Source organism: Asterias rubens, chromosome 10 (assembly GCF_902459465.1).
Source record: "Asterias rubens chromosome 10, eAstRub1.3, whole genome shotgun sequence".
NCBI classification, from domain to species: Eukaryota; Metazoa; Echinodermata; class Asteroidea; order Forcipulatida; family Asteriidae; genus Asterias; species Asterias rubens.
This window is the reverse complement of record NC_047071.1, coordinates 15,580,507-15,645,296: the sequence shown is the minus strand read 5'-3', so window position 1 is coordinate 15,645,296 and position 64,790 is coordinate 15,580,507. Positions and strand designations below refer to the sequence as shown.

Genomic DNA, 64,790 nt, shown 5'->3' with positions numbered 1-64,790 from the left:
CAGCCTCATTCATTGGTATGATTTAAATGGATTGGTCTTTTAGCAGACTTTAATAATCTAACCCCTTTTTGTGTCAAGTGTGACTAACTATGCTGTTTATCTTTATTTTTCTTTCCAAGTATTTTCTGAAATTACTAACAAGACATTTTGTAAATAGTACATGTATAGGAATAGATTATACAACAGCTTGTGTGTACATTGTGCATGCATACATTCAGAAGAATGTATGAAGTTTTTTCGAAGTATTTTAAAATTAATTTTCTTTACTTTTGCTAAAAGGCACCCTATCAAAGTTTTAAGTTTGCCTTCCTTTTTTGGAAATCTTACAGAGAAAACTCATAGTCGTGTAACCATGCACATATTTTGTTTAATTCAGAATAATATTCAGAATCATAATTATACATTTGTTTGCATTATACACACCTTTGTTTATTTCTACAATTTTATTCTAGGGATATGCAGCATCACAGTACAAACATGTTTTGTCATCTCCTGTTGTTTTGGGGTGTTTTTTCCATGTTTGAAACTAAAATGAAAGACTGCTGATTAGAATCTAATCCAACCTTTAAAACGCTTTGCCTTCAAATGTGAGAGCCTTTCAAGACAAAATATATTAGTTATAATAAATCTTGTTCTATTTTACATTGTGAATATTTTTCCATTGGCAGCCATTTTGAAATGCACCTTGAGTTGATGAAGTAGAAAGATTGCACTTTACTTTCTGCAAAATTCCACCTTTTGAAATCAAGATATTTATCTTGTTATGTTTTTTCGTTTATTTGATTAAAAACCTAAATAAGAAAGAAACCTCTGGAAATATCATGCCTATTATATGAAAGAAATGTGACACACTGCAAAACTTATTGAATGGCGTTTTTTTTGTGTGTTTTTTGGGAATTTCATAATTAAATTTACAATTGGGTCCAGCCATCGCTTAATATAACAAGGCGGTATAGTTCCTTATGCAAAGCCATTTGAATGGGTATTCAGTTGAAGAGTGGCCTTTTCACATAACTTGAGAAAGTACTGAGTAAACAGTTCTTTAATTGCAAATCGAAATTCAAGAAACATTCACTGCAATCAAGGCAAACACAAGTTCAAAACCGACTTGCCAAACTGTTATTTTAGACTAAGGTCGGTACAATTTTCAATTAGTTTTAATAGGGGATGCCATTTCTCCCCAAAAGCTTCTACTAAGAGGTGGATCAGAATAATTACTCATGTTGGACTCTTTTTTTTTAAACAACTTATATTTTAATTAGGTCTTAGTTAATTTATTAGATAATAGAACTGTAATATACACAAACTGAACAGTAGATTGTTGTTGCACCGCATTTAATGCATTCCTTTTGTTTTAGTGTTCCCAAATTATACCCAAAATGTTTGGAATTTACAAATACTAATATGCAAAGCATTATGAAAATTAACAATTATATTTGTGTCTATTATATACTTTTTATACGCAACCATTCCTTTGTTGTGATGCTCTTTATATATTTATTATTTTCTGTCGAGGCATGGCTAAATATATTCTGGTGTATGGGCTTTCATTTAAAGGTGTACTGTACTTGATCATTTGAAAATTGTACCCATGTATGAGTGTGCAAATTTAACAATTTTAACTTTTATCTTTTAAGGTTAAAACCATTTAAAGATATTAATCTTTTTGGAAAAAAAATAACAAATTACTGAGTAGTTTATTATTATAATGTAGAAATTATTATGAAGCTGTATTTGTGTGAATTTTTTTCTTGACATTTCTAACCCTTTCCTTAAATTTATTTTTCCCGTTTTACTTTGCAATGTTTAAATGTTGATGACATCTTTTTTTGTTTTGTGAAGAGTAAAGTCAATTACATTCTCTATTTTTTAATAAGTACATCAACCAGCCTAGTTGGTTGATCCAGTTTTAGTACAAACAAAGCAAAAGCTGTGTTTGGTAATGCAGTTCCCAGACCATCAAAATCAGGCATAACCTTCTGTGTGATTCTAACGGGTTTGTGATTGTTAGATTTAAGATCAAAAATATAATTCTTTAGAAGTGGTTTGTAATGTTCATTTGTTCTAATTTCTCTTAAAGAAATCAGTGAGTGTTTGGTCAATTTGAAGCAAATGTTATGTTAACTAGAATGGTTCAAACAAAATTCTACTCAAAAATCTACAATCATTGCATAAACTCTTTAAGAACCGGGAACCGAGTCTATCTCTTCCAAAGCCCAGACTGTGGAAATAGCATTTTGTGTTTGGTTAAGCTAATAAGTTTATCGGATGCTTGTTGGGTTGATTCGCGTCATTGCCCTGTGGCATTTCAATAGAGAGGAATGGAGTGGAGAGCTTTGAAGGGTGTATGTTCAACACTCGAGCCATCTCTAGAGTCATTTCATATGCAGATGTTGAGAACTTGGCTGCTCACAGATCTTACTCGGAGCATGGAGGTAGCTAATTCTACCTCCATGTTCAGAGGGAGTGTTTTATATGTTGCCGGCTCAGATCAAGTAAGAGTTTTCTATAGTAGGTAAACAGTCTTGTACAAATTTCACTGGTGTTTTTGATACATCAATCTCTTAAAGGCAGTGGACACTATTGGGAATTACTCAAAATAATTATTAGCATAAACTCTTTCTTGGTAACGAGTAATGGGGAGCTGTTGATATAAAACACTGTGAGAAATGGCTCTCTCTGCTGAAATAAAGTTTTCGAGAAAGAAGTAATTTTCCACGAATTTGATTTTGAGACCTCAGATTTAGAATTAGAGGTCTTGAAATCAAGCATATGAAAGCACACATTATCTTGCTACTTTGACGACTGATTGAGCTTAAATGTTCACAGGTTTGTTATTAAATGCATATGTTGAGATACACTAAGTAAGGAGACTGGTCTGTGACAATTACCAATAGTGTTCAGTGTCTTTAACTGTAGCCACTTGTAGAAATATTTCAAGGGATGGTTCTACTATCACCATCATTAGAAGGTTTAGGTTTTATACAAAACTGTGATCATCATTGACAAGTTTTTGTCTTACAAATTCTGTAATGTTCCTTTAAAAACCTGTGTAGCTCTGAGCTAGTGCGAAGGTTTTACTTATGAACTGCGAAGGTTTTTACTTCTGAGCCGGATGGTTTTACTTTACTCTGTTTTTTTTCATAAAATAGTCATCTTCTGTTTTGCCTAACTCGTGTTTTTTCATGAAACAAATAACTTAAACAAATAAATATTTCTTTTGCAGTACTGTTTATCCAAAATTGTGTCTGAATGTTTTTGTTATTTTGGATATGTCAACCATTTTGTTCCTGGCCTTTGTTTTCTTGTTAATAAGTAGACAAGTTTCTCAACAGTTCGTTCACATCTTGTTTTACTTGTTTTATTTCAAGTATGCTATGATGTCTCACCCAGCATTGCTTTCTTTTAAGTATTTATATGTCCATCTCTGTATACTTTCTGTCAACCCTTCTGGACAAGTTCGGACAATAGAGGTGGCATGAATTTGAGCCAGACCTATTTCCATTGTTTGGTCATCTGAAAAACAAAAATGGGGGCATTCAAAACCACAAAGGAAATTTGTGCAGGACCAGAGCAAAGCAAAAAAAAACAAAAAAAAAACAAACAAACAGAAGGGCAATTTACATGATCAGTGAATATAAAAAGCAGTCTATAACAGGTCAAGAAATAATGGCCTGAGAACCTATAGACTTAAAATAAAAATACAGAAAAGGAAACAAATGAAAAAGCAAATTAGTTTAGTTGGAGTGATATGTCAGCCTTAGTAGAGTCTTACTCGAAGAAGGCTAAAATTTACAACAGAACACAACACACATAATAAACAGGTATCCAATGTACCTGTGTAATGTTTGTTGGCATTTAGCCTTCAAGAAAGACTTGGCCTGCTCGGGTGAACCGCCCAGGCCAATAAAGGCTTATGAATTTGTCCAGTCTCCATAGTTCCTTTTGTTGGTTGAAGCGGTTTGCTGCAGCCAATTATAATTTCTCAAGTAGTTAAAAGAAAATACCTGTTACATGTACATGGATGAAAAACACGTCCCATTTAAAAAGTTAAGTTTTTTTTGTACTTGCAAAAATAAGACTTTTCTAAGCCCTGTCTCCAGTCCCCAGCTGCCCCGCCCCCTTTCACCACACACTTGAGGGCGCTATAAGCACAGCTCTGAGCTCTCGTAAACAGCATGTGGACCACGACCAGCAGATAAGCACGTTCTGGGAAAAGTTCACTAATAATTGTAACTTTTGTGGTAGACAGGGTACGGTAAGTTGTAAATTCATTCCCCCAGTCACCTGCTCCCAATCATTAGGTCTTAGTCAATAGCATTACCATAAAGTAGGACTGGGGGTACAAACGATCACGAGTAGCTTAAGATCGTGCGTTGCAGTCCCGTGGTGGAGAGAGAGGGGGACCGACCGCAGCATTGTGTTCGGCAGCTTTAGGAAGCACTCTACTATAGTAGTACAGTACAGGCCTATCCGTATTTTATAAATCAAGCACTCCAGGAAACTATGTTTTCAAAACCTTGTTACAGACCGTCATTTATAAAGATTTATAAGATATGGTATACTACTAGTATTTTATGAGTATGAGGTTCGTTCCACCCTTACTCTATGGTTCCACTATCATCAATCATCTCCATGAACGATAGCGGAGAGGAACCTCATACTAGTTCTAATCTAGGAGTACACAGTGAGTTGTGTGATATATTGTCAGCTACTCAGGAACACGTCAAAGAGGGTGCTATATACGTACACAATCTTCTGGCTTTTTATGATAAAACTAGTTTGCTGGTGCCGGCAAGGTATCCACTTCACACTACCATATTTATTTAAGTGTAGATCTAATTAATTTGATCCTCTTTTTATACTAAAAAAAACAAATAGAAATATGGCAGATCAAACTTCAGATGACCGACCCCCAATTTATGCAGCCTGCTTGGACTGCGACGGAGCAAGAGCTCTGTTCACAAATCTCTACGGCTGGACCATTGATGTCATCAAGGAACTACAAGGATACGATGACCGCAACTTCTACATCAAGAGTTCAAACGAGCCGTCGGAAAACAATGAATTTGTACTGAAAATTGTCAACTCACGTGACTCGAGCAACTTTGACCTGATGCAAGCACAAACCGACGTCCTGCTTTATCTCTCCAGATGTGGCATTGTTTGCCCAACTCCAGTTAAAAATCTCAGTGGCAAGTACTGTTGCCTGGCGGAAATTTTGGACAAAAGTAAGTAACCTCAGAACTAATACTTCACAGGGGCAACAAAGGAGATTGCCTCTGTGCCCCCTGGCTAATGCCTACTTGCCCTTAAAATGCCCCAGTAAAAATTCACAATTTCCTCATAGAGTGCTTTACCAAAAAGAAAATGCCTTGCTGCCTTAGTTTGTCCTTTTAAAAACAAAGCATACAGGCCTGTGACCTACTTTTCTAAGTAAGATCGTTTACAATCAAAGTGCTTTCAGATTGAAACCAATCTATCGATGCCGGTTGGTTGGCGGTGGACTCAAGTTTTGCAATTAACTGACTGTGGGTTTGAATCCTTGCCTGATCAGGGCCCAGTTTCATAAAGCCTGTAAGCACAAAAACCTGCAGAGCACAGGAAAAACTTGCTTAGCAAAAGCAGGTATCTGCCAACACTTTTTGTTGGTGCTCCACTCATTTTGTGCATCGCAGAGAAATTTGTAAAGTTGTATTTTCTGTTAAACAGCTTTATGAAATAAGGCCCAGTTGAAACACTTTTGTCCTTGAGCAAGGCACTTTATCATAATTGCTTCTCTCCTTCCATGAGTACAAATAGGTACCAGCGAGAGCTGTGGAGTAACCTGCGAGCAATTAAACAGCATCCTGTCCGGGTGGGGGAATATAAATATTGTCAGTCGTTTAATGCCAAGGAAACCAGAATTATAAACACTGGCCTGATGAGCCATATTGGCTTGGGGCAGACTTTGCTTTACTACTTACCAATCCTGTATTTCAATTTTAAGCTGGTAAACAGCCTGCAGGTCTCAAGTTTATGGTGAGGTTGATGGTCTTCATTCCAGGCAAGTTAGTCAGGGACCATTATCAGCCAAACACACCCGGTGTTCCTGATAAATGGTTCCACGCCTTGGGGAGGAGACTAGCCACTATCAACATGGCGTTACTTGTGAGTAATGTATCCTGTCTGTGACTATTATAAGCAGTAAACATTAGTGATAATTGATGCAGTGTCTAACATTCAATTATTTCATCATTTCCATATTTTGTACAATTCAGTGTTCATACAAGAAATGCCTGTGTTTTTGTTTTATTCAATTTTGTGTGCAGTGAATAAAAAAAAAGGTTTCACCATCCCTGTGGTGAAACCCCAAAAAGTAGTGGCTTATTCTTAAAAATAACTTGTAGTACTTAAATCTTTCCCCATCCTAGGATTTCCAGAATTCTTTAGCAATAGCCAGTCTGAAAAAGCAGGCCGATGATTTCGTCTGGTCACCAAGTTGTTGCCTGATGGTCAGAAAGATTTGCTGGGCAGTTAAAGATGAGGAGAAACGGAAGCTAGCTGAAGCCATCTTGGGGGCATTTGAATCTGATATTGTGCCGAGGATGGCCAAGGAACGAAAATGTGAGAAATTCAAGAGCGAATTTAAATTTTAACCCATCAGCATCCATTACTAATCTTTCTTGCAGGCGGAAATTTAACTCTGAAGTATGTAAACTGCATCAACCATGGTATTTGTGATAGTGTAAAAACAGTTTTGTTTCATAATCAGATTCTTGAATGTGATGACCTTGATACTCTCGGTCGGCTACTCAGATCGTTTTGGCAATCCTTTTGTTTTATACTTTGTCAATAATGGTCTGGGGGTCATCTGAGAGTGTCAGGGTTATCCTGTTTCTTTATTTACTTGTTAATATCCCTTATGCTGTGTATTTGATGTAATTTTTATAAATCTTTTTATCTTCTCCATTTTTGGAGATTTTGAAGAAATAAATAAATAAATAAATAAATAAATATACGAAATTATGCATCGTTTGAGCAGGGCTCGACTTTTGCTCTAGACCACTGGCCAGTGATTTCAGTGTCGGGTGGTTTTGGGTTCTTTTTTCTCTTCAATTCAACAGAATGATGTTCAATTGTTGAGTTTGAGTCTCCCAAATATCTTTAAATCCTGTTGAGTATCTCGTTCCAGTTGTAATTTTGGATCATCACTTAAAAATGAAATATTTAGTAATTTTATTGTATGTAAAATTCTTAACAGGTGTAAATTTGAATTTTTTTCGGCCTCCAGGCTGCTTTAATTTAAAAAAAATTTTTTTTTACAATAAACCATATTATACATATTTTATTTCATTTATTTTTTCCAGGTATAATTCACACAGACTACAATGACATGAACATCATCAGTCGCATTGAACAATCCCCTCCTGACGACAACACCATCCGGCACCAGACTGACTGGCACACAGCCGGTGGAGTGGACATCTCTGCGAGTCAAGACACTAGACTTGAGGTGGTCGGCTTGATTGATTTCTCGGACATTGTTTACACTAATCTGATGTTTGACGTCGGTAACTCAATGGCCTACATGATGATGAGCCAAACCTTGGGGGACCCCTTGGTCTCTGGAGGACATTTTTTAGCAGGTAAGATGGTAGTATCATGGAGTGTCATGGCCTAGCGGCTAGGAGCACTGGATTCAAACAGAGTGTGGGTCCGATTCCCAGTCATGACACTTGTGTCCTGCTTAAAGACAGTGGACACTGTTGGTAATTGTCAAATACTAGTCTTCTCTCTTGGTGTATCTCAACATATGCATAAAATAACAAACCGGTGAAAATGTGAGCTCAATGGGAGACTTTCTGGGACGATAGAGGGCAGCAGACTTACCGGGTAAATCCATTGTTCTCAGAATTATGCGCATGTTCAGAACTACGTAAACAATGGAAATTTACCCGGTATGTCTGCTGCCGCCTAGCGTTGGAAAGTCTCCTATTGGTCGCCGAAGTTGCGAGATAATAATGAAAGGAAAAAAAGCCTTGTCACACGAAGTTGTGTGCGTTTAGATGGTTGATTTCGAGACCTCAAATTCTAAATCTGAGGTCTCGAAATCAAATTCGTGGAAAATTACCTCTTTCTCGAAAACTATGGCACTTCAGAGGGAGCCGTTTCTCACAATGTTTATGCTAATTATTATTTTGAGTATTTACCAATAGTGTCCACTGCCTTTAAAGCAGGACATTTAAACCATGATGCTTCGTCCTTCGGATGGGACGTACAGCCATTGGTCCCATGTTTTGTGTCGCGCACGTAAAAGAACACAGTGCACTTATCAAAAAGAGAAAAATGGTTCGCGGCGGTGTTCCTGGTTTGACTGGCAGCATTTAGCGCTACAGCACCTTGTAAACCATTACATGGTGCTATGTAAAAGGAATAGTTCTCAAAATTGAAACGTAGTCCCTCATACCTTGCAGGAAAATACTGAGTGCCTTGAGCGTAACTGAGTGACGGATGTGCGCGCTATATAAAATGCAACTATTATTATTGAATAGTAAATGTTTCTAAAGCAAAGCAAACATAAGTGAAACACAAATTAGATTGCCAACAGAATTTTTCTGCGTAACCCTAAAACCAAATCTTGGAACTCTGACATGCCTGGTTTTGCATTGCAGTGCTGAATCTATCGGGTTGAATCATCAAAACCATAATTTATGGTATGGGAGTTCTTGTTAAATGTAGCTTATGTTAATTTGCATAACCCTCACACTCATTACTCTTCAAAGAAACAGTAGCATCAGACAAATATTAGACTTGGATTTGTGTCTGCAAACAAATTCTCATCAAAATTCTTTTTTAAACTTTCGCAGGTTACAACTCGGTGCTACCACTGACACCTACCGAGATGAACCTCATCCGTGTCTGTACTTGTTCCCGATTGGTCCAGAGTCTTGTTAATGGCCTCCACGCATTCACCCTTGACCCCAGCAATGAGTATGTGCTGGACACGCAGAAGACCGGATGGAGCGTGCTGAACCAACTGTGGCGTAAACCTAACGAAGAGTTGATCGCAATGTGGGGAGAGATTGACAAGCTGTACTGTAAATAGCCCGTGTGTTTTATTGTATTAACAGACAAAAATATTCTTTTGACCATAATCACTGCATTATGGAAAAGGAAAGGTGTCTTTTGCAGTGTGAAGAAAAAAACATTTTGTTTCGAAGGGAGGTGAAATATACGTTTTGAGGAAGAACAATAATCGATTTATATTGGGCCTTTGCTTCGAATAAAAAAAATTCTAATCCAGAGGGAGCTGAGATGGTTTAAGAAATGGATTAAATGGCCCGGTGACAAGGGGTAATAATGTTGGAAGGGCTTTGAGATGCCCCTCGCGTGTGTGGAGCGCTATTTCCTAATAACACAAGGCATTGGAATTCAATGTTCGAACAAATCGGGGAATTTCGACTGTATTTAAAACATTTGTGTATTTAATACAGCTGTTTTGAATCATTTATATATTTTGTCAAAGGATTAAGATAAATTAAAGATTTAATATATTAAAGTTTTAAATAATTTATGAAATTGTAAAAAAAAGATCATCAGAAAATAAACATTTAGGAATGAATGGTACTTCATCAAAGAGTTTTTATGCCTAACTGTAGTAATTTATCTAAATTTTTTGTTAAATGTCTTTGTTATTTTAGAGTGGAAACAAAAATGTTGCGTTCCTCTGTGCTATCCTTGGATAGATGTCATTAATCTCGCCGCCTTTATGTCAAACTTCTTCTTTTTTTGTTTTGTTTCTTGCAACCTGCCCAAATAGAAATTTTTACACAGTTTGTGTTGAATGTGTTGTTAGGTATACCTCCTTTAACCCATGTAGGGGTTGCATTGAATTGTTTTTGTGGGGGGTTTCCCCTTTTTTTATTGAGTGGGAAGGAGGACTTATGTACAAGAAGAGGGAATTAATGTTTTAGGCTGTATCCAAATTTATGGCGACAGCTACAATGTCCTAACGCCTAAAGACATGGAAATGAAGCCATATTCAATAATTTGCATACAACCTTAGACTACTATTCTTCCATGTTGAGTTTGTAAAACTGCAACAACTTCATTTTCATTTATCCTTTATCGTGTTGTTATTCCAGGTTCGCCCATAAACAAGTTTTCATCATCACCAAAACCCAATCATCTTGAAATCACTGCTTCACCAAACTCACCTTGCATCATACAGAAGCCATTCCTCAAATCAAAGACTGCTGTAATGCTTCTCGAGAAACTATACGGTTTCAGACCGAGTGATATAAAGAACATCAAGGAACTGCTAAGCTATTCCGATCAGAACTTCTATGTTAGAGTGAGACGCGATGGGGAGACGGAAACTGAAAAGGATCAGGAATTTGTTCTGAAATTAATCAACTCAAATGATTCAAAAGAAAGAGGCTCATTTGAGATGCAAATCTCAACGCTGCAGTTCTTGAGAGTCAAAGGGTTTTCTTGCGCAAGTCCAGTACAGAATGTCAAAGGAAAATACCTGAGCTTGGAGAAGATATTGAAGGCCGATGTAGACGAAAGTGTAGGTAAGTTTGTATTCTGATATTATCGCACATTTCATTTCATTATTCTGGTTGTGAAGCAAGCAAAGGACTCTCGGGAAAAGCGAACTTAATCACTGTAGTAGCCAAGAACCCAAAGCAGAGAAGACGATGAAGAAGATTAATTTTTTTCGATGCGGGAGGAAAACCCCAGATAATTAGTTCAGAGAAAACCCACGTAGTCGGGTAGGGACTGAACACCCAGATAGTGCCCTGGTGGGATTTCTTGTGGGTTCCAAGAGGTGGAAAAACCTGGCAGCCCACATACTGACATTGGCTGCTCCGGGTTGAGCACCGCTAATACCCCAAAAGGGAACAAATGGCTCCAATCAGAGTGAGAGTATACCCCAGTTGGGATAGTTTAGGTGATAATCAAGGTATATTTCTCTGTGTATGTGTAGTATTATACATGTATGACAATCACATAAGTCAAGTGTTAAGGCTGCAGGAATTGCAATCACAAGGTTATGGGTTCGAATCCGGCCAAGCTAATCGATGATTTCACAATTGCTAGAATAACTATTGTCGTCTAGTTACTGAGTCACAATTTTTTTGGTTATATTTGTGGAAATCATTAATCATAGATGTTTGTAATTATAGAAGTTTGTATGAGAGAGATTGGCTGTTGCCAGCTTGGCGTTAATATCCCTTTGTGGGAGTTTTGCGGAGTCCCCCTTTTGTTTAAAATCATCATTTACGTTCTTTATGATTTTCACTTCTAGGTGACGGGAATGGTTACGGGTTATTCCTGACCTTCCTTTTGACCTTTGTGCCAGGTCAAATGATGAGTAACGTTGACCCTGTGCCCGATCAACTCCACTTCAATGCAGGGGTCTATCTTGCTAAATTGGACCAATTGTTGTTGGTAAGAATTTTCATTTGTAAATGGACTGTTTTACCCTCACAAGTTTTTTAACTTTTCGACCATTGTATTGACCCCTTGCACGTGCAGCATCCTTTTACGCACCTATTTCTGTCCGTCGTTTTGTGAGTCAAAATATCAACAAAAGAATTGACTCCTAAGATGGTGGAAATCAGAGCTCAAATTTTATACTGGACAATTTGCCCCTTTTTGTCGACAAATACTTTTTGTATTAGTGCATAACTCTATGGTGTTTGCCAGCCAAGAGTTTTGTACGCATGCACAAAATGTAATTAGCATATTTCATGGGAAGGGTCTATTTAGCAGTTAAGACAACAGTTTAATAGCAAGTGGTCTGATTGCAGCCTTCGATTTCACAAAACTCTTCCTATAAGGATTAATCTTAGGATGAGTCCTAGCCCAACTGCCACATGTAAACCTCAAGATTAATTCCAAGATTAGGACTAGTTACTCGTCCTTTTTAAGCCGGCTTTTAAGCGTTTCGAGAAATCTGCTGCTGTACCCATTAACACATAATTCATTGGGCTTGCTGTTCACACACACACGGTGTTGGTATTGGTATAAGGTAGACACCATGAAACTGCAATCTTTTGCCTATAGGAGGTTAAGTTAAACGTATTAAGAGCATTAAATTGATATTTTTTCATGGTCTGATTGGACAGGACTTCCCAGATATTCCAGAGAGCTTCAAGAGCCGAGCCAGTAATTTAGAGTGGTCAATAGAATGCTTGTCATGGATCCGACCTTATATGGATGAGATTGAAGACCCAGATAGGAGACAACTTGTTGAGAGCATCCTGGATACGTTTGATAAGGAGGTCGTGCCCAAGATTAAAACATTGAGAAAATGCAAGTTTGCCCTCACATTTCTAGCTACCGTAGTCTTTGACTTATAAGCCCCCAACTTTTTCCCACATCTTCCCATTATAATACCAATTGAGATATAATCTATCAATTTTTCCCCACAAATTGCAATGTAGTATATTTTGTGTTTTACAATCTCACATGGCCACCCAGTTTATCTCCGGTCAAAGTGAAACAAAAATATTTTTACATTAGATTGTTAAAATTGTTCCTTTTTATTCCAGACTGCAGGTTTTTTAGTGCTACTTATGTGTGATTTGTACTATTATGCTTGCCTTTATCTGTGTATACGTGACCGATCTATGTTCCTGCAACCCTATGCTCCAATAACGGAGATCTTGTGATCTTTAAAGTCACCTGGAAGTGGTATTTTTTCAAAATAAAGCTTTTGTCACTAATATGTGTTTTGATGAGTGGAATGTGAATAAACAGTTAACTAAGGTTTTAAAAAATCAGTTCTTATGTTATTTACAAATTTAAGAGTAGACCCCGACCCGAGAGGGCGCTGTTCGTGGCGTCAATCGAGGCAGACTTTGCCTGTTATGCGTAGAGTAAACACAATTGCAAAGTACATGTACGGACCAAGTCGTGATTTTTTTTTTTTTTTCCCCCGGCAATGCCGACCAGGTGTATTGCTGCTGAATGCAGAAAAACACTTTTTGAAATGTACCAACTCACGACTTGGACGTACATGTACTTTGCACGTGTGTTTACTATACGCATTGCAGGCAAAGTCTGCCTCGATTGACGTCACAAAAGGGGTAGGCGGAGTCAGCCCCCCAAACAACTTTATATATTTTTTAAACATATAAATCGTGACAAACAAATACTAAAAATTTGTTTTATTGTTCGTAAGCATATACTCTTATGTTTGAAAGAGAAAAAAATCTATTTCCAGGTGACTTTAAGCAAGGGTTTTGAAAAATCCATAAGGGGTATCTGAACATAGACTTTAAACTGTTTGAACGCTTTCTTATCGATTACTTTTATTGGCTGACTAAATATTTTTGTTTACAGGAAAATAATTTTTTCTCTTTGGTCTAGCGTTCTCCACATTGTCGTATTTTTGTACAATTTGAATTTGTTTTTGATGCTATGCAATGCTCTTTTTTTTTCTGTGTGTCCTGCTTTTCTTTGTGTCCTCCTGCTCTGTGCATGCTCTGTGCATTTGACTGTGTGTTGTGAAGAAAAATAAATATAATATTATTGGCAAGGGAAGAATAGATTCTAAAATAACACATTTGAATTTTGTATTGAACATGTTGTTTTTAATTGTGCATTGATCTTTGCTATAGAAGTAATTTCTTAAAAACTTGGGTCTTCATTTTATAAAAACTTAAAAGTTCTTTTGGTTGATTTTCTCTTTTATTTCCAAGATCTACATGTTGATGCAATGAATTTATATTAACTTTCAGGTATAATTCACAACGACTTCAACGATTACAATATCCTAGTGAGGGAAAAAACACCACCGTCCGAGTTAGACAAAAACTGCACCTCCTCCTCACCAACAGCTGCCAAAAAGATGAAGCCCCACCCCGAGTATGACATATCAGGGGTCATTGACTTCTCAGATATGATATATACTTGTCTTCTGTTTGAAGTCTGTACTTCTTTGTCCTATATGATGTTCACCAACACGTATAATCCCACCGCTGCCACTGCTTACTTCCTGGCAGGGTTCCAATCAGTCATACCTCTCACGGCAGAAGAAATTAGTCTACTGTACCTCTGTATGGTAGCCAGGATGTCACAGGAGCTGGTGCTGGGGCTGCACAACTATCGTTTACAACCGGGCAACGAGTACATCTTGATCACGCAAGAGAAGGGGTGGAAGTTTCTACAGGAGCTGTGGGGCGACCCTGGTGCCCGAGGTAGGGTGGAGAAATTATGGAAGACGATTGCTGACACGTGCAAGGACAGACTGTAGGCTTAAACTGTGCAGTCAACACATTGTACAGTTAAGGATATTTGTGATGCGATGAAGCTAAGTAAGTCATTTGTCGAAAAATACCAGTATGGAGAAGGGGTGAAAATTATTATTCAAATAAAATGTGCGATATATTTTTAATAAACAACTCGACTTTAAACCCCTTTTCTCAGGTTTATTCTCTCACAATTTCTGAACCAAGGGCGGTATCAACATGGGGTTTCAACAGAACACTTGAGATTTGCTCTTTTTAAACGTAACAAAAAGTGAAAAATTACCTGGGTCGACAAACGACTCATTTTTTAAATCACATTTATGCTAAACAACCAGCAACTTTCATGTATAAAATCAATTATTTTTACATTGATTTGTCAAAATTGTTAGATTTTCTTTGTGTTCCAGATTTTGGGGCTGTTCGTTACATGATTTTGTACTACTTATATGCTTGCCTTTCTGTGTATACATGTATGAATGGCGACTGGTCTATGTTCCAACAGCCCCAAGCTCTGAAAACCTCTTGTGATCTACAAGCTTGGCTCAGGGTTCAAAGGGTTATAGGGTCAGGGAAATCCATAAGGGGTATCGGGACACAGATGTGTAAATGAAACATTCTCCCAGGTATACTTAATCATTTCCTTCCAGTTCATAGTCTCAATTGTATGCAGATTTTATGTAGAAGGTGCAGGAGAGCTAAATTCCCATTCTATTTTTTTTTACGACAATAAATGCAAAATTATTGGTAGACTTGAATATTTTTGTGTCCATTATCTAATAATGTATTCATTCTAACCATTGAGGTAGAAATAGACCCTCTACTATAGCTACTGAAAGGTGAAGACGAGCAAATTCCAACTAGAATCACCGCCAATGATGCCGTCATCGGTTGTACCATCCGCCACCACCATTGCAAACTGATGAGCAGCGAGGCTAGATGTAATGTTTGCCAGATGTACCGCAGCGAGCTTTCAAAGGTGTTTTCTCGACAGAAGGTGAAAGCATCAAGAAAATGCCAGTCCTCATCATCAATCACACACAAATCCATGACAAAACATCAGCTGAAACAAAAGGCTTCTATATTACAAGCAGAGCGGCAAAGTTTGAAGAGGAAATGTACCTCCTTGCAGGAAAAAATTTCCCGTATTATTGGTGACGAGAGCATTCCGCTAGAGTATCTTCAAGACAATAATTTGCGTTCCCTCATCGCAGATGACACTATGCAGTTACCCGATGTTTTGGGGAAGGGTACTCCTGCCGGTCTGTTGTTGGCTCAGCAAAAAGAGTCTGCTGTGAAGGGCAAGCAGATGCGGTGGCATCCTGCTATCGTTCAATGGTGCGTAGCCCTTTACAGCAAATCTACATCGGGATACAATGTTCTTCGGGAAACTGGTTTTCTTGTGCTACCACACCCAGACACGCTGCACAGCTACTCACACTTCGCGGATGCCACAACTGGTTTAAAGCCATTGGACACTTTCGGTAAACAGTATTGTCCAAAGGCCCACACTTCGTGTATCACAACTGATGTAAAAAATGACAAACCTGTGAAAATTTAGGCTGAATCGGTCATCGGAGTCAGGAGAAAATAACGGGGAAAACCCACCCTTGTTTCCAAACGTTTCGCTTTGTCATGACATGTGTTTATAAAATAAATCCGTAATTCTCGACAACAAGAATTGATAATTGTTTTAATGTTTTCTCGTAAAGTAAAGCATTTCATGGAATTATATTTCAAGAGAAGTCTTTCACCATTACCTTCTGTAAACCCTGTAAGTTATTTGTAAATCTGTGAACTTTTTTTTTTTTTTTCTGTACCGAAAGTGTATAATGGCTTTAATACACCCTTGCTAATGCGAATCATTGAAGACCATCCTGTGAAAGAAGATTATGAAAAGAATGTCTCCCTACTCTTCGATGAAATGAAGGTCAAAGCTGGGTTGTGTTTTTCTGTGCGCTCAGGAAAAGTTGTTGGGTTTACGGATGTCAGTAGCATGGCCAATGAAGTTGTTGAGTTTGAAAAAAGGTGTCGGGGAGACGCTGGACCCTCTATTTCCTCGCATGTTTTGTTGCTGATGGTACATGGATTTTTCTCGTCTCTTCATGCCCCAGTTGGATACTATCCAAGTACCGGAGTGACAAGCAACCAGTTGTATCCCTGCATTTATGAGGCCATCCTCTTTTTGGAAACAGCTGGTTTCAACGTCTGCGTCTCATTTCAGATGGAGCGTCACCTGATCGAAAATTCTACCACTACCATGCTGATGACACCTCTGATGGCATCACCTACTGTACTCCAAACCCATTTGATCCAACATGCCGCATCTATTTTATATGTGATGTGCCCCACCTGCCCACCTCATCAAAACTACTCGCAACAACTAGGAGAACTCCGGCTACCATAATAAGACGAAACATCTGCATACGTAAGAATGATTATTTCCATTATTTCTTTATTTGACTCTAATGAAGACATGCTTATAAGGTTTCGTTTATGCTTTATTTTTCATATAGAGACCATTCAATGTTTGAACAGCTAATAAAAAAAGCATCATTATATGATCATTGAAGTTTTCAGTATGCGACAATAACAAATCCTCGTAAATATTCTTAAATACTTTTATGTTAAATATTTTTTTTTTTTTTCTCATTGGATTAACAGCTCAATAAACAAGATGTGACATGGACCCAGCTGTTGCAGTTGTACGAGTGGGATGTTGATCAGGAGCGATCGTGTCCAGGATTAAGAAGGCTCCATAAAATCCGCCACGAACATCTCCATCTGACGCCTTGCGAGTGTTTTGGCTACACAGGTAAGTCATTCAAAATTCGGCAGACGTACAAAAGTGAACAGGGATTTTTATGTGGCAAGTTAGTTGTGAATTTAAAAGAACGTGATTTGTTTGTAAGATACTTAGGTGGGTCAAGTAGTTATTTGCAATTTTCATTAGTGAAGAGATATTCTTTGTTTTCGGGTATTAAGTAAAACTGTTGCCAATGCATTTTCCTCCATGGGAAATCCAAACACCCAATCCACTGCGGTGTATCACTATGTTTCGATCAGTTTTTTGACTGCTTCAACGTTTCAAGAACCCAGAAAGGCTTGCACTCCCGTAAACCAGCCCTGGAGCCCTACAGAAGCCCAAATGACTGGAGATTTGAAGCAAGTGTGACTTTGGAAGGACAATTTTTTGATTTACAGACCCCCTCTTCCTCTGACCCCACCCCGAATAAAAGAACCAAATTAGGCAAGGGTATTATTACACATAAAACACATTTCAAGGGTTTAGAAGAGTGTGCGACTTATGTAAACTATTGTAAGCGCATTTGCATTTGTATTTATTTTGAATCAAATTTACAGTAACAAACATGGAATTTCTAGGTAAAATCGTTTGATGTTTCACGTGGTTTAGATTGTTTAAAGACCAGGAGCAAATAATTACAAGTTGAACACATAATTGCTGTTAATATTAATTTAAGTGTCCCCACCCTTCAAAATTACTGTTTCTTGTGTTTCAAATCTTGAATTTGTTTTAATTTTTGTTTTCACATAGTGGCTGATTGAGTTCCTTGGATTTCTGAACGAGTGGGATCAAGAGGTTCGGTCTCTGAAGAATGTGGACTTATCTGTCAGGAAGAAGATGATCATTAGCAAAGAGACTATCGATGGAATAAAGATCACAGTCATTTAGTTCGGGGGAAAAACATCATGAAGGCATGAACTCTTGTTTTTAAGGGCCCCGGAAAATAATGGATTCTAGTTTCTCAGTGCTGCGATTACAGGCTATATCTGACCATTTCAACGCAATTTGATTAAACCCTAAAATTGTAATAAAATTCCCTAAAAGGTGGGCATCCCCCCCCCCCTGAAACAGGTACAGTTAACTGGAGAAAAGGAAGGAATATTCTGTTTTGTAATACACGAGTATGTATTTAATTTAAATATGACACTTATACTTCAAATATTTAACAAATTGCGAGGATTAAATGGAACATAATGAATTTCTCAAGTGAATGCCATACTATCACATTTTCTGTAGTTTTTTGCAATGCTCTGTAAGTGGAATCGTTCACTAATGTACCTCTATTGATAATCTGTTACTGTAAGTCCTTACAAAGAGCCTTCTCTACTTTCTTACTTGCGACGCTTTTACGGGATGCCTTTTTTAGATTTAAATAAACACTTAAAAATGCCTTACTTCTTATATTTATCGACTTTTTAATAACCATGTCCAGAAGTTTCTTGGAAGCAAGACCTTGAATTTTACCTTGTGTGAGACTGCACCAGTATGTTTGCACACGTTTGTTAGCTTGTATTTTATCAGTTAACTCAGTTTGGATATCTACACCGTGAAATGTACCCAAATTTCCAACTGTCAAAATTGTTTTGTTTCCATTTCCATTGTGCGAAATAACAAATAAACACCATCGGAAACTCTTAACAATCCACCTCCATTTTGTGAACAAATCCACTGATTTGTGTATAAAACCCTGTTATTCTCTTTTAATCCTTTGCACTTAAAACAACTTGAATACTTCACGTAAACTCAAATTTAGACTTTTCGTTGGCCCAAAGATTCCTGAGTTTATCTTTCATCACATCATCTGCAAATATTGCCTCGATGCTTTTGAGCGAGAGTTCCCACACCTGGTCTCGGGTCAAGTTGAACGTTGAGGCAGTGATCTGGTACTCCTGGGAAAGGCTGGTGGCAAATATTCCCTTATCATCCGTCTAGAAAACAAAAACATGAGAAGGAAAAGTTTGACTTGCTCTTTTAAAGACAGTGGACACTATTGGTAATTGTCAAAGACCAGTCTTCTCACTTGGTGTATCTCAACATATGCATAAAATAACAAACCGTTGAACATTTGAGCTCAATCAGTCGTTGAAGTTGCGAGATAATAATGACAAAAAAACACCCTTGTCACACGGAGTTGTGTTGATTTCGACACCTCAAATTCTAAATCTGAGGTCTCAAAATCAAATTTGTGGAAATTTACTTCTTTCTTGAAAACTTCAGAGGGAGCCGTTTCTCACAATGTTTTATGCCATCAACCTCTCCCCATTACTCGTTAACAAGAAAGGTTTTATGCTTATAATTATTTTGAGTAATTACCAAGTGTCCACTGCCTTTAAATATCATCGGACTGTTTCTTTTTAGTAGACCCTATATAATCCCCCTGCCCCTATGTGTCTACCATATTTAGTTAAAATAATTGCCTCCATTTGTTGCAAATTGTTGTTCAGGCTCGTATACAAATAATTATGTACATTTCCCAATGCAAGTTTGGCTTTGCATCAATATTACAAATTAATAATATGAGAATCTTTATTTATAGAAATAGAATTTCACATGACAGCAAGGAATGTGTGTTTGTGCTATGTTACGATGCATTTTTTCCTTACACAGTAAATGCAGACATTCTTGTTTTTGGTGACTGTAAGCACAAACTACCCTGGTAAGAAGAGCCGTGAAAGGTGCGGATCTGTCTCCAAAACGAGCCCTCATCTCAATGATTACTTCTTACTTCCTATACTTACACAAATAACACATGGATGGCCTCGATCATACCAGAATTTGAAATGATGATTGTCAAAACTTGTTACAGTTTGACCGATAATGTTTGAAGAAAGACAAAGCTCTGTGAAGAAAAGAACAAGATAAATTCATCAAAAATTATAAATATATATACTTGTATGGCTTTCCCTTTGGTGTAAACTGGTTTTGCAAAGCAGATGTGCCTGGAAGAAAGGAAATAGAAAATTGGGCAACTTGCGAATGGCTTTTTTTATACATTTCAAAGAACCTAAAGGGAAACTGTGAATAGATCTAACTTGACAAAGAGGAACACTGGCACAAAGGGAAATCTAAGCAGAATTGAGGGAGTATTAAAACATTCAGAGTGCTTTTGTCACAAGATGGGAAATCAAGCTGAAATGCACACTGGATGCCCTTTTAGCAACAACTCTGTTGACCTAGTGGTGAAAAGTCTCCCAATGGGCCAAGGGGGTAGATATACTTGAGCATTTGAGGACGGCTTGTCTCCTATTGTAATTACCTAATGGAGTTTTATTTTTGATTACTGTGTTGACTATCTCTTGTGATCCACCGTTTCCAGGCTGCAAGAATGTCCCATGTCCAATTCTATCTGGAGGAAGCTGGACGAGCGCTAGACTCTCTGTGACATTGCGAATCTAGAGGTACAAGAACAAAATACTTCTCGTTTATTGATTCTGGTTGTGAAGCCAATAGGCTCTCAGAAAAGCGAACTTTATCACTTTACTGGCCAATAAGTTGATGGAGAGAAGATTATGAAGGAAAGGTCAGTTTTAGATGCGGGACGAAAACCCCATGGCAATGTTTCTGGAGAAACCCACGCAATCAGGAACCGAAAACCCAATCCACATAGTGCCCTAGTGGGATTTGCACCAGGGTCCCAGAGGTGGAAAGCGATGCAAGATACAATCAAGCCAACCTGTTTGCCCTTGCAATCAGTTTGTGTGAATGAGTGGTTTTTATTGACTAACAGTGGAAAACTTTTACTCGCCTCTGCAGTGTGGAGTGCCAATTTCAAACCACTCTCTCTTGCTTCTTTTAGAAAAGGGATGTAATCTCTGGCATCATTCTTCTGTAACGGACAAACAAATGGTGGTTACAATTATGGACACTATCATCAGGTTTTTATGTACAGGTTGGAATGATAGTGTAAGCCAATATTCTGGCTTGATTTTGGTTTTATATGCAGATCTCCATACAGGTTCCAAGTTAAAACACAATTCTGCAACCATTCCCTCATAGATCACATAACACTCAATTTTATGACCTAGTCACACGAGGCAACTTGGAGGCAACCACCTGCAGTGCATTCTGCAGTGCCACTTCAGTAGCAAATGAGCAATTTACCAAACAATGTCTTTGATCCCCTAGAAAAATATGTAAACGAACATTAGAATGTCCGTCAGGTTAACAATGATTGCCCCATATCTAGACATGAACAATTCCATGAAACGCTCGCCCTTGGTGGACTAAATTTCGATTGGACTTTTAGCCCACCACTAAAACTGGTCTTATAGCTATACATGGTTAACACTGGTCTCAACATACATACATTTGGGTCGCCACTTAAGTCAAGTCCAACCACAACCCCACCACTGGAGGCGTAGAACTCCTTGGCAAGTTTAACCGTCTCCTGTGCAGTCTTGAGATCTCTTCCCCTGTCGATGGCTATCATAAACCTGCAGGGAAAAGTATGAGACTGCTCTAGAACTGCAAAGGTCATGGGTTCGAATCCCACCTGAGTAATAATAAATTACAGTGATTTTTTTTCCCCACAGAACTCTGGAAAGTACTGAGTATACAGCGCTAAACACACATTGGTGTGTATATGAGTAAAACCAAAATGAATTTCTTTATCCCCGATGCAAATTTAACATCTGTTAAAGCAATTGTTTTATGCATTCTGTGATTAACAAGTAAAATATAGTGCACAAAAGGTGAGGGAAAGCTTATTTGTTGATCACCGAGATTTAAAGCAGTTTATGGTGTGTGAGGTTTTTGCTTCATCCAACATATATCAACCTGTAAACAAAAATATAATAAATATGAAAAAATCAAATCTGGTATTTGCATCACCAATTTTAACCAATGAAATCCAGCCAGAGCCCTGTCCATATAATATTGTAGGATTCTATACAGCGCTCATCTACCTCACTCGGTGATGCTCAATGCTACTCCTTTTTACAAAGCACCATGTAATGCTTTACAAGGTGCTGATGGCGCAATATGCAGCCAATCAACCGACTTACTTGTGAATGAACTAACCTCACTATAATATCAAGTCCAGCATCTTTACTCTCATGTATCGCAGATAGTACACTTTCCACGTAACTTCTCTTGGTCATTCCTGACAAAACAACAATTGTGATAAATTAAAGCAGGGTATAATTTTAGCCATCTGTCCTCAAACAACAAATTTGACCATTTGTCAAAAGGCTCACTTTACCTTGATTATATGGTAAACAAACCCACTGAAATATTGATGTGGTGACAAATTCAGATGTATCTGAATGCATGGGTGTGTATTCTTCTGTTCTTTTTTCTTTGTTCTTTCAATTATCTGCTTAGCAAAAGTTAGCAGGATACCAGTCACAGATGATGTGAGATGGTATTTTGACTGATGGAAACAATATTCTGGTAAGCATAATGGTGCGTTTAGCAACTTTTTGTTCCTAAGCATGTAAGCACAAAATCTTGCTACGCACAAAAATACCCTGCTTAGCAGAAACAAGTTACCAGCCAACACGAAGTGTAAACTGTTGCCATCGGTAACCCACTCATTTAATTCTTGTTCAGCCAAGAAGTTTGCTGAGCAGTATTTTCTGCTAAACAGCTTTCTGAAATTGACCCCTGGTCTCCTTACCCGTCTCCGGTACATCTCTCGGGGTGCTCCTCAACTCGAGATATCTGACACCATCCTCCGCAAACTCCCTGATAACATTGCGAGTTACTATGGCAACTGCCTCGCGGTTGTCCACCAACTGGTGGATAAGCCTGAACATATCAAAGCACCTGATGCAAGATTAAAGAAAGATAGGCTTGTAATTGTTTCATTTGTAACCAAGTCAATTTTATAACTAATTGTTAAACAGGGCTTGAAATTTTACACCAGACGGCAGGGTTGAGGTCAGTTAAGCCAATAGCTGTAGCCAATAGCTGTAGACAGTAGCTGTTGCCAATAGCTGTAGCCAATAGATGTAGCCTATAGCTGAATCCAATAGCTGTAACTAATAACCATATTTTGTATACAATAGTTGTAGTCATTAGCTGTAGCCAACTGTATCCAATAGCTGTAGCAATAGCTGTATTTGTATAGCCCATAGCCAATAGCTGTAGCCAAAAGCAATAGCTAAAACCAACAGCTGTTGCCAATAGCTGTAGCCAATAGCTGTAGCCAATAGCTGTAGCCTATAAAAAATGTAGTATTGAAAGGGTCAAAGGGCCAAAGTTGTAGTCATTAGCCGAGCCAACTGTAGCCAATAGCTGTAGCAATAGCTGTATTTGTATATAGCCCGTAGCCAAAAGCAATAGCTGTAGCCAATAGCCAAAATGCCCTTTGGCCTTCTTAGCTTATTTTACCCATCCAAAGTCATTGACTCTCCTTTCTCCAAGCCAGCCTTCCATCTTTGTAATGCTGTTATGTCTAGTTGCTGCTTTCCTTCTTGCTGATTCTTCGCCAAAAGTTCCTCGATTGTCTCAGTGCTAATAGAACCATTGATGTGTGCATGTAATTCCTGCAGGGAGAGAGGCAAACAACAGGGAAGAAAAATTTAATAGTAAGCATTTCTTTTAGTTTTAGTATCTAATAGAATCTAGTTCAATTTTGTTGTAAAATCAGAGGATAAATAAAGGAATATTATTTAAATTATCAGATAAAATCCTAATAAAAAGAAGAGAAAAAAAGTAACACAACTTCTATATCAAATAACAAACCTGTGAAAATTTAGGCTCAATCGGTCATGGGAGTCGGGAGAAAACAACGGAAAACCCACCCTTGTTTCCGCGCGTTTCGCCATGTCATGACATGTGTTTAAAATAAATCTTAAATTCTCGTTAACGAGAATTTATATTGTTTTGCTGTTTTTTCAAAAAGTAAAGCATTTCATGGAATAATAATTCAAGAGAAGTCTTTCACCATTGCCTTCTGTAAACCCTGTAACTGTGTAAGTTATTTGTAAATCTGTGAACTTTTTTTTTTTCCTGAACCGAAAGGGTCCAATTGCTTTTTAAGTGAGTAACAAGGTTTATTCCCAAATTCGGGAGGGGTGCAGAAGGGGACGCCCCCCCCCCGTAAAAAAACCCTAAAACAAAAGTTTTGTTTAAATCTCTGTTCGCCAACAATACGTACACACAAAAATTAATTGTTCAGCAAATGTCAGCATGATCATAGAGCAAGGAACAGTCCCCATGATAGAGTAAGGACAGACTCCAGGCTCGCCGTCTTCAACAAATACTGATAACCAGAAATCAGGGCATACTTACGATTTTAGGCAAGTTCTTGTAGAAAGGGTCAACCTCCATGGTGGGCTTGACTGATGACACCGCCTCTGACACACTGTGTGACGACGAGAGTCAAGCCGCGAGAGAAACACACACACTCCCGAGTCCCAATGCAGAAAACAGACAGCATTTTATCCAACACGTTCTGTTGTTTACGGTTGGGGCGCCACCTCGCGCTCGCTTCTCGTTAGTATTTTAAAGTAACCAATGACGTTATTGCATGGAGCCAGGGCACTTCATTCTTAAATCTGTTGTAACTCAAAGTTGTATTACTATTCCATTTTTTTGCACGCCAACCCACCCATCTGAAAACAAACACACTGACAAGTAAATAACACACCCCAATAAACAGATAAAGCTTTCCAATTCATTCTCAACAAAGTGAGGAAACTTTATTTTATTTATTCACAATCCAATTTCTTGATCCGTAAGAAACAATAACAACACACGTGAGCAGCCAGTGTTCAGAAATTGTTGAAAAGACAGTTAAAACATTTAAATTACCATGTAAAGCAACAACGAAACAGCACAAAAGTTTACAGCGTTAGGAAAAGTATTTTTTTTTATAGTTGTGACAGTATTCCAGCTAGCTAAGGTTGCACAAGCACAGGGCCAAATTTCACAAAGCTGCTAAAGCACAAAAACTAGCTACTGCTTACCAGAATAAGGTTATCGGTCAAACTACCATCTCACATACTTGTGATATTGTATCTGCTCATTTCTGCTTAGTAGAAAAATTTTAAACGAAAGGAAGATGCTGACAAAATAGGGAGACCACCATTATTTAAGGCTCGATAACTTGGTTGGTAGGTCATGGTTCAAATAATGATCTAGTAAATATTTTTTCAATCACCACCAATCAATTGATCAAAATTTACCCTTGTGGTTTATTTACTTATTACCTGGAACAGAATTTCTGTATTGCCGCTTTCCAGGTTGTATTATTCACTAGGGTGTGATCCCTGGCACTGCTGTAACAGTTTATATGGCTTCTGATGGTACCTCTGAACAAAGATATTGACAAAGAAGGGGGACTACCAATATTAGGACTTGATAGCTCAGTTGGTAAAACACAAACTTGTTAATCTTGACGTCGCAGGTTCTAACCTCTTTCTAGTAAATGTTTCTTTGTTCACTCCAAAATTGAAAAAAGAAGACATCAGCCAAAATGTTGAGAATGTGTGTACCTAAACAACACTGGACTTTTGACCCGTACAATACTTATTTAACAACATTAGAATGATCAAGACTTGCCTTGCATAACTATTTTCTTAAAAGACCCAAAATCCTACATCAAAGCTAATTTCAGCGTTCCTTTTGTTAAAGGCAGTGGACACTATTGGTAATTACTCAAAATAATGTTTAGCATAAAACCTTACCTGGGGACGAGTAATGGGGACAGGTTGATAGTATAAAACATTGTGAGAAACGGCTTCCTCTGAAGTGACGTAGTTTCCGAGAAAGAAGTAATTTTCCACGAATTTGATTTCGAGACCTCAAGTTTAGAATTTGAGGTCTCCAAACTAAGCATCTGAAAGCACACAACTTCGTGTGACAAGGGTGTTTTTTCTTTCATAGTTATCTCACAACTCCGACGACCAATCGAGCTCAAATTTTCACAGGTTTATTATTTTATGCATATGTTGAGATACACCAAGTGAGAAGGCTGGTCTTTGACAATTAACAATAGTGTCCACTGTCTTTAACATAAAATCAAGAAATTGAGAATGGATTAATGCCCAAATCTATGTTTCTTCATGCAACCAATATATTTGATCCACTGTTTTGGCTTTTTATATGATAATACATTATGCCAATGTTAAAACCATTATTGTTAGAATACATTATCATATTATTATGTTAATAAAAATGTTGTAATAATTCCTTTATGAATGGATGAGAAAAGTTCATCAAAGTTAATGAAGGAACCATTCAAATGAAATTATTTCTGATATCTCCTTTACTTTTAAGTAGAAAGACATCATCTTTAGATAAACATTTATACTATTTCAGATTAAATCTGAAAGAAAACCTAAGTTAACAAATATTGCAAAAATTGTTATATTAGAGAACTCTTACTCTTTTTGTCTTCTTTTAGCTTAGTGACCCTACACATAAACAATTAAACAAAGAGTAGGAGAAAATTTTTCACAACATTTTAGAAAATTGTTGCTCTGGCAAAACCCCCAAAGGATTGGCAACAAAATAATGTCCCAAATATAAGTAGGATCTGAAACTTTGCATGGTGGGAGTAAATTTAGGAGAGGTTTGCGGTAGCACCATTAGTAAAACCCTCTTTAAAGGCAGTGGACACTATTGGTAATTACTCAAAATAATTATTAGCATAAAATTTTTCTTGGTGACAAGTAATGGGGAGAGGTTGATGGTATAAAACATCGTGAGGAAACAGCTCCCTCTGAAGTGCCTTACTTTTCGAGAAAGAAGTAGTTTTCCACGAATTTGATTTCAAGACCTCAGGTTTAGAACTTGAGGTCTCGAAATCAACCATCTAAACGCACACAACATCGTGTGACAAGGGTGTTTTTTTCTTTCATTATTAATTCGCAAGTTCAATGACCGATTGAGCTCAAATTTTCACAGGTTTGTTGTTTTGTGCATATGTTGAGATACACCAACTGTGGAGGCTAGTCTTTGACAGTTACCAATAGTGTCCACTGTCTTTAAAGTAGTGTTGGTTCTGAAAAGAATTTTTGTTGGTTCTGAAAAGAAGTGGTGGTTGACAACACAACGTTTTGATCAGTATGCCCTGATCGTCTTTTGATCAGTATGCTCTGGTCGTCTTTTGATCAGTAATGCTCTGATCGTCTTCCTTAAGGCAATCAGAGCATACTGATCAAAACGTTGAGTTGTCAACCAACGTTTGATCAGTTAGTATGCTCTGATTGTCTTCCTTAAGACGATCAGAGCATACTGATCAAAGTCGAGTTGTGAACTACTGGTTATTTCAACAACCAACACTAGACAATGATTTTAAATGGTGCTACTGCAAACCTCACCTAGTCCCAAATATCAATTTTTTTGTATTTAATCATTAATGGAAGTCGGGCTTCTTCTTAGTCCATAGGTTGGTGCCTGACATGGAAGTTGACCACATACTCGGTGTTGGTCCGCTGAACAGATATTGCGAAAGGCTCGTAGGGATGGAAGGTGAAGGCAACCAGTCGGCGAGCTGAGGGCGGGGACGGACGGCCCAACATCCCTGCGTGGATCTTGAACTTCAAGATGCCAGAATCACGCGAGTAAAACCTTAAACACAGCGGAGACAAATAATACAAGAGGAAACATAAATTTATAAAAATCAAAATACAATCTAATGCTCTACAAAATAGGGCTAAAGTTTTATTAAATTCTTCGTTGGTGTCGATATTCAAATAATGTTACTATTTATTTGGATGAAAGTTTATAATAATAATTCTTGCTTTTACACTTCCATGAAGTAGTTTTGAGGAGTACAGGCCTTGGACTTCGCTCTGGGGCACAGCAATTTTTCTCTGATAAGAAGCTATGTATCTATGGGGGAAACTTTACATATGTGTTGAAACCTTGCAGAGGTCCCACAGCAAAAGCACAGGGCACCGCGACAATTGCTATGGGTTATTTTGAGGCCTGGAAATGTAATTCCGGCTTGATACAAAACATACCTTATAGGATGGTCTCCACAGGCTTTGGGCCTCTCCATCACAGACACTCCCTTGTCATCGTAGCTAAAAAGAGACAGGTCTAGGTAAGGGCTGCTACTATAAGATTGTGAGCTAATCGGTAGCTGAGCTAACAACCTCTTGACTGCCTCCGTATGTCCACCATATCTCGCATTGATAATGGTGTGTTTAAACCGCCTCTGGATCTGTCGTGCGTAGATATTGCTGGAAGCTGAGCAGGTAAACTGTGCATGAGCGTGAAGGGTAGCATTGCGGAAAAGATCACAGAAGTTCTCGAAAAGTTCCAGTAGCTCTTCCGACGTATTCTCAAAAACGGCCACCACCTCTGTCGTCAGCATGTTGTAAACCACAAAGAAGGATGGTTGTGAGTTGGGATCTTGTGTTCTGAGCGTCACCACATCTTCACTGGCGTATTTGATCAGGAGGTGGTTCTCATCCAGTAGTTGAATCTTCCACATGCGTAGCCCTCGGAAATAATCAAAGTATTGGAAGAATCGTCTCATTGCACCGGGTGTTCCGATGTGGTTGGCACGCCTCCATAGATAGGCAAGGAGTCTGTGTTTCAAGGAGTTGATACAAGTGTCCCTGTAGGGTCTTGAGGTCGATGGATGAGGGGGTTGCTGCCCATCCTGACCAGCAGCGAGAACCAGACCATCATCCTCATAACAGAATCTACCGATAGTTCGGACGTCAATAAAATTTCCATCAGGTGTCACCTGGAAGATGTGAATTGTCTGTTGTTGAACAGACAAAACGGCGAGGATATTCTTGTAGAGGTAGAGCCCCTGGTTGTGTGACAAGAAGATTTTGTCGCATTTGAAAGTTCTAGAGTCGCAAAGGATCCCCAACTGCAGGTCAACCAGGTGTAGGGAATAATCCTCGAGCGGTGAGCGGGGGTTGGGTGAGACAGACTCGTTGTTGCGGTAAACATCGTAGAAATGTGGGTAGGGTTCATCAGGCACATAGGCTGCAGATCCTACAATGACATAGCGACCATCGTCCGTAAAAAGGCTGCACTCTCGGTTGAGATGTTCTCCGTTTGGTGTGACACTAACAACATGCCGTAAGGCGAAGAATCTCTGGAAAAGCTGTCCACGGATCCCTTGAGCTTCCACAACATCTACTGGAGCCTTCTTGCTGATCTTTTGAAGTAAATCACAAGCCGCAGCCGGTCCTTGAAATCTGTAGATTTCCAGGGAGGTCTGATCGGAGGAGAAGGCAATGAAGTATTGTCCGTCTGGGGAGAACTTTCTAAGAAAACATGGTGGCTTCTCAACGTTTACGACAGTGAATCCTGGAAAAACGTTCTGGTGAAAGTATCTTGCGATGTGGAATTGTGTTCCTGGTTTGCATCGGTGAGTCTGCCGATGAAACAGGCGATGTACAATGTTTTGGTGGGGAATCTTGCGAGGTCGGATGAACTCCTCTTCAGGCAAATCATTTCGTTGATTGTTGGTCTTCCCACTAAAATGTCCATGGCCAATGTTTGGTAACACTCCATTTTGTGAGATTTCTGCTGGCGTTGTCATATCTCATCAAAGTAAAACTTCATTCTCTTTCTCAAGTTCAGGGTAAACTATATATTGGAAATGAGAGACCAGGAAATTTATAATTTAAAAAAACCTTTGCACAAAAAGCATTGTCAAATCATTTGTTACTAATATGTGTTTTATAACATTGACCAGAAAAGCCTCCCGGACAAGAAAACAAAATTAAGGAATGATAAAAATTGTTACTTGTTAAAAAATAATTACTTGTTAGGCTAAATTCAATCACTTCAAATTCAATCAATTTCATTTCAACCAACAATGTCATGATGTCCAATCACGAAATAATTAATCACTAAATGAATAAATCAAGTTCTGAATAAGGAGTTTTGAAATAATGCTACTTAAAAATGCACACACACAAATATGGACAGTTCGCATTTAAATTTGTTTTTGTTATTTTAAAAATATTTTCCAATGTTATTATAATTGTTTGATGTCATTGTCGATAGAGGGCAGTATAATTTATAAATCAATTCATTAATCTCACTCATCACTGTCGCTGAGAAACTGTTTACCTTCGCTTTGCATCGGCTGTACCGCACAGGCCAGACAGTTTTTGTTCTTGTTAAACCATAGTTCAAACACTACGACTATCACCAGTCTATTTTTAATAAGAGGAAAACATGCAGAGGGTCACAAACAAGACATACCGCAATAGTTTTAGATCGTTCCACATAACAACCGCTCGGTGGTGCATGAACATGGAGGCGGCCATTTTAACTGCTGCTTTACCATAGTTTTTACTTGTCCCTAATAATGCTTAATTCAAGAAAGTAGTTCAAACTATACAGGTTATATAAATGAAATTATAAAAAAAAAAGCATAAAAATACTTCCAAATCATAAAAATAGTTATTCATATATATTTTACATTACTTTTTGATAATATTTTATCACGTTTTGGTTCAGTTAAACAAACGACAATAGGCAACTCGGGTAAAGCACGCGCACGCGCGGGCGCGTTCTTTCATATTTTTATCACCCAGTGCATACCGTATTGCGCATGTACAATCGACGGCGCCTAATTGTGTATTCAATCTCTTTGTGCATGTTTTTTCCGGGTACCACTGCACTTCAACCTGAAGTAAGTAAATATTTCTTTGAAAAATTCGTTTTCTGTCCTTTACGTGCTGTAAAAATTGACATGTTTTTGATGCTGTTACAATTATATATTTAATATAACGTCAGTATGATATAAAAAGTAGCAGGTTTACGATAATTGTATTATTTTGAGGAAATGTACGGGTTTTTGTTTGTGGGGTACGACGGTCGAGTTGTCGCAACGCGTTGGTGGCGCTGCAGCTAGCGTGTGTGGCCGAACCACAAGCAGAAGTGGTGGGAGAGATTTTTATATTAGGTACTATTTTCTAGTGTATTTAGTATGATTTTCTTCATCCATAGTACTAGATGTAGCACAGAGTAGTATTATTTCGTACCGCTCCATCTTTCAACGCGTACGATTACAACAATGTGATGTGTGTATAATATTATAACACTGTGTAACTAATTTGTCACTTTGTCCTTTTTTTGTGGGTTATTTTTTAATTGTTAAAATGTATTTTTTTTCCCCCTTAGGGTTAGTATAGTTACCAGCTTAGTAAGTTTGATGGGTCGCACTAAATACCGACAACTCACGACCCCTCACCCTAACGACAACTCACGACAACAATTTTAAATGCACTTTAACAGAATATTTAAACATATAAGTCAACCGTTTAATATATGCACAAGAGTCATATGTATCTAAACCACTTTCAAACTGTTCAAAAAATGAATTTTTAATTGTGTAAAAAAAAGTGTTTTTTTACCCCAAATTTAGTATCGAACGGAAATATCTGCCATGTTGTCTTTCGACGTAGCTGGACGATTCCATTACACCGCAGGGGTGATATAACATGCAAGATGATTTTTACCCATTTTGTGTGCCTCTCATGGAGTTGAAAAATATTATATTTAAATCTCCCCAGTTACTTCAAATTCCAGAGTGGCAGTGTAGTTACTTGCGAGAAAAAAACAGCAGCTAATACCAAAGATATAAAAATACAACTCAGCCCTTACAAATTACCCCTGCAGTGTAATAGAATCATCCAGGTACTTCGAAAGACAACACGGCGAATTATTTCGGTTCGTTACTAAATTCGGGGTAACAAAAACTTTTTTTTACAATTGAAAATACAATTTTTACAACAGTTTGAAAGTGATTTAGGTGCATATGACTCTTGTGCATATATTTAACGGGTGACTTTTAATCAAATGTTCTGTTAAAGTGCATTTAAAAATTGTTGTCGTGGGGTCATGAGTTGTCGGTATTTAGTGCGACCGAGTTTATTTAAAATTTTACAGCATTTTACCTATGTCCATCATGTCGGCATTGCTAGGAAATTCTCAACATCTTGAACATGCATAAAATAATTAAAATAACAAACCTGTGAAAATTTGAACTCAATTGGTCGTCGAGTTGCGAGAGAATAATGGAAGAAATAATGTGTTGACAAGTTGTGTGCTTTCAAATGAATTTGATTCAATTTGGGACCTCGCTCGGCTAAGGTCTCGAATTCAATTCAAATATTTTAGTGAGAAATGACGTCTTTCTCAAAAAGAACTGCAGAGCGAGGGAGCTGTTTCTCACAATTTGTTATACTATCAACAGCTCTCCATTGCTCTTAGCAAGTAAGTTTTTACACTAAAAATTATTTCGGCCAATAGTGTCCGAGTGCCTTTAAATTGATTGATATTAAATCAAAGATTTTGCACACTGTATATTTTGTGTAGAACTGGGGTGTCTAAATTTCATAACATTTGAAGAAAACCCTCTCCTATCAATACAATAATATGGAACCCTCTTCAGATTTTGCACCATGTTTTCAGAGACAAAGTGGACTTAATTTTAATGAAATAATTGAGGGAATTTGTTATGATCTATATGGAAAATAAAATTCAAAAACAATACTACTTCGACAATATCACAAAATTTGGTGAACATTTTGATATTGTGATCAAGAAATGTGTATAGCGGATAGTAAGGCTGGCTGGACTATAAATCCGGATGAGCGCCCTCTGTTGTCAGTACACAAATAGTGATTCCAGCAGTCTTCAGTTGTTTTGATTGGTCATTATTCAGTGATCATGAGGGGATGTTAAAACAGAATTGTGAATTAGTGTATCCCTGTTCATCCGTCTCCAATTTGTTAGTTATTTTTTTGTTTTTTGTTTCGAAGACCGAAGTATTTACTATTCAAAGTTCTGCAACATGGCATTTTGATTTGATGGTTTAAAAACATTTTTTATTGTGATCAAGAAGAAATGTGTGCTGTGTCAATAGGAGATTTTGATGAGCGCCCTCTGTTGGTTGCATTGGTAACATCATTCATCTTTAGACCTCAACAACCCATATTTTATTTTAAAAGCCATTTTGTGCCACCAGGAGCATTTTAAATGGATTTACTTGATAAATTTTGAAATTCATTTATAAGAAGCTGCGCATCGGCTTGATTTACTAGCTTTTGCATGGTGAAAACCCTGTTGTCCTTAGCAATGGCTCACATGCTTTGGGAAAGAGAGAAAAATGTAAAACATCCAATAAAATTTACACGTATTTAATCATATCATTTTTTAGTCACTACAGATCTTTTGTGTTGCATAGATTAATTGACCTAAGATAGCAGACCCCATAACATGTAACAAATTGAGTAATACGATACTTGCATCTTGATGTTTATGTATGGCATAGCGCCCTCTTTTGTTTAAAAAAATATATATAGGATCAGGAGGTCTGTGGTTTCCATAACAACTCTCTGATTGGAGAAACTGTTCTCATTGAGAAATACAATACTTGCATCGTGATGTTTATAAATATATGGCATAGCGCCCTCTTTTGTTAAAAAAATCTAGTATTAGTAGGTCTGTGGTTTCCATGGAAACTCTTTGATTTGAGAAATTTTTCTTATTGAGAAATATGATGCTTGCATTTTGGTGTTTATATGCAGCATAGTGCCCCCTTATGTTTAAAAAATATCTAGTTACAGGAGGTCTGTGGTTTCCATAGCAACTCTCTGATTGCAAATTTTTTGAGGGAAATGGAAGATTTTTTTCCTGGTTGACTTGCGCCCTCTATTGAAATCTGATATGCAATCCCAGACATAATGCTGGTCAATTTTGTTTGTGCCTACTACATTAAAAGGGACATTTTATTCCTTGTGCGTAAAATAATATAACATTGTGAATAAACTTGCTGATATTAAATTATATTACATTTTCAAAACATACAGTATAAGCTTTGGATATCATAAAAAAGTGTATGAATTGCTATTGTGTCTTATTCAGATATGGTTTGAAATGACTCTGCATTTTTTTACCAAATCACACAGCGACCAAAACAACATAAATGCACATAACTCAAGGAAGACAAGCCAAGATGACATTATGAGCGAGGCATTTCATTTGTCATGCTTAAATTTCACTATCCTTGGAATCAAATAAGCGTCCTGCACGTTTTCTACTTGACGGTCAACAATGATTGTAGCCAGACTAAAGTGAAACCTACAATGCACAAATCAAAAATGCATTTTCCCCCTCGTGGACGATTGATGACAAATATTTTTGTGCAGTCACGCATTTATCTCACAGAGTGAAGAAAAGGGTGCCACAAAATTAAATTGCTTCTTGCCAATGCATTTCCAATCTTGTGTCAACGGATTGAATGGGAGAAGCAGTCGTGGTGGCCCTTCCTGAAAATATCAAATTTGATTTACCCCATCCATAATCAAAATAAGAAAAGAAATTGATGCAGTCAGGTCAAAATTATGTATTCTTGTGTATCCCATCATAGTTGTAGGTTGAAGACAAACAATGTAAAGAATATGAAAAAAAAGCAAGGCGTGTGCAATCTTGAAAAAAATGAATGCTAATAAATTTGTAACTACATAAAAATTGTGAAAACATTGTAGAAATTGATGCAGTCGTGTCAAAAATTTTCAGGTTTGCGCATCCCATCATAGAATATTGAAGAGAAACAGTGTGACGAATCTGAAAAACAGCAATGCGATGGCAGTCTATTAAACAAACAAACTTTAATAAATAAATAAACAAATAAACATTGTGAGAACATTTTAATATCCCATCATAGTAATGTTAAGGACAAACAATGTAAACAAAATGAAAAAAAACAGAAAGGCATTTGCCATCTTTAAAAATTAAAACAAATTTTTTGAAAACTTTGAAGCTTTTGAAAAAAGCCAAACAATCAATGTGGGAAGCAGAAAGGGTTTTGGACTTGGCTCCAGAAGTACTGATTGACATTTGCATCATTTCCACTTCAAATTTTATGAGATTTCTGGATGTATGCATAATTTACTTGAATTTAACTGATTATACTGTAGATAAGACTAAAGAGTATGCAACATTTTCTTTTGAAAAGAGGAGAAAGCTTTCACTAGTTCAAAATGTATTTTGCTAAAATGTTTTTTACAAAATCTGTTTGTCTTGATCTGTGTGATACAGGCCCCCTATTAATTATTTTAGGACTTGGCTAAAGCTGACCCACAATCATATGATGGAGATTTCAAAATAAATTTTTGTATGTCCCAAATTTCAAATTGTAATTCATTTTGCAAAGGGGGTCCTTCGCTTAGAAGACATGTAAATCGAAAGAAAATATTTAGAGGGCCAACCCAAACTGAGACAATGCCGTCATCTTCATGGCATGTGAAATTTGAAGCCTGACCATCCCGATTTGGGAGTATAATTTAACGCGTTTGTGGCATTTTCGATTTGCATTTTGCATTTGCACTGAGTACAACTCTTGCCTTTACAAAGGTAGATTATTATGTACCTACAGAAACAAGAGCCCATGATTTCACATTGTGTTTTCTTTCTGTGGCCATATTTTGGAATTCTATACGCATGTTTCTTCAGGCAGTTGTCATCTTTCCCTTACATACACATTTGAAGTTCACACTGGATGTAGCAGAGATGTTAATGAACTACTATTTTTTCCTGCAACTATTGATTTTCTAGAATCAAGTATGTTTTCAAATAATGTGTATTCATTTTTTTGGAAAAACACTCACCTACTGCACCAAGAATCTTTGAAAGTGTACCACAAAAAAATGTTTAACTTGTTTCTTTGTTGTGTTTAATGCTTTAAAACTTTGTTGTTAGGTAGTGATGTGAAAGTTTAATTAATGAAAAATACGAAGGGCTTGATATATTATGATATATCCCTCATGGGATTATTTCAGAAAGTTTGGTGCCAAACATCAAAATCACCAAAATCATGAAGATAAAACTATGTACAATGTCCCTGATTGCATAGTACTGCAAGGCTTTTAGTGTGCTAGGTCAAACTTCCAAATATTGGTCAAGAATGCCCAACAGCAGTTCTATATATTCATCCTGGGAGAACCCTGACAATGTAGCAGCTTTTTATTGAAGAAATTCTTAATTGTGCTGATAAATCACACATGCATCTGATAAGATTTTAGCTAACTCTAGTCCAAAGTGGCATGTATGTAATAGTTGTGTGTGACATGTTAAAACATGTCTCTCTATTTGTTATAAAAAAATAACTGTTAACACAGAAATTGATATTATAGATACAGACTTTGGGTTTTTGAAAAAACATGTGAAAGTTGAGCCTAGAGCCATACAGATTCTTCAGGATAGCAGGAATATTTTTTGTTGATTCGTTTTTAGAGCTTCTGTCACGTTCATACGGTGTTCACAGCTTAGGGGCTAAGAAGTTAAGACTGAAGAAAATGTCGTAGCTTTACTACCGGCAAAATTCTTTGAAAGGATAATTTGTCTTCCATTTAAATCCTTACCTTTGATCTCTTTCTTGTCAGACATTCTAAGAAGGAAAACAAAAATGTCCACACACAAAAAAAATCGACGCTGCTTTCATAGAAAAGAAAAATGGGAATGCTCTTGAAATTTGCTTTGAGATTTTAGAGAAATCATTCAGTCTGACAAATTGCGTTCGCTAAAAGCTTTCCGTCACACTCTTTTTCTTGTTGCTTTTCTTGTAATGCATGTAATGGTTTGAAGCAATTTATTGCGGGGTGTGTGTTGCGGAGCAATTTTTACTCGACAACATTCATAGTTCGCTTGTTTCACGTAATCCAGTGAAAGGTTTTCTTTCTTTCCCGGTGACGTTTTAGTCAATCTATCACTTGTCGGCCCATAAATCTTAAACGGGTGCTAAAAGGTACCTCATAGGTCACCCCAAGAGAATCCTGGTCAGTTTCTTTCAGTCGTTGTAGAGGAAATGTTTAGAATTCCTTTTAAAATTAAAGATATAAAACATGTTCAGTACAGTATGATAACCATTTTTTACTCAATGGCTTCGCGTTAAAACTAGACACCCCCAAAGTGATGTTTTAGATGTGTACCAGTTGTGAGAAGTCCATTGTTTCCATCTGTAAAAAAAGAAAAACCATTTGCATTCAGAATAGTCAATGTTTAAAACCAAAAGCTGAAACTGCTACGACCCGCCGACAACCTCAAGTTTTGATTTTTAATTTTATCTATACTCTGAAGACAACGTAATGTCCCAAGTGAAACAGATATTTTAACAAACCTGTGAAAATTTAGACTCAATCGGTCATCGGAGGCGGGAGAAAATAACGGGAAAACCCACCCGTGTTTTCGCTCGTTTCGCCGTGTCATGACATGTGTTTACTATAAATCCGTAATTCTCGTTGTCGAGAATTGATAATTGTTTTAATGTTTTCTCAAAAAGTAAAGCATTTCATGGAATAATATTTCAAGAGAAGTCTTTTACCATTACCTTCTGTAAACCCTGTAAGTTATTTGTAAATCTGTGAACTTTTTTTTCTTCTTCTGCTCCGAAAGTGTATAATGGCTTTAAGCATAGAAAATGGAATTGGGATTTTAAGTTATTTCTTTTGAGCCACCCATAATTTTTAGGGAGAAAAAGATTTTTTTTTTTCTTTTTTAACATTGGCTATTCTGAATGGCCCCTTGGCTGTTATCTTCACATTTATGTGGCTATGGCCATTTGCACCAGTAGCAGCATTGAAGAATCTAGGCAATAGAGCCAAAGCCATAAATTCAGACATCGCCTGAATGCCTAGTAAATCGATCATCCCATGTTCTCATTATTTTATCTTAATATTATAGTCATCAATAAAAAATAAAATATAAAAAAAATAAAAAATTACTCTACAGTTTTGCTATTGTCGTTCAGAACAAATATTTAAAAAATTGATTGTAGGCTGCGTGCATTGTTTAGATTCGGTTGCCATTTCAAACATGTTACGCTAAATCATCATCAGATGAAGTCGTACTTTGGGTTTAATGGGTTTGCTGTACATGAAATATTGGTTAGATTTAATGAAGAGACGAAGATTGGATGCATAATGACAGCGGGAAATTTACCAACTAATGGAAATGGGCGCGTAGGCTGTGTGCGTCGCTTTGAAAAATGGGTTGGGTTATAGATTATGCAGACGTTGTATTCAGGAAAAGTAGTTCACCGAAAATACAAACTAGCAATGCTTCATGGAATTTATTACTTACACTACAGAAGATTCTTCAAAATCTAGGATTGTGTCCATCATTGTCAAGATATGTATTGAAAAATGGGGCTGTTTTTATGCAGGTGATTTTGCAAGCCTCTGAGCATGCAGTAATGCACAGGAAATAATATTGATACAATTTTATTTGATTGGTATGGGATCATGAGAGTTTTTTTTCACCAAACCAACATTTATGGTCGGAAAGTAGGGCTAGCTTAAGCATAATATCCAATCAAGTTTATGCTATTGATGGTTAATGCATTGTAATGCACAGGGAACAATTTTGATACAATTTATTTGACATCGGTAATTCTATTGGATCACGAAGAAAAAAAATGACCAAACCAATATAACATTTATGGTGGGAAAGTAGGGCTAGCTTAAAGCGTATTATCACAATAAAGTTTATATAAAAACAAATATGCTATTGATGGTTATTGCAAGTGATGACATCATCATAAGGCAATTCCATGTAAAAAGATCGTCAGTTGCTTGTACTTTGCACACCCTCCCGGAACTGCCTCCAGCTAATGCAGTCATACATGATTTAAGTGACTCCTGTTTTTCCCCGCATTTTATATTCTTCGAGTGACAGTTGTACATGTAGCTTAGAATGCCTTATTCAGAGTTTCTATGTTGGATGTCATTACCTAGAGTTCGATTCAAACGGTGAAGCAATCTGTACGAGCTAATTTGGTGGATTAGATTTTTAATTGACTTTCATAAAAACGAGCGCGAACAAGTTAATCCATAGTAAACTCTTCATCCACTGAACATTTATTTATATATTTGTTTTCCACAAGAAAAACATCTTCACCTCATGATTTGTGGGGGGACTGTCAATGACACAGTTTTTCTCCCTTAGCAGCTGGTCCACTGGACAAATGCCAGTCAAGCAGTCAAACTTTAACAGCCCTGTCGTATGAACGAAAATGCTAAAGGACACGTGAAATGAAAACCTAAACTGGTCCGTGGCTTGTCACTGAAAAAGTTATGGGCATTAACCCTGTGTTGAATGCGTAAGTTGGATCGAATAAATGGGCGAAAACCAATCAAGCTTTTACACTCAGTTGTCTTAAAACAAAACTGCACGTTAATTCCTTTTTAATTGCCCTTTCTCCAGTAACTGTTCGTTACATCCTTCTTTCACTAAGGATTTGGAGCCCAAATTACAAGGTTTCACAAGATGCAAATTTTCTGCCAAGTACATGACCCCCAAAACACCAGCCAGAAGATTCTAAACAGGAAATAGCTTTACAGGGGGCTGTAAGACTGTACATTGATTACCATTGTAAGTGCAAATTTGATTTGATCCAAAACAGTACAACCACAAAAAAATGGTTCATACATTATCCTCTCGGAGTATGGTATTGTATCAGAGACCATCGTAACGGAGACCATAAGAAGCTTTGGATCACAAAAGATGCTGTACAAGAAAAAAAGAGAGCTTTCATTTGGTTATGAGAAGATGCATTATGCCTAGACAACGGATGTCAAGTTTCCCCTCGCTCTCTAGTAAATCTCCTCCCATTGTCTTCTTCATTTTCTTTTGAGCAATGCAGTTTGTATTTTATTAAATCAATGCCGGTTGGTTCTTTTCTCCTCGGCATCTTCTTTGACCTAATTCATCGAGGCGACCCAGAATTGTCGGATAAACTTTTATCAGACCTCAAACCCCTTTTTCGCTCTCGCAGTTGTATTGAGATAAGAAGATAGGCTTATTATGGGGAGAGCCTTGTATTCAAGTTGAATTTGTCTTTTGTGTGGGGATTTTATTCATACTGGCTTGATCCATGTGAGGTTTTTATTAATTGACTTGCACCAGTAAAGGACTTTTAGAAATAGTTCCATCTAAAATCAATGATGAACTTTGCCTTTTTAGATTATAAGTTTCGTTCAAAAGTTTGACTGAGATCGTACAGTTGGTGCAGCATGAATATTTTTTAGACTTTAGTTCTGAGGAATGCAAAGAGCTCCGCTCAATAATTTACGATTCAAAGCTTTCCTCATATTTCTTAAAAAAACAAGGGCCTGGCAATTGAAATATGAATAGAGTTGTTGTTTTATCTGTTAATCTAATGCATTCTTTTGTGAATGTATTGAAAATTATTTAAGAGGAAAAAAAAGCACCTTAAGTAAGGTATCCATAAATTGCTGCTCATGTTTTGCATTTAAGACCTTCAGCAAACAGCACTTTGTTTAATTTCATTATGAAAACCTGTTTTTTCTTTTTTGTTTTTTTTTAGGTTTTGGGGGTAATTTTTATTAGCTCCCAATGACGACGCATGCAAATTATAACCAAGCTTTGAAAGCACTGTAGTAAAAAGTATTGGTATGAAATTTAACACTCAAAGTAACCTTTTGAAATTAAACTTTCAAAGGTTATTTTTATTGTTCAATACCAAAATTTGTATACATGATTAAAACAAAGTCTGTTCCAACAACCAATATTTTACCTTTAAATATTACATACCGAGTATTATTAAGTTATTACAAATTCTAGAATCTGAAATGTCTCAGGTTTCACTCTGCTTTCACTTTGGCAGTTAAAAAAAAAAACTCAAGTTGTCTCGGATTATAGAGTAGAACAGGACCCAACTTTGTAAAGTGTCCCCACCCCTTAGCAAAGCATACAAACTTTCCACTCAAACACTTTTAGCCAGAAAAGTCCAATTTGGACAGGTAGTGGAAAAACCCTTGTCCAGTTTGGACAAGCAGTTTTCAAAACGCATTTCAGTTTGGACAGGCAGGTTTTTGACGCTCTAATGCAGAAGAGATTGAATTCAGAGGATCTTACAGTCATTATTGTTAAATCCTAACAATCATAGGTGTTTAATAATTGGAAAAATGAAATTTGATCTGTTGCTTTAGATGTCCGGGGCACACTGACATCTTTTTAGAAAATCAATTTTCATTGGCGTTGGGGAGATGACCAATCGTTCACTGTGAAGTCATGACGGGGGTTGTGTGAATAACAATTTCCACGATTCATAAAATATGATGATTGACGGGCTTGTCTTTGGTGTAGAAGCTACTGCTAAAGAGCGCTGCTTGAGCAGAAAATTTGAAAACAATACTTGTGATATGGTGGAGACCTTACTCTAACAGGCAAAATTGTTTTGTGATTGAGTTATTTTTGTTATAAGAGAGCTACTTTAGCAGAAAATTTGCTGCTGAGCAAAACTAAGCAGAAGAGAACTCAAAAACAACTCTTGTGTGCTGAGTTTTGAAATTGGTCTCTGAAATTAAATAAAATGCTTTGCCCAATTTTGATATGGACACGTTCTAAATTTTTGCATTTTCTGTCAAAAAAACTTGTCTAAGACTGATGAGTGCCAGCAGAAAAACTTTGGTATAAAAAAATTGTCAAATATATACTAAATTTGAAATCAAATCTACAAAAATTGTTCACAGAATCCTCCTTAGTATTTGATTATTCTATAAAAATGGCATCTTGAAGTCATTTGAACTGAGTCTGAAAGCAAACCTTTGAAGTGGCCCTTTGCTATCTATTTTTCATAAAATTCTGATAAGACTCGGGACTAGAGTCTACACAATAGCTTAATATTTCACTTCCTCTCCTGTCTATCTATTTTTTTGTATACCCTCTCGCTCGGAATGTAGCTATCGCTTCTCATCAGTTGGCCAAGCATGGCAGTTTGAAGTCTGATGGATCAATAGAAAGAGAGCCGTCTTCCTGTTGTTGTCCTTTATCCTTTATTGTTGTCAACCGTCAACTTGACATTTGAAATGAAACTGACTGTGTGTTGTCTGTTTACCTACTTCCCCTTTCAGGCTCTTCTTGTAGAGGTGGAGATAATTAGAAGACAATGGGAGAAGAACTCTGTCCCACTATTTGGGTTTGGAGGAATAATTTCTCTCTGTCGTGAAAAAAAAACACCTTATTTTTTTATGGGTATTTACCCTTTAAAATTTAAACCATCCAGTGCTTTATTTTATTTGAACTGACCATGGAACTGGCTGATAATATCTTTAATTTAAAGATGATTGTAATTCTTAAAATATTTTTGCTTGTATACGAGGCTTGTGAATTCATCTCAAAGACTAGGTTCTTGGTGTCTGACATTTTTACTTCGGAAAAAGTGTACTATTTGCTTGGTGAAAGGGATTTGTTTTTGATAAATTTAGCTACAGATTTATATATAAAAAGTTTTGGTCAGAGTAATTATCACTCTTGCTTTGGAAGCCTGTGTTTTGGGTAAGCTTGGTTTGAATTCCAGCAACATTATTTGTTGTTTTTCCATTTCTGTTTGTAAAAAAGAAAAAGATTCTCAGATGTGCCTGGTTTAAACTAAGCTTCATGATCGCCATCTCTGGCCTCTGTGTTTTATTTTTTTCCACGTACATGTATTCTATTGTGAATATGTTTTTAGGGTAGATATGCCTGTTTTGAATTTAAACCTCAAGCTTGTTGTTATCTTTCTTGGGAGGCCGTTTCCAAGGTGCAGTGAAATAAGATGCAATATGCCACGGCGATGGCTTTGTATCACGATTGAGCTTTGCTTTTCAGGTATATGATATTAAATTGTATGTCCTTGGTGCATCGATTCATATACGATGGGTGCACGGCTCTCTATTGTGGACGCTCATCCGTGGCACGTCAATATTTCATCGCTGACCAAGCAAGAGCAAATTTGAGAAGCTATATTCATGGCCATTATTAATGAGGATGTAAGCATGAGTGCCTGGTGGTGGATAGGTACCCCTGCTGCGGCGGGCAGCCAATGGGGAGCCCCCACATCATTGGGTGGTTAACCAATGGCGCCCCGCCGTACGTTGAGGGATGTTAATTGACGTTGGATTTCATTCATAAGACTCTCCCCCTTCTCTCCGTGTGTGCAGTCATTGTGCCGTTATCAACTCTAGCTAGTGACTTGCTCAAGTGGTTAATAGAGAAAAGCTGGGTATGACACAACCAATCAGGTGGTGACATGTCACCAGGGCCCCACAGCCCGTGTAATTTCCTTGTAAATGCTAAGTGGAACATGCCCCGCTCTCTCTCTCTCTCTCTCTCTCTCTCAGTCTCATCCCTGTGTCAATGCGAAATTTGAAATAAGTAATTGTAGGATTTCGGAAGTCAATGAAGGCAGAAAATGATACGAGGGTCTAAGCTATTAGAGATGGGTTTGATTTTGTTTTTGAGATCTTCCAATCAATGGTTATGCTATTGATTTATATCCCGTTTAAGTTAGGGGGAGAAAAAAATCTGCTTTTGTTTGTCAGTGTGCAAGGAGAGACATAATACAGAGGATACAGAAGTTAATGAAGGAGAATCTTGTCAGGGTCTGATCTGAGGGTATTACAATATTTGATAAGCATATTTTGAGTTGTATGATATGTTTAGCACACAATTTTGAGTTGAGATTCAGAATTTGCCTGTGTCAATGATACAGATTATAAAATGTGTGAAAACCAAAACAAAAAGAAGAAATCTTTCTTTTATTTATTTGTTTATTTTTAACACAATCATTGCTTGATGCCCGCTTTTTCTCTTGTATTGGAAACTCTCAAGTCTACATGTTTTTTTTAATTTAAGGGTCAAAGTGGAAATAAATGAAAGGAACTGCAATATTCTAAGACCAATAATTGCAAAACCTTTTAGGTTTTAAATTTCAAATTTGTATTTTTAAGTAAGTCATTTGCATGTCATTTTTATTGCCTTGAAAAGAAAAAAGAAAATATCTCAATTCCATCGTACCATTCTTGATATGGAACGCAACTGAAACTCAAGAAAATGGAATCGGCTGTTTAAAATTGCTTACCAAACGAAAGGACCTGAGGTATAAATTGAAAAAAATATTTAATGGCCTGACATTTAGACCCTTTCTCGACAAGTTAAACTCTCATGAAATGATTCTGCTTTCCATGTTGTATCACACAACACACTTTGGTTTAAATTTAGACAGAACTTAATGCTTCGATTGATACAGTGAGTGTTGAGGTTAAAGTTTCTTCTGTCCATTTATTTTTTTATATGTGTGGTACTCTCTCCAAGTTGAATGAAAGGACACTGTAGACCTTTATCATGCTGTCAGCAACTTAGTCATGTTCCCTGTTTCCAATACGACATTCATTGCGCAAACATGGCGCAAGACTATTATTTGGTCCAGCCTCAGTTTGTATACAACGAGTTGGAATGGAGTAAAATCAAGATGGCCATTATAAAGGTCTATTGTGCACAGACACAGACATGCATTGTAGGGTGTCATGTAAAGATATATATACTTCCCTCTTGAAAGTGGTTTAGTATAATAAGTAACACATTAAAAATCTGATGCCTTTTAACAAATCACTTTTTTTTCTTTTCTTTTTATATAATAAAAAAGTAGGTCCATGTCTGTCCATTTGGACAGCACTCTACAATGTGTGGTAGACTTTGATCTTGTATAACTGGAGTGCCGAGGGATTTGTGTGTGTAGTGATGTATTGCTTCAGACATCATCATGTCTCAGAAGGATAGTTGTTGACTGGATTAAACATCATAAATATTTGATTGATTTTGTACATTTTATTATATGTTATAATTTGTTATTTGTGTTCAACTTTGTTTTGGTAGTTGGTTGATATTAGCAACTTGATTTAATATCTTTTTTATGTATATTAAAAACAAAATACTTCTACTGTATTGTGCAATAAATTCACTGAAAGGTTATCCAACAGTCATGCACCACAGTATGTTTCTACTATAACTTCACAACGTTGGGTCAGTGCTATAATAAGGTCGTTAATTGCAATTTAATATCATTGTAATGATCATAAGGGGCCAAGTGAAAACGCATAAATTTAACAAAACAAATAAAAGTCTTTAAAATTAATATTTTAAAAAATCCTTAGAAAATAAATGTTTCTCTGGGAGTCCACGCTACATGTAGATCAATAAACTCCAATTAACAGGAGCACCAAAAGCAGTTTTATGAAATCCATACAAATTGCACTGTGAACTTAATCAGTCTTGAGCCAATTACATGTACATTTAACAACATCCTGCAATATGCAAATTTAGTTCAACTGACCAAATCACTGGAAAACGTGTTCGCTCTCAAATTGTCAAACCAATGCCAAGTTGTCCGTGATAGTTCTTTAAGATGTCCATGAGACAAAGATGGAGAGATGATTCTTGTGGGGAGGATCATTGACATGACATGATTAGGACAAGGAGCATTGACCAAATGAAGGCCAGACGACTCCAGGGTCGCACTAGGTGCTGAAGAGACCTTAAAAACCAACAGTAAATCCTTCAGAATCTGCAATGCATCCGGTAACATGGCCATTAGGGTTGTATCTTCAAAGAGATTCGTTTTGCTCAAGTTACCTTTGGTGGACGAAGCGAGAGATGGTCAAGTCAAAGAAATTATTTCAGTGGTGCAGTGGTCATAGAAAATGTCCATTCATACAAAACACAATGTGAATACTTATCGTTTATGCTCTCTTGGTGGCGGTCTACAGTGAAGCAATACAAATTAAATGCAGGCCCGATACTTCACGGAGGCAATTAATGTGATTGCCTCCATGCCCCCTTGTCCTTGCTTTAATGCCCTGGAAGAGCTCCAGTAGAAATTTTCTTAAAAGGTGCCCTTTACAAAGAAAAAAGTGCCTTGGTGCACTTGCCATTTCAAAAGCCAAGCATACAGGCCTGTTAAAGTGAGATAGGACAAAAAAAGTGAGACGACTTTTAAAAGAGGCATCAGGCATTCTGATCTGCTGTGTATTTCATAAGTTTGTAAGAAAAAAATTGAAATAGCTGTTGCCTATGGTTTCAACCCTAGCAGAGCTCTTTCACGCAAGCTAAAAATCCTTTGTCAGGTCTTTAATTAATTTTGTGTACATTTAACAGATTAAATTGAGAGCTGTTTTGTAAAGGTCATTGATTCTTTCATTATGCAAAATGTCTTTCATTGAAGTCTTTATATAATCGAAGAAGGAAACTGTATGGAGTGTGACTTTGACGTTAAGAGAGATTCATGAATGTAAATTGCGGATTACGTTGCAAGATTATAAGTTCCCAAGTCCATGAGGATTAGATAATGAAATATTCAAAGCCTCTGATTTGTCATGGGGGTATTCATATAAAGATGTAACTATCCAAACTGCAGTGATGTTCCTCGTGGCAAATTTATGTACTGGAAAGAATTTCTTTCATCACAGTCTTAAAAGCAAAGGATACAGGCTTTGGTTTTGGGAATCTTTTAAATGTTTTATTCTTATAAAAAATAGAGACACATTTATGTAATACAACAAAACTAACCTTTGAATTTTTTTTTTAAAAGGTGGTAGCATTTTTGATATTTTTCCGAAAAATGATTCTGTGAAAGGATGCCCTTTCCATGTGAAGATGTCCTTGCATATATCTCATCACCCCCACACCCAGTTTTGTTGCTGAATGCTGCACACCTTCCCATGTGATTAGGTTCAACTCTTTCGGCACAAAAAATGCTGAATGCAAAGTTAGCAAAGGGTTACCATCCAAAAATTATTATAAAACTGGCTCTCACCACCACTGAACGAGCAAACTTTGATAACAAATATCGTCTGCTTAAAACATCTTACTGAAATTGGGCCAAGATGGTTGAAGTACAGTTCCAGTAGAACCTTTGGAAAGAAAATGCAAAAAAGAAACCCACACGAGGCAAGATGGGAGAGTAATGCCATGTCATGATGCCACAGGAGATTGATGCAGATTGAAATGATGAGAGAACATCAAGCCATATGAACATCAATTGATGAGGACATCATTTGATGACAGCACTTAAATTAATAGCATTTTATTTCCTTTCCTCCTTCAAACCCTCCCGTCCCTGTCAGATTGCTGTAAATGCAACTTTTATTTTAACCCCCCTTTGTGATTTAGTCTACCATTTATTTAATATATTTTTTTCCTTTATTTTTTATTTCCAGGCAACACACAAATCGTACAGGAACTAGGAAGAGCAAGGGGTGAGTTTTATTGAATAACAGTGAATCAATTTTTCTATCGGTTGGGTGTGGCCCTTTTTTCCCCCTATTTAAAAAACCACATTGGTGAACCTTTTTGTCTACAATCTTATGAAATGAAATGGAACTGTACAAAGTTTAAAGCAAAAATTCAAACATTACTCCTAAAAAAATGTGTTTCCTTAATGTATAAAAACAACAACAACATGGCAAATAAATATTATTATTATGGAAAGGCTTGCGGTAACACCATGTAATGACTATTTTTAAATGAGTTGGGGTGGTTCTGAAAAGAACCGTTGGTTTCAACTTGATGTTTGGATCAGTATGCTCTGATCGTCTTCTGGAGAAAGTGTTATTGGAAGTGTAATTGTTAGTGTAAGTGTTAATTATTATACATAGAATTGTAAAACATAAATCGCCCTTTTTCTTCCTGTGCACTTTTTTTTTTTAAACCTACCCTGTCGATTATATGTGAACAGTCCGTTTTCAGTTACAAACCCTTTTTGAACCCAGGGTGCACAAAAGTGTGCTTCAAGATGCCAATATTGACGTAAACATTGTGTTGAGTGTGTTGAAGACGTGAGATGTGTTGTGTGTCAATACACTTAATCAAATGCTCCTAGGCGTAGTGGAGCACTTGTTGTTTGTTTTAGATCGGGCTAGTCATGTGATGTGTATTATGACCTATGATTGATGAGGCGTCTGTTGTCACGGTGAAGTCCGGTGAACTTTTGATGGTGAACAGCGTGAATTATAATTACTGTTAAAAAAAAAAGATGCGTTCGAGAAGTGATGTGGGACACAACATGCAAATTGAGTTATACAGTTTCATTTTCATCAAGCTTCGAGAATGTTTTATTTTTTTTATTGTATTAAGGTTAATTTAAACAAATTCTCATTGCAGCTGAGCCTGCTGGCTGAATGACAAAACAGTTTACGATAAGAAAGTAAGGAATGTCATACAGATTTAAAAAAAAAACAAAAAAAACAGTATGAACCAAATGGAGAATTAATCTAGAAGAGAAGCATTTAGGTAGCCGACAAACATTCAAGGAGCATACAATATTGCACAGCAAATAACTGTCATCAAGGGTGAAATGGGAAACCATATCAAAATTGTTTACACACAATAGGAGACTTTCCAACGATAGAGGGCAGCAGACATACCGGGTAAATTTCCATTGTTTACGTAGTTCTGAACATGCGCATAATTCTGAGAACAATGGATTTACCCGGTAAGTCTGCTGCCCTCTATCGTCCCAGAAAGTCTCCCATTATGGTTTTACCATTATTGAGGGCTTAATTTTACATGATTTACAACTAAAAATTTAACCGTGTGTTAAAAATTACACCACAAAACAGGTGGTTGGGATGCTGCATACTTCTCAGGAGTTCAGGGCCAGTTTCATGGCACTGCTTACCACATTTTTCTGCTTTTATGGCCCGTAGAATCACACATTTTTCATGGAGACAGAAGCGCAAAATTCCACGATAAGCAGTGCCATGAAATTTGGAGCCAGATGGATTTGGGTAGTAATCATATAAAGCACTATCATACTCAATCCTCCGGTTTTAAGTGGCCAATAAAATAATGACTACTTTTGCAAATTTGTATGGAATGGCTCTGATAGAACGTTCACCTTATGTTATCCCAGGTAAAAAAGACAAACACCTTAAGTTCCCCAAAACGAAATTAGACAGGGGTTTGTTAAAATTGTGTGCGTCCAATTTAAGCAAGAAGCGGGTGTAAATAGCTTTGTCTCACGCTAATGAGGTAATTAGTAAGAAATGACAATCATTTTCCATTGTCTCCATTGGTTTAAGTGCATCATTATTATCTCCTAGTTGGCAGTGGGGGGTTCTTTTTGTCTACCAAAATTTGCCATGCATGAAGTGAATCATGAGTTATTAATTTGAGAGATAATCTTTAATTTGCCCATTTGCAAGCTGTTCTACTGATGATAATTTAGCTTGTAGGGAGTGTAGTAACCCTAAGGAGTGTAGTAAATTTTTGTTTTTCCTATTCTTTTTATTTTTCTTGTGTTCTCTTGCTTTGTTTTTCCTTGAATCATCTTTTTGCCCTAGACTAGGTTCGTCTGTTTTTTGTAAGGACCCCAATGGAAATAAGTCTAAGTTATTGGCTTTTTTGGGCTATCCTTGGATAATTTTCTGCTGTATTTCTAGCTTGTTTTTTTTTCTTTTCTCCTGTTGTTAAGTTCATGTTTGTATTTTGAGTATGTTCTTGCTGTATTTTTATCCGAATAAATTCAATCAATCAATCAATCAACCCCTGCCCAATTGCATCGAGCTGCTTATAAATACAGAAAGTTGTTCTTCCAAGCAAGAATGAGCAGGGCTACAAGTCTCACAGTATATGTTGTTTTAGTCGGTAACCTTATTTTTATTAGTGAACTTTTGTTCCATGCTTATTTACATGAAGTTAATTTTTGTGCTTTCTGTTGCTCTTTGAAATGGGGCCCCTGGACCCTACGTGAATTTCATTGAGCCTTTAAAGGCAGTGGACACTATTGGTAATTGTCAAAGACTAGCCTTCACAGTTGGTAAATCTCAACATATGCATAAAATAACAAACCTGTGAAAATTTGAGCTCATTCGGTCATCAAACTTGCGGCCCGATAATAATGAAAAAAAAAAACACCCTTGTCACATGAAGTTGTGTGCGTTTAGATGGTTGATTTCGAGACCTCAAGTTCTAAACCTGAGGTCTCGAAATCAAATTCGTGGAAAATTACTTCTTTCTCGAAAACTATGGTACTTCAGAGGGAGCCGTTTCTCACATAGTTTTATACCATCAACCTCTCCCCATTTCTCGTCACCAAGAAAGGTTTTATGCTACTTATAAATATTTTGAGTAATTACCAATAGTGTCCACTGCCTTTAAGCAGAAAAAAAACTGCTCAGCAAATTTCTTTGCTGAGCAACAAATGTATTTAGCACCAGTCGCAACGGTGTAAAGTGTATGGAACTTTGGCTGGTTGTCCATTGCTACTGAGCAAGGTTTTCTGTACTTAGCAAAACGGAACATCAAGAACTAGAATTTGGCTCAAAACCTCTTCTTTGCTATAAAGTGTTTCAGGCCATTTCCGAATTGGGCAGCTACAGCTAAGGCTACAACTACGACTGTTGCCATGGGTGTTGCTAAGGAAGCCTACCTCAATGCATGATAACATGAAAATCTAGCCGTAGTCGTACAGTAGCTGTAGCCACCCATTTGGACACAGCCTTGGCCATCGACTCACTGATCTTGGGCCCCGTTTTACATGTTTTAGAAATATGTCCATTACTGTCATGTATTATTGAGGGATAAGTGTGCAGGCCTAATGGACCACACTGTTATGCCATGGACGTGACCTTGCTATCCCCTTCTTCAAGAGGTTGCCATTCCCTAGTTTTAGATTAATTGCTCGCAAATTAATGAAGCTTTGAAGCAGGAAGAAGCCGCTTGAAACTGTGCATGCAAACAGTGCAGATTGCCTATGATTTTTATATAATTTGTAATATAAATTTATAGGGTTTGATTTATTTTTCACTGCTGAGCTAGTGAGCTGGTGTGTTTGAAACAAGGCAGGGCTGGATTTGTACACTGGACTGCAGGCTTGAGACCATTGTTTTAAGGGTCGATTTCACAAACAGTGCTTAGTCCTAGGAGATATAAAAAAACGTATGGCTAGTCCTACATAAGTTAGGAAGATTAACTTGTCTTAACTTGAGATTTCTCTCTTTGTGAAATCCACCCCTACCCTGGCCGGTTAACTCATGATCGGACAAGTCCAGGAGTGTTGTGTTTTTGTTCAATTGTTGACTTTCAGTTCGATTAATATAATCATGTGGATTGTTGAAGAATACTTACCCATAACAAAAATTACATCAAATTTGCCTTGTACATAGTGCTTTTTCAAATTCAAACTGTGATATGGGCTTTTTTTTGTCATTTCAATTCTGGTATTTTTTTGTGTAAAAACTTCCTAAATTTGAATTTAGTTCAACTTTTTTTTTTTTTTTTTTCCAATCAAATGAATAGGCCTAGCAAGGCCGAGACCTAAACTTCAAAAATTCATATTTTCATAAAGTAATGAAATTTGTGACTTTACTAAACTACCAATGAGCATGAAGCTTCTCAGCTTATCAGACATCAGACAGTTTCTTTTCATCGTTGTTGTGAATATTACTATTAAATAGAAAAACTGAAGGAAAAAACTCTGTACTCAGTTTATTGTGTTTGAACATGTCCCCTCTTTTTTTTCTGCAATTACATGTACATGAAATAAAGTGGCAAACAACTCGTTTCTTTATCCTCCAGAGATTTAAATGAAATGTATAATGAATATCTTTGTCAAGATGCATTCACAGTTTGACCCTTGAAGCAGTTGGGAGTAAATAATGCACGGTGGGGGCTGGCATGGCTGCGGAAAAGATTTAACGGCAAATTACATTTAACATTATAGGTGGTCCAACTCATCCATTCCGTTTTCCACCTCGGCTCTTGATTTTTCATCCATGGCATAGCTTTCCTTTAGTAGGTCAAAAGAGATGCTGTAAATTGCGTCGCATCACAAAAACTACCACAACAAAAGCTTGTGTAAAGTGTTTGTTTGAGTAATTAAATTTTGATTCACTTTTATTTGTAGGTGTGATGATTGGCTATGAAATATTTTTGCCAACTGGATTTTATGGACATTTGTAAATTCTGTTATTGTATTATCAGTGTTCTCCATTTGGATTTTTCTGAACCGTGGTGGGGCCTTCTTGAAGCAAATTTTTGGTAGGTTGGCCTTACTCTATGGTTGGCCTTAGCACGCTGAATTGAAACGAGGTCCTTGGAGTGTTATTTTACTTTAAAGGCCCTGCTGTGAAATCTGGGGCATTCTAAAAGGTTTCTTTTGATTATCTAGATATAAATTTGATCTAAAATCTGAAGAATTTTTCTTATTTTTTCGTGCAACTCAGTTTTTATGTTTCGGAGAGCGCTTTGCGTGTATCAGCCTGATATGCTAGCTTGAGCACACTGTCTCATTTAGTCTTCATGCTCAACTTTGTATCTCCTTTAAGTTTTTAGTGTATACCATGTGCTATGTTTAGTGATACTACTTGAACTATCACAGTCATCATGAAAGTAGATGTACTGGGGTACATTATTGACATTTGAAAGACTCACAGTCACTGTATCCCAACAAAAAAAGTCATCAATTGTCTTGGGATATTTTTTCTCATGTTTTAGCATGCAAAGAAACCTGTCTTTCATTGAAGTTTTACTCTTCCGGTTGGAAAATATCATGGGTGAATACATGTGGATGTCTGGCTGCAAATGAGTGTATTGTTGACTCTCAAGAGAGACCATTGTTAACATCTAATAAGATTCCACTTCTTCCCATGTCTATCTCTCGCCCACTCTCTGTGAAAAAAATCCCCCCTTTCTCAAGCCTCCCTGATTCACGCAAGACGTAAAAGTTCGTGTAACGACAACATCCTTTTCTTCTCCACGGCTTTTGTACATTCCTTTGCCTTGTTTTTAAATACATTATTTTATAGGGTAATTGCTTGTACTAAAGTGCATTGATCGTGTAGATTGTTAACAACTGTGTGGGTAAATGTACTTTCAAAATTAAACTCTGCTGCAGTGAAGTCAGTGTTTTTTCCCCATTTTTTCCCCACTACTCCATGCTTGATGGTACTTTCAGATGAATGAAAATGAAGAGCAGTTGGAGTTCAATACACTGTGTGTATAATACACGAGTCATCTTGCTGTTCGAAAACCTACAGAATCAAAATAATTGCGGCTACTTGTGAATAGCATTGTGCCTTGCCTACTGAGGTACATAATGTATTGTAAGCATACTAATGAAAGAATTGTTTGGAAATGAAGAAACAAATAAACAGAGACGTGTGTTGTTGACATTGGCTACTGTCTTTGTGTGCAGTGATGCGTGAATCCCATCACTGGATGCAAATTACAGCACCTGCCACTATCCATGGATTGAGACGGCCAATTAGCAATGTAATGAGCAAGATGCTTGAGTGGGTTCAAATGCTTAAAGGCGGCTTACTGCAATGTTCATGTAGTCCTGCAAAGTATTTGTACACGTATGTACTGGGAACAATTTTGTAAAGCGATTTTGTCTAGCACTTTTCCGTTAAGACTGAACAAGTTTTGTTGACACTGAATGCAAATTATTGCAAAATTGTGACTTTTTGAGAAGTAACTGATGTATTTTTCTGCAACATTTTGCATAGACATAGAAGGGTAATTGTTCACTGATTTACAGTATACGTTTGTTTTTTTGTGGCAAACTTCTCTGTAATGATAAATTCACAGATTACTCATTGGATAAACATTTTTTTTTTTTTTTTTTTTTGGGGGGGGGGGTCAAATGAAGAACCACAAGGGAAACGGACTGGGTAAATTTTAAAATAATTTCGGGTTGAGCAAATAAAATTGAAAACAGCTGGATTTGAACCTACAACCTCCGGTTCAACGTTAAAGAAAATCTACCTCCAAAATAACTTACTTGACTGAAAATAGATTTTATTTTTAAATCGTTCTGCCAGGTGTTGTTTTTGCAATTGTATCATTTTGAAGCGATGGTCACCTATCGATCGCTGAACGTGGGAGTTTAATACGACAAGATCTGTCTGACAGTTCGCAAAATCACCAGTTGCTCTTGTTTTTCTCGTTTTTGGGGCGGTCACAGGACTGTCAAATGTAAACAGGTAGGTGGAGCGAATTTTGATATTAAATCCTACCGCCACAAATTCACCTGTTCTCAAAAACTATAGTAACTACAAATTATGTTATTTCCCTTCAAACTCAAGAACCTAAACTTGTTCAACTCTGAAAGAAAGCCATCGAAGCATGCTTATCAAAACTGAATCCACCAAACGCACAAAGAACACTGGAGGGAAACTTATTAGGCAGTTGAAGTAAGCAAGAATAACTTGATGTTTTGAACTGTACACTGGGTTGTCATGGTTGTTGGCGGGACACGTATACTGCCAGTACAGCTTTGATGGTTTTCAAAGTGAATTTTACCGAGTGCCAAATTGCCGAGGGACACTTGAAGGTGCTATTATAGACGGACATAAATGTACACGAGAAAGGTGTTTGACATGTGTCTGCCGAGTTTTTTTATTTTTTATGAACTAAACACTACTTGAGTTTCCCCGTCGTGGTTGGTTGGCAAATCCGTTGGGGTGGTTGGGAAGTCATTTCAGTGCTATCGCCAAAGAATGGTTTGCCGCATCTTTTTAAAACGCTAAATACTGCGAAAGAAAATGACGGCGAGAAAAGGATTAAAATACCTTCCTCTCATCAACCAAAACTACAGTATCTTGAGATACTTGCTTAAAAAATATCATCAAGCTGAAGTGATTAGAGTATTGATCTTATTTGATCTTCTTTAACCGTCTTGATTAACAGGGAAGCCTCCCGTTGAATGTCTTGAGTGTTGTATCCAATTTCTTGTGACAGTATCGGGTTAATGTCAGCGCAGGTCACCCACCTAACATGCAATGACCACTGAGGCTGGTGGTGTGTGGATATGTACACTTTCCTGATACTTCAAGGAGCCATGCCTTCTGGTCATTGCCTTGGTGCCCTTGAAATGCTCCGGGAGTTGGGTACAATTTCCTCTGAAGGTGCCCTTTACCATGAAGAAATTGCAGCGGTGCCCTCTTTCAAAAACATGAAGCAGATCCGTTCATTCGTGGGTGACTTTGTTGAAATCCTGCATTTCAATGAATGATCGTGATGATTTATTTATAGCTTTAGTGGGACGGTTTGGAAGGAGATTCAGGGTGAACTCTGCCAATAAGAATAACAAGTGCGGCTGGGGGAGAGATTGTTTTTTAATCAATTCACTGGTAAAATGATATCATGAGGGGGACAACTTTGAAATGGTAGCATAAACAGATTTTGGTGCATTCTGAATACTCTAAACATACAGAAACATGTGTAGGTTAACCATGGTTGGGGTAAAGATGTACTGTCGGAGGGGGGGGGGTGTTTCTAGGAAAGAAAAAAAAACAAATGTGATTTCGGAGGGTAACTAAGGAAAAATGCTGCTCCCAGTTTTAACAATATTTTTAAGTCACTATGCATTGTGTGTAGCTATTTATTTCTAGATCATGCCTTTCATCACAGACAACAAAATTAAAGTTGTGAGGTCCTTGTTTTGTAAAAAAAAAAAGCAGAACATCCTGTTTGTTATTTGTGACTTGTACCTGGTAAATATTTGCATCTCGTGCAATTTGACATTGCAGTAAGCAATATTTTCCTGCCTGGTGGCTCTATAACATTTTGCAGAAAAATCTCAGTGTTGAAGCATTAACAGGTTACCAGTTTTGTTGGATACTGCATACTTTGTGTGATGCTGTGTGATGTAAGTGACAGGTCCCATAAAAAAAGGCTTTGTTTTGGATTTGTTGAGCAGTGGTTCTATTTCTAAAATTGTATGTTTGTGTCAATTTTTTTTCCACAATCTAAAAGAAATGGTGGTTGTGTATGTCTGCTAAAGAAAAAAAAGTTGTACCATTTGACAAGTTGAGAATTATTCAGTTTCAACTGAGCATCATTAAACAGGGCAATACCCTCGTTGCAAATGATTTGCGTACAGGTATCGACACGTACCGCGTCCACCATTTTTGTGTCGTATTACACAATAGATAGCTATACTTTCCATCATGCACGCATTGATTGAGGCACACACACCGGCTAGTCTCCGTAATATGACTCTTAAATGGTACATCAGCACATGTAGGTAGGCGATGACGTCACTTACGAGTGTCCATAGTTCCACTTGGAGTGTCTTTGAAGAAAAAAAGATGGAAGCTGTGTGAAGATGTTTGTTTGAACATTAGCAAGTGTGCAGAGGTGCCTTTTACTAAGTAAAATTACCTTGCTCTTCACTGAAGTATTAAGCCTGCAATGTCAATCATAATGCTCTGCCCTGGCTTTTTTCATTCTGGACCCAATTTGTTTTAAGTTTGGCTATTAGGCATGTTGAATTGAAACAAGGTCCTTGGAATGTTTTTCTACCTTGTGTTTATCTTGGTTTTTAAAGCCTAACTGCAATCTGGAGCATTTTTAATGGTTTTATCTTTTTGTTTTTGTGTGAATTTGATCTGACCCCCCCCCCTACCTCGGTGTGTGCACTGTCTGAGCTTTTGACATCATATGCAAGGGGTCTCTTGAAAGGGCCAGACAGTTTTTCCTTAATGGGCACCTGAAAATGAGGGCATTTGAGATTTCTACTGAAACATTTTGAGGGGCACCAAGGCAATCATGAAGCTGTACTAGACAGTCACTTCTGATGCTTTAAAGTTAGTTTATATTCATTTGCGTGATGATCATTGCAAGCGCTGAGAATCGTCAGCGACTAGTTACTGATGCCTCAGTTCGTGTATAAATTGTGTGTTTTTTAAGATCACATGTCTTAGTAAACTCACATCCAGTGAAATAGCAGGCCTGCATACATAGGGGACCTCTTGGTAAAAAAATGCACATCAAAACAAAATAAATCTTATTATTAATGTACCCTAATTAGCTTTCAGAAGAATCTTCGTCCTTGGTACTTGTGATACTTGACCCAGTTTCCCCCTCTCTGTTTCCCCTTCCCCAATGAATAAAATAAGGGTGTGTACAAAATAAAATGGGTCAAGTTGATCTTACATGGATACCCTGAGACCAATTTCCAAAAGAAACATGACTGAGTCTCGCTCTTCAATGTTTTCATGGAATGTAAATTAGCGTAGGTTACAGCGTCATTTAAGGCTAGCTTCATTGTAGGTACTGGGCCCAATTTCATAGAGCTGCTTTGACAGAAGAAATTGTTTAACACTTTTGCGCTTAGCAGAAATGAGTAGGTAATACCTGTCAAACTTTTTACACACAACATGGTAGCTTGGCTGGTAGCCTTACTCTTGCAATCATAATGTTGTTGTGGTTAGCTACTTGTTGTGCTTAAGCAGCTAAGAAATGGGCCCTGGTAGACTCATCATGCAAGTTGTCAAGCTGTATTTTGCGTCCTTATAAATGACTGCAGTTTTGGGCAGTGTTTTTTTGTTGACATTGTTGCACATTCAGTAAACAGTGTGCATTCCTTTCACCATGCAAAAGCTGTCAAGCTGTACTTTACGTACTTTAAAGTGAATGATTTTTCGGGCTGTGTCTTTTTTGACACTGTTGCACAACATTCAACAGTGTACCTTTTGTAACATAAATGTCGATCAGACAATAAGTAACACTTTTATTACATGTGCAATACCAGTGCTGATTAAATAAGTCCAGATCAGCGTAATAAGTACATTGCAACTATAATTCTTCAGACGAAGTGTAGCAGTCCCATTCCAGCGCCATGAAATATTCATCACTGTTATATCAAACAGCATACACATGGCTGTAAATTCCATGAAGAAATAATTAAGTACCGGTACAACGGAAAATTCTAATGTATCGATGTCTAGACAAGTAAACAAGGGAAGGCGAAGGGCTCGCTACACGTCTTTAACAAACTGCACAATTTTCATAGTATAACATTGTTAGTCTTCAATATCTATCTTATCGACCCAGAGTGACACAGGAGTGGGTTCCCACGTTTCATTAGCTCATACTGCCAGTCCTCATGCTCATAATAATTCTACATGTCTGCTGTGGCCTGTATGAGGCGGCCGTTGCTGGCCTCCAAACTGAGCCACAAGTCGTGCCCCCCCCCCTTCATAACCCCCCGCCTGGGTTGTGTGTGCCAACTGGGACTATGTGCCAGCCCGTGCTTGTCATAGTATTGACATAGTGCACCGAGTCTAGGTTCTAGGTATTGATTATCTGTTTTGCTCTAGGCTGCCACAGGAGTATTTCTCTCTCTCTGAACCATCTACCTTCATACACCATCAGAGAAAAGGGTGTTCCTTACCCCCCTTCATTGCCAATCAACGCTAAAACCATCATACACAAGTATTGGCATTCGAATACGCCAGTTTCAGCCTGACCCAGTTTTTTTTTTTATATCGTCAAATTAAACTCATATTTTTTATTTTATATTCATGAAATATAGCGCCTGACGTGTGTGCTTCCGGTTCATTTTAGTGCTAATGAAGTTGTTTTTTTCCAGATAATTTTTTTACAACTTTAAACTGTGTACCTGTGACTATATGTTTCAGCCATTGTTTTTGTTGTTCAACCTCCACCCCCCCCCCCCAAATTCAAAGTAACTGTCATCAAACTGAGGCTGCAAGGCAAAATAAGCAGCACATACCTTATTCCAAGCAGGAAAACTCACTATGGATGACTATTGATTAGACACGGGGGACATGACAGAAGTGTTGACAGTATGATCATCTCAGGTTCTTGGCATACACATCAGTCCAGGGCATTGTTGCTGATGCCCACAATTATTGCAGGTTTTTTATTAAAAGCATCAGTGTTGATAGTTTCAACATGATGTGTGCACATTTGGGGCTATGAATGTCCTATGCTTCCAACACATGCCAATGTGCTGACCAAGCCACAGCCGCTTATTCTGACATGGCCAATTCAGAAAGCACAAGAACAGGTAGGCCATGTGTAAATTGACGGCTATGGCTGTTGCTAAGGGTGTTGCTATAGGTATCCTATGCTTCAACACATGCCAATGTATTTACCAAGCCACAGCCGCTTATTCTGACATAGCCAAATTTAGAAAGCACAAGAACAGGTAGGCCATGTGTAAATTGGGGGCTATTGCTGTTTCTAAGAGTGTTGCTATGGGCATCCTATGCTTCAACACATGCCAATGTACTTAGCAAGCCACAGCCGCTTATTCTGACATAGCCAATTCAGAAAGCACAAGAACAGTAAGAACATGTGTAAATTGATGGCTATGGCTGTTGCTAAGGGTGTTGCTATGGGCTTCGTATGCTTCAACAATTCCATTGTGCCAGCCAAGCCAAAGCAGCTAATTCTGACACATGGCTTATTTGGAAAGCACTTACATACATGCAATAGTAAATTGGGGGCTATGGCTGTTGCTAAGGGTGTTGCTATGGGCTTCATATGCTTCAATGCACCCCATTGTGACAGGGCTTATTTGAGAAAGCACTCTTGGCAAGCAACCCATCCCATGATTCCAGTGAAGAATGAATGTTGTTTTTTTTTTTTTTGGGGGGGGGGGGGGGGTGATAATGATTGTCATTTTCTGAGCAATGTCTTATTTGACAGATGTACTATATTCATGTTATAAAAAATTGAATAATTTAGTACTCATACATGTACAATATGAACAATGGATAACTTTTGTGCACATTGTGTATTGTAATCCATTTTTTTTTGCAGTGTTCAAATGTCATGATGTTATTATAGCCTTCATAATGACTTTATTTCTTGGCTTGCTGCATTGCATTGCATGTTTTCATTTTTGTTTAACAACAAATTGGTTTTCTGAGAATACATGTATCGTTAGATCAGAATTTTTGTGTGTGTTCCAATGATGAACGACAGCTTGAAAAGGAAAGAAAAAATTATCATCCTTCCATCCAGGATTTCACGTTTGTCATTTGGACACTCTGTTTAGGATTTACACTTCAGATACTTTATCATTAATTTTACATAAAATAACGTAAAGGAAAAATTTATTAGCAGGTAGTTAAGATGCTAGATATTTTTACGCAATTTTCAGGAATGTTGGCAAGTTCCCTGCCTTCATCACTTCATTATTTAACCAAAGTTCTGCATTTAGAATTGAAAATGCTAATGTGATAGGGTGTCCCTGTGTTGCAACATAGAGTCCTAGCTCTATGGTTGCAACGTCTGTTTTTTTTTCACGAGGGAGTTTTTGTAGAGACTAAAAATCCCCAAACCCCCCCCCCCCCCCCCCCAAAAAAAAAACCCAAAAAACACCCACCCAAACTAAAAAACATATTTGGTTACTGGTCCACATGAACCATAAAAACTAAAATGGTTTTAAAAGAGAACTATTTACAAGAACCAGTTTATAAGAATCACACACACATTTAAATCAAGGGTCCTGTGTTTTAGCCATGATGTTTTTAATCTTCAGGTGTCCATCGTAAGGGATTTTTATCTGAAATCCTCTCTCAACCTGCGAGACAAAGATTGGGGGGGCATCTGTGAAGAAGTAAAGCAAGTTGGTCAAAGGCCTCATTGACGTCATCCATGGTTTTTCATTCCCCTGGTGAGTCCCCGGGGTGGAGGGCAGATGATTTCCCCTGGAATACGACAGACTAATATACAGAGAGGGTTAAAAAGCAACAGATTCACTGCTCGAATCTCACCTGATATTTGTTGGGAATGATGACTTTGTTGAACTGTAAATTTGCAGGGTTTTATGGTCGGGTGTTTTCTATGCATTCATTGTGTGACTGGCTTCTTCAGATGAATCGAAGAAGAAACAACAAAAATGAGTTTCTTGTGAGAGAAATTGTCATCATGCACACAGTAGGACAGAATCTTTAGTTTTGAGAAAAGGAAAATGACCGACCCGCCGACAAAATTCCAAACAGCTGGTTATGGGGAATTATTGTTTACCCAAATAACAGCGAACAAATTTCAGGAGAACCAATCACGACAATGTATGTACTATACAAATATTGGATTAATATGAGTGCATTGTCGTAGAATGTAACCATTAGGTGAATCTTGACTATTCCATTTTATGAGGAGGGGAAAGCGAGGAAAACGGCACGGCTATATTTCAACAAATGATTCTGTTTTGCGACATTTTTTTAATGAAGTGCAATCATTATTTTTTTTATACCTGCTCAAATCTCCATATTTTTAAAAATGTTTTCGCAATGAACACAAAATAGACACGAAAACCTGTCCACCCCAAACTCTAACTATTCTTTTAAAAACTCCCTCTTCAATGCAAACAAAATGGTTGACTGCATGGAGACACAAACCTTTTCTGTCGTGACATGACACTGCCTCGTTCAGACAAACAGACAGGAATGATGTGGAAATAACACTGAAGCATCCAATGATAATTCATATTGGACAGGCAGCCTATGCAAGATTAGTTTTGGGATTGTCGTGGCAGTAAATACATCCATGGCAACCCACCTTATTTTGTTTCTCCCCTTTGGGCAAAATTGATTTTTAACCTCAAACCATTATACCCACATTTCACATCGATAAGTGTCCATCAACTCGAACATCAAAATATTTCAGGGGAAGTTTTCCACCATGTGGAGTTGTGCATGTCTGTAATAACACGAAGGTAAAACAACTTTCCTTTAGATTTAAAGATTTCCCAATGGAAGTGCCCTTTGCAAAATAAAAATGGCCTTGTCTTCTGAAAGATGAAAATCCAGGCCTTTGTAAATCGATGAACATGTATTCTTTCAATCTTACCACCCTGTATTATGCAAATGTCATAGGGGTGTGGCAAGCTAATAAATAGATATTTACAAATTCAAAAACAAGGTGTACAATGTGAGCCAAGGATTACAAATCAAGGCATTCAAATATGCTATAGTTTGAAGAAAAAAAAGGGCTACATAGCACAAGATTGCTAGTGTACTTTTCTATGTTAATAATAATGCACGACTAATTAAGACTATACAAGCCCTAAACTATGCAGAATTTCAAACTCATTGGCTGGAAAGTTGAAACATAGTATTGCTTTCAAATGTTTGTTTTTCTTGGGGGAGGGGTTATCAGTGTAACATGCGATGCTATATATAATCTACATTTTTTCTCCTCACTAGTTTTGTCACAATTTATATCAACAGACCGATTTCTCATATTTCCCGACATCGCCTTTAAAGTTGTCACGACAGAGTATCACTCTCGCCAAACGCAACCTCGGTAAATGCTGCTCGAGTGTTTGGTTGGACGCTAAAACCATCACTTATCGCATTTTAACCCATAAACCCAATCCACCTCAGCGTGGTTCAGTAACAACCGAGCTCGGAAATTTGAAACACAACGCTGGAAACCTGGCATTATACCGTGCTTGGGTTTCACCTGTCAAGTGCGCTGCATTTTAAGCAGGAAATTTCTTGACCATTTCTCCTTCCCTTTCATATTATTGCATTGATTAAAAATGCCCATTGAAAGTGGGTCGAACGGATGAGATGGGAGTTAAGTTTTTGTACAATTTTGTGTGGGTATTTGGAACGGGTGAAGTAACGCACCTGGGTTCCTAGTGCTCATGAAAAGGGTGTAGGGTGTTCTGGGGGGGGCAGCTGAAAAATTCATTTCCGCTAAATATCCAGGAGAAGTCGCTATAGTTCGGTTGATTGTAAGAAGAAGGGAAAAAAATGAACAAAAAAATCATTCCAGAAAAAAATATTTACATAACTTGGGCACAACGTCTGAAATGTTGTCATCTCAGGTGTATGTACTGAACGTGTGCTTGCATAAAAAATTAAAACATGTAATTGTTGAGTTTTTTTTTTTTTTTTTTTTTTGAGAACATTTTATCATGTTGCACAATTGACTTTTGATTATAGATAGAGTTGTTGGTTTAAAGGTACACAGGATAATCATTTGGTTTTTGTCATCGTTACAGCGATTTGCAGACAAATTCTCCAGAAAGATATGACGTTGAAAGTTCATGTGAAAGTTTCAGTTGAATACAGTGTCCTCTTGTTGAGAAAACAGCAAAAATGTCACAAAGCAACCACTAGTTAACCTTTGGGTCATGCTCAAACCTTACTCCTGCTTGAAACACTGTAGATTTGGATAGAGTAACTGATATGATTCTAATGAGAAAAGTTTCATGAAATTATTTAGAAAATTGCTTTTTAAAAAGGGCGTGGAACTCAGCGGAGTGATAGTGTGCATTAATAAATGATTACTGTTTGACCAAGGATCCATTGTGGATTGACATCATCATTCATCTTATTGACAATCCTTGACTTGCACTGCATTGAAATTGTTTATTTGCGTGCCAATGTTTCTTTCGTATATGGTCATCAAACCGAAAAATTTATCACTCACTTTAAACTAAACAGTTGCACAAAACTCAAAATGTATTGTGTCATTTATTATGTTCTGTTTGAAAATTTATGCAATAGTTACCATGACGATATAACAAAAGTGGAAATACTATACATATAGTAAAAACAAAGCATTGAGAAAGAGAGAATGCAGCCAGAATATTCTGATGTCTGCGTTTAGCCGTAAACATTCTCCTTGATCCTGACGACAGAAACAAATTAGCCTGTTAACGACAAGAGTGACTGTGGAACGCGGTGTAATAACGCTAATTGCCACCAGTCCACCATTAGCATAATCATCCCCCCACAGTAATGTGTGCCCGAGAAGCATCAGGTGGTAGTCGGAGGGAGAGAGGAGGTGGGGGGAGGGGGGGGGCTCGTCAGTTATTAATGCCCTCTCCTCTTCATTCAGACATAACGAAAATGTCAGCAGTTTAGTCGGATGAGACTGATGATTATCTGTGGCATTCATCTGTGACGTTACTTTTGAAAACCATCGTTTTTTTTCAAATTTTTTTATATGTCCCCTGGGAGTCTTAAGGGGGCGTTTTGTGGTAACACTCATTGTACATTGTAGTTTAAAATAAAAGGCAATGTGATTGTTGACCATTTCTCATTTGTGGGATTGCTATCAGGGGCACTGTACTTTTTCTGTTTAAGCGATTGTAGTTTTGCCCTTAGCAGAAATGATGGCTTAAATTACCATGACAAATAGAAACATAAAGGTTTTAATTTGTACAGATAATTTTGTTCAAGTGAAGCTTCACAATTGTATACATGGTTCACAAGTCAACGCTGACATTTTATAACTTTCTGTGCAATACAATTTTTAGCTTCCAATTTTATTTTTGTGTTCATAGGTGTCGTGAGTTTGTACAATACATGTAGTGCTCGGTTATAATCAGTGAAACCTTGGAGCAATATGTGAAACAACTACTGTACCGCTGTGAGAAGTTTTTGGTCTAGAATATCACTACACCTGTATGCTTTGTTTTTGAAAGGGCAAGGGCACCAAGGCATGTTCTTTTTGGTAAAGGGTGCCTCTGTGAAGTATCAGGCCTGCTACTGCATAGAAGGTTCGATTCCTGTTCTGGCCCTAGTGAAACTTGTGCTGGATCAAGACCTCTCACCATAACTGCTTTGTCTGCAGTTTGTCCTGTTTGTAGCATGTCCTGCACAGTATGGAAATGACTGTAGTCTAAAAACCTTGAATATTCTACTGCATTTGTAGTACATTTAAGACTGTCTAGTGCTGGTTCATCACGTAAAAGTGAACGTGAGTGCAAAGTGAATTATATGACGTAAACAATCGGGTACGCACTGTTTTCCAATTGTGTCTAAAGAAATTTGATTTGCTTTTCGCAATTTGTGTGAAGTACATGTTTGAACGAGGTTTGGAGTATGTCCCATTGTTTGGTCTTCACATATAGTAAGAATCGTCAGTAGGTTTCCAGAGACTCTCAGTAATGATTGGTACATACGTACAGTAAGGCATCCTTGGTTTTATCACTAGGTAAAACACATGGAGAATATGAAAATGAACACATCCCTTAAGACTTGCATGCCAAGTGTTTTTTTTCCCCCTTTAGATCATGTTTTTACAGTATATAATTTTTAAAATTTTTTTTTTATAAATATCATTTGACATGCCTTCAAATTTTCATGCTATTTTTGTTTTACATTGTTTTTGTTTGGTGCATTAACTTGTTAAAAAAAAAATAATTCAATTGAAATACCTTCAATCTCTCATTCTAAATTTGTTTTACTTTTTCTGAAAATTATTTGTGTACAGTACATAAACTTGTTAAAAAAAAA

The 64,790-nt window shown here is 37.3% G+C and overlaps 4 protein-coding genes across 6 annotated transcripts; 2 read left to right on the top strand and 2 right to left on the bottom strand.

Moving 5' to 3' along the window:
• Nucleotides 1–4,184: 4,184 nt before the first annotated feature.
• Nucleotides 4,185–15,010, top strand: LOC117295447 (hydroxylysine kinase-like). 2 transcript variants are annotated; one of them, XM_033778110.1, is made up of 10 exons: nucleotides 4,185–4,258; nucleotides 4,882–5,231; nucleotides 5,990–6,150; nucleotides 6,414–6,606; nucleotides 7,350–7,628; nucleotides 8,850–9,080; nucleotides 10,128–10,559; nucleotides 11,297–11,439; nucleotides 12,120–12,306; nucleotides 13,737–15,010. In XM_033778110.1, exons 2-10 carry the CDS (start codon nucleotides 4,886–4,888, stop codon nucleotides 14,249–14,251), a joined length of 2,487 nt encoding a protein of 828 aa, XP_033634001.1. In that variant the 5' UTR covers nucleotides 4,185–4,258; nucleotides 4,882–4,885; the 3' UTR covers nucleotides 14,252–15,010. The 2 variants fall into 2 exon arrangements, with proteins under 2 accessions (XP_033634001.1, XP_033634003.1); XM_033778112.1 differs by having other exon boundaries at nucleotides 12,120–12,275; nucleotides 13,737–13,823.
• Nucleotides 15,008–18,338, top strand: LOC117295694. Its single transcript, XM_033778405.1, has 3 exons — nucleotides 15,008–15,768; nucleotides 16,072–16,671; nucleotides 16,908–18,338. Exons 1-2 carry the CDS (start codon nucleotides 15,166–15,168, stop codon nucleotides 16,648–16,650), a joined length of 1,182 nt encoding a protein of 393 aa, XP_033634296.1. The 5' UTR covers nucleotides 15,008–15,165; the 3' UTR covers nucleotides 16,651–16,671; nucleotides 16,908–18,338.
• A 191-nt stretch (nucleotides 18,339–18,529) lies between these two features.
• LOC117295448 (adenosine deaminase-like protein) lies at nucleotides 18,530–24,437 on the bottom strand. Its single transcript, XM_033778113.1, has 9 exons — nucleotides 24,286–24,437; nucleotides 23,383–23,537; nucleotides 22,667–22,815; nucleotides 22,069–22,150; nucleotides 21,356–21,482; nucleotides 20,795–20,875; nucleotides 20,306–20,441; nucleotides 19,788–19,888; nucleotides 18,530–18,977 (listed from the first exon to the last, which is right to left on the bottom strand). Exons 1-9 carry the CDS (start codon nucleotides 24,322–24,324, stop codon nucleotides 18,783–18,785), a joined length of 1,065 nt encoding a protein of 354 aa, XP_033634004.1. The 5' UTR covers nucleotides 24,325–24,437; the 3' UTR covers nucleotides 18,530–18,782.
• Nucleotides 24,438–27,172: 2,735 nt separating this feature from the next.
• LOC117295259 (DET1 homolog) lies at nucleotides 27,173–30,251 on the bottom strand. 2 transcript variants are annotated; one of them, XM_033777803.1, is made up of 3 exons: nucleotides 30,184–30,251; nucleotides 27,966–29,559; nucleotides 27,173–27,570 (listed from the first exon to the last, which is right to left on the bottom strand). In XM_033777803.1, the coding sequence occupies exons 2-3, from the start codon at nucleotides 29,510–29,512 to the stop codon at nucleotides 27,378–27,380; spliced, it is 1,740 nt and encodes a 579-aa protein (XP_033633694.1). In that variant the 5' UTR covers nucleotides 29,513–29,559; nucleotides 30,184–30,251; the 3' UTR covers nucleotides 27,173–27,377. The 2 variants fall into 2 exon arrangements, with proteins under 2 accessions (XP_033633694.1, XP_033633693.1); XM_033777802.1 differs by having other exon boundaries at nucleotides 30,049–30,239.
• Between the last annotated feature and the right edge of the window lie 34,539 nt (nucleotides 30,252–64,790).

What these genes read in the sequence shown, in the direction of transcription:
- LOC117295447 (XM_033778110.1), top strand. Translation starts at nt 4,886, where the DNA reads ATGGCAGATCAAACTTCAGATGACCGACCCCCAATTTATGCAGCCTGC. An exon ending in CTATCAACATGGCGTTACTT is followed by an intron (nt 6,151 to 6,413) that starts GTGAGTAATGTA and finishes TCCCCATCCTAG; the next exon opens with GATTTCCAGAATTCTTTAGC. An exon ending in AGAGATTGACAAGCTGTACT is followed by an intron (nt 9,081 to 10,127) that starts GTAAATAGCCCG and finishes TTGTTATTCCAG; the next exon opens with GTTCGCCCATAAACAAGTTT.
- LOC117295694 (XM_033778405.1), top strand. Translation starts at nt 15,166, where the DNA reads ATGAGCAGCGAGGCTAGATGTAATGTTTGCCAGATGTACCGCAGCGAG. An exon ending in CCCACACTTCGTGTATCACA is followed by an intron (nt 15,769 to 16,071) that starts ACTGATGTAAAA and finishes GTACCGAAAGTG; the next exon opens with TATAATGGCTTTAATACACC.
- LOC117295448 (XM_033778113.1), bottom strand. Translation starts at nt 24,324, where the DNA reads ATGGAGGTTGACCCTTTCTACAAGAACTTGCCTAAAATC. An exon ending in CAAAAATAAAACTCCATTAG is followed by an intron (nt 19,889 to 20,305) that starts GTAATTACAATA and finishes TTTTCTTCACAG; the next exon opens with AGCTTTGTCTTTCTTCAAAC. An exon ending in GCCATCCATGTGTTATTTGT is followed by an intron (nt 18,978 to 19,787) that starts GTAAGTATAGGA and finishes TTTGTTTTCTAG; the next exon opens with ACGGATGATAAGGGAATATT.
- LOC117295259 (XM_033777803.1), bottom strand. Translation starts at nt 29,512, where the DNA reads ATGACAACGCCAGCAGAAATCTCACAAAATGGAGTGTTACCAAACATT. An exon ending in TGTGGAGACCATCCTATAAG is followed by an intron (nt 27,571 to 27,965) that starts GTATGTTTTGTA and finishes GCTGTGTTTAAG; the next exon opens with GTTTTACTCGCGTGATTCTG.